The 56061-nt window shown below is 30.9% G+C and overlaps 3 protein-coding genes and 1 pseudogene across 3 annotated transcripts; 1 reads left to right on the forward strand and 3 right to left on the reverse strand.

The window, feature by feature from the left end:
- The first annotated feature begins 11659 nt into the window (after window positions 1–11659).
- LOC124943350 lies at window positions 11660–17268 on the forward strand (annotated as a pseudogene).
- A 2094-nt stretch (window positions 17269–19362) lies between these two features.
- On the reverse strand, window positions 19363–19773 carry LOC124943351 (secreted RxLR effector protein 161-like). Its single transcript, XM_047483867.1, has one exon. It carries the CDS (start codon window positions 19771–19773, stop codon window positions 19363–19365), a length of 411 nt encoding a protein of 136 aa, XP_047339823.1.
- Window positions 19774–28703: 8930 nt separating this feature from the next.
- On the reverse strand, window positions 28704–35324 carry LOC124943352 (TITAN-like protein). Its single transcript, XM_047483868.1, has 9 exons — window positions 35233–35324; window positions 34763–34889; window positions 33594–33687; window positions 33399–33488; window positions 33254–33303; window positions 32639–32684; window positions 32032–32453; window positions 31703–31780; window positions 28704–28786 (listed from the first exon to the last, which is right to left on the reverse strand). Exons 1-8 carry the CDS (start codon window positions 35322–35324, stop codon window positions 31760–31762), a joined length of 942 nt encoding a protein of 313 aa, XP_047339824.1. The 3' UTR covers window positions 28704–28786; window positions 31703–31759.
- A 2046-nt stretch (window positions 35325–37370) lies between these two features.
- LOC124943353 (UDP-rhamnose/UDP-galactose transporter 6-like) lies at window positions 37371–38780 on the reverse strand. Its single transcript, XM_047483869.1, has 6 exons — window positions 38663–38780; window positions 38409–38557; window positions 38171–38298; window positions 37939–38083; window positions 37644–37858; window positions 37371–37437 (listed from the first exon to the last, which is right to left on the reverse strand). Exons 1-6 carry the CDS (start codon window positions 38778–38780, stop codon window positions 37371–37373), a joined length of 822 nt encoding a protein of 273 aa, XP_047339825.1.
- Between the last annotated feature and the right edge of the window lie 17281 nt (window positions 38781–56061).

Consider the following 56061-nt stretch of genomic DNA (forward strand, 5'->3'; position numbering starts at 1 on the left):
AAAACTATAGAAAAACAAATGAAACGTAAATCTCCAAATCTAATTCCTACATTTGTGCCCAAACCCCATGAGCCGTGTGACATCAATTGTATAATTTCAATAAATTGATCAAAACTTTCTACATATCGACTTTAAGAAAACATCTTATACTAAATCTATTAGAATCGGTGACAACAATAAAAGGGGGTTGAATATTGTTGTGCTAATTTTCACTTTTAATGCGATTTTAATTCTGTTAGAGATTAAAATTTGTTTCTATTTTTCGACAAATCGTCATAAGCTCTTGAACGGTTTCAAGTACGGAATTTACTTGCTAGATTTGAAGCGGTAGATAACAGGCTAAAAAGCAGTGAGGAAATAACACACGGTTTTATGGATGTTCCGAGTTAAAACTCTTACATCACTCATTCTTCTGTTTCTAGAAGGATACTACTAGAAGACTTTGATTTGTATAGTGTATACACAAACCCAGTCAGAACACAGGTCTTAACATTTGCCTGTTCTGAACTTCTAACTATCACACTCTGTTGAATAGACAACTTTCTATTCAATTTGTAGAATTATTCTGGAAGAAAAATAATTCTAAGAATGGAATATTGAGAAAATCAGTAGCAAATCAACCAATTAGACTAATTGATTTGTAAATCAATCAATTAGACTAATTGATTTGATAATTGGTCGTTAATTATCAATTACATGATTTTACTATTTAATTATTTCCTTTTTTGCAAATGTAATCTTACTATTTAAGCATTAGACAGTCTTATGTAAGAATCATAACAAAAACACAAGAAATAAATTTTCTCTCTTTTCTTTATTTTTCTACATGGTATCAGAGCAGGTTTTTCCTTCTTGAAGGAACCTGTTCACAATTTTCCGTTGTCTCCTCCAATGGTGGAAATAGCCATTGGAGGAGAAGTCAAATGATTCTATAATCTCATATTTCTCTAAAATTATTATCATAAATCTTACTGCATTTTTTTCATAGTTCAGTCGAATCTGTATCGAACATCGTCTTCGTGTCTCGACAGATTTATTTTTTCTCCTTTTTGGCAAACGTTGTCTTCATGTCTCGACAGATTTCTTTCAACATTTTATCTGTCCAAAAATTATCATTTTTTACTTCAAGAGCTGAGTCAAGAGACAAGAGTTAAGAGTCAAGAGCCAAGAGCCAAGAGACAAGAGCCAAGAGCCAAGTGTCAAGAGCCAAAAACAAAAAGCCAAAAGCCAAATGCCAAGTATCAAGAGCCAAGAGACACTCCTCTAACTAAGTGAATCATGATTTTTGAATCAGTCAAATTGAAATAATGTCATCAACAATTCATCGGCAACACCCTCTTCAATCTCTGCCAAGGTTCTATTACACTCCTCTACGTTACATCTCGCAATCAGGTGGCTGACATACTCACCAAACCGACTCGAGAAAGTATGTGACAAGTTGTGCAGTCTCAACATCTACTACCCAACTTGAGGGGGAGTGTAGAATTATTCTGGAAGTAAAATAATTCCAAGAATGGAATATTGAGAAAATCAGTAGTAAATCAATCAATTAGACTAATTGATTTGTAAATCAATTCAATTAGACTAATTGATTTGCTAATTGGTCGTTGATTATCAATTACATGATTTTACTATTTAATTATTTCCTTTTCTGCAAATGTAATCTTACTATTTAAGCACTAGACAGTCTTATGTAAGAATCACAACAAAAATACAAGAAATAAAATTTCTCTTTTTTCTTTATTTTTCTACACAATTTATAATACTAAAAATACAATGAGGTAGTACGATAGTAAATTGATCGAGCGTCATAGTTCAAGAATTCCAGAAGCTAGAGATTCGTGAAGAGCAAGAGGGAGATTGTCGTTGTACTCAGTTTCTCTTTTATCTTGAAACATAGCAACGGTTGAATTTAATTCTTGGATACGTGTCAACTTTCTAATGGATGAATGTCAAGTGTACGGGATAGTACGCATCTGAATATATTCGATGGATCGTGGCGTATCGAATTATACTATAGAATATTAATTAGAACGTCGTTTACTAGAAGTTACAGCGCGAGCTAGTGGAATAATAGTGTACATATAGTTGTACATTTTTGTGGTATTAAGCTGACTGGGCAGTCTACTGATAGAGAGCGATGATGTTGGCCCAACACTATTGTTCGCTACTCTTAAGACTGCTGCTAGAACTACTCAGCTGTTAGTGTTTCTTCAGACTGCTGTTGAAGCAAGGCTTCTTCTAGCGCTTCAAGGTTGTTGCTAACGCTTCTTCAGACTACTGCTGAAGCAAGGCTGCTGTTATCGCTTCTTCAGACTGCTGTTGAAATAAGGCTACTACCGAAAGTAAAGTTGTTGGCGACAAGGCTGCTGCCAGCTCCTTTTTAACTCTGTTATTGAGCCTACTGCTAGCGCTTCTTCAACCCTGTTGTTAAACACGCTTTCTGCCTACATGCAGAAGTTTACTTTGCAGTTGACAACCCTACTATCAACGCCTCTTCATCTCTACTAACGCCAACTCTGCTCTCAGCGCCTCTTGAGTTATATCAGCGCATTTAAACATTTGCAGAACTTCGTTTTATTCAATTATCAACGCAACATCAAAACTACGTCGTATTTATTTTTATTATCCTAAGTTCATTTTAATTAATTAAAGATTTTTTTCTTAATTCAGCTTAATTAATTATTTCCCTTTTTCTTTCTTTAACTTAATCTATAAATTTTTCTTTTTTTGATGATGTTAAAAGTAAGTCATAAGAGCAGGGAATGAAAGGTGAATTATATATTTATATAAACATAAATACACAAAAGATACAGAGTTTAAGATTTCCCTTTTTTTCGTTTTTCTTCCCCCTTAGTAGCTTTAGCCTTCAGCTGGCTTCTCTTCCTTGCTACCATCCAAAGTTCCCCCTTAGAAGAAGAATCCCTACTCCTCGTCCAGGCTTGCCTCTACCTGCTCTTTCCCCTCGATTGCTTTCCCTCTTTTTAACTGCATCAGCATCTTCAATACGATTGTCTGTTGCTTTCTTGAGGTAGTTTGTTACTTTGACAATTTGGATGTCGATAGTATCAATTTTCGTGGAGAGGTCTAAGTGTTGATCGTAAGAGGTTTTGAGCAGAATGAATTTCAGCCTGTTCATTGACTCCTTGATGATCGTTGCCTCAATAGAACTCCTTGACACTTGTTTACGGATATCATCCTGCACCACAACTGTCGAGACTGTTGATTTTGAGGTAGCAATTGATTGCTCCTTGAGGATTTCCAGTTCACCAAAAATAGCTGCAATGCTCTATTGTAAAGGTGTTATGGTGTCCTGGATGATGCTACGGAGATCCAATGTTCCACGAGAGGACTCCTCTAGAGAATGAGGATTCCACTGATTTAGATGGGAACTGACTTGAAGGATCCGGGAAGGAGAAATTTGTGTACTTACTTCGACGGCAGACAGCTCTAGATCTTTAGAAGAAGAAGATGCTCGATGAGAAGACACCTTGACTAGCGCTTGTCGTAAGCCTTCAGCCTCTTGAATATCTGCACGGATTTCATTTATGATCCCAGATGGTTCTTCAGATTGACTTGTGGAATCTGAAGAAATCTGCACAGCCACCTGGGAAGGCTACTTTAGAGGAGGAACATCGTTGCAGCTTCAGATGACTCCTTTAAAGAGGGGAAGGGAAGTTGTTCAACAACTTGGGATACATGCTACTCAGAAGTAGAGGGAAGCTGTTATTGCATAACAGATTGGAGAGAAAGCTGCTATATAATTTGGATAGGCAGTTACTATACAAAAGGGAGAAACTGTTGTTCTGCTACCATGGAGAGCTGCTTCTCTACAGTAGGGGACCGCGACTTTTCAACGAAGAACAGTTGCTCTTCGACATCTGAACTGTTCAGTACAGCCAAGGACTTTCCTTTTTGTTGTTCAACATTACTGGAGGACTCTTGTACCCTGTATGAAAGACAAAGAAATCGAACTAAAGGAATCCAGGATCTGCTGCAGCCTGACATTGACCTTGGCGTACAGCCACGCTGTTCTCTCCAAATGGTTGTAGCTCTCATAACACTTGTTAAGATCGGTGACAATAAAAGAAGGGGTTGAATATTGTTATGCTAATTTTCACTTTTAATGCGATTTTAATTCTGTTAGAGATTAAAATCGGTTTCTATATTCGGCAAATTGTCGCAAGCTCTTGAATGGTTTCAAGTGCGGAATTTACTTAATAGATTTGAAGCGGCAGATAACGGATTGAAAAGCTGTAAGGAAATAACACACGGTTTTATGGATGTTCGGAGATAAAACTCCTACATCATCCCTTCTTCTGTTTCCAGAAAGATTTCACTAGAAGACTTTGATTTGTATAGCACCTACACAAACCCAGTCAGAACACATGTCTTAACAGCTGCCTTTTCTGAACTTCTAACTATCACACTCTGTTGAACAGACAACTTTCTGTTAAACTTACAATACTGAAAATACACTCAGGTAGTACAATAGATTTTCTCTCAAGGTATACAATGTGTGATTAACAGCTAGAGAGAAAGTAAATTGATCGTCCATTAGAGTTCAAGAATTCAAGAAGCTAGATATTTCCGAAGAGCAATAGGGAGATCACAGTTGTACTCAACTACTCTTTTATCTTGAAGCGTAGTATCGGTCGAATCTAATTCTTGGATACGTATCATCTTTTTTATGGATGAACGTCAGGTGTACGGAATAGTACGCATCGAAATATATTCATAGGATCATGGCGTACCGGATTGTACTACGGAATATTCGGTAGAACGTGGTGTACTCGAAGGTACAACGCGGGCTAATGGAATAATAGCGTACGTGGAAGTTGCAGATTTTTATCGTATTAAGCTGACTGGGCAGTCTGCTGATAGCGAGCGCTACTGTTGGCCCAACAATGTTATTTGCTACTCATCAGACTACTGCTAGCGCTACTCGGCTATTAGCGCTTCTTTAGACTACTACTGAAGCAAGGTTGCTTCTAGCGTTTTTTCAAACTGCTATTGAAGCAAATCTACTACTAATGCTTCTTCAGACTACTGTTGAAGCAAGGTTGCTGCTTACATTTCTTCAGACTGTTGCTGAAGCAAGGTTACTGCTAATGCTTCTTCAGACTACTGCTGAAGTAAGGCTACAGTCGAAGAAAAGCTTCTGGCGACAAGGCTTCCACCAGCTCCTTTTCAACTCTACTGTTGAATCTGTTGCCAGTGCTTCTTCAACCCTGCTATTGAAAAAAGTCTTTTGCTTTACAGTTGACAACCCTTCTGCCAACGCTTCTTCAGCATTGCTGACGTCAGCTCCGTTGCCAGTGCCTCTTGAGCTATACCTGCGCATTTAAACATTTGCAGAACTTAGTTTTATTCAATTATCAACGCATCATCAAAACTACGTCGTATTGATTTTTATTATCCTAAGTTCATTTTAATCAATTAAAGTTTTTTTTAATTCAGCTTAATTAATTATTTCCCTTTTTAATTAATTTTCCTTTTTATTTCTTTAACTTAATCTAACAGAATCGTTGTATTCTATCAATGACCACATTTACATTTAGATCATTATATGTATGTTTGTCAATAAAGACATAAATCTCCCAATCCAATTTTGCATTCGTTCCCAAAGCTCATGAGCCATGTGACATCAATTGTGTAGTTTCAATACATAGATCAAAACTTTCTACATATCGAGTTTAAAAAAACATCTCATTAATGCATCGTTGTATTCTATCAATGACCTTATTTGCGTTTAGATCATTATATGTTTGTTTGTCAAGAAAGTATTTTAGTGCACGCTAAATAAGTTCAGATGAACTTAAATACATAACATGAAAATTTTGAAAAAAACGAGAGGATAAATATAAGGATAAATGATTGGGAGAGGGAATGACGTGGCGCAATCTAACTGGATGAAAAAATAACAAATTTCTCTCTCTTCTCTTTCTCTTCATTCTTTATCTTTTTTCTAGTCATTGATGTGGTGACACGTCATTCCCTTTCCCAAATTTCCCCTCCCTATCACTCCTTAAATATAAGTTTTGCTCCATTATTTATTAATTCAAGAAAAAATATTGAATTAAATTAAAAACACTTTTAAAAATTAGGGAGTTATGTCACATTTATTCTGTAAAAAAAAAATTTTGGAGTGGGCTTCAGCCTACTCGAGCCCTAACATAGATCGGTCCCTAATGACATGCCAACGACTACCACCAAGAGGACCCTTGACCCTATGGAACCACCAAGTACGTGAATGTCCTCATGCACCCGTATAGTAATGGGACTAAGGTGGACTGAATCCCATCCCAAAAACAATTACGGTAAAAATGTGACATTATCCCAAATTTCTTGATTTTTTCAATTTAATTCACTATTTGTTTATCTAATTATTAAAAAAATGAAAAATATACCTTTAATCACTCGTTTGATTGAAAATTTTCTCGTTATATTTTTTTGCTCAAGCAAAATATTTTTTTATGCCCACTCCAACTCAAATTTCTAAATTTATCTTTGTCCGTTGTAAATAATAAAATTTCACTTACCCAATTTATAAATTATTTTGAATAAATAAAAACAAAATGATTAAAATTAAGACCAAAACATCATTAATTAATTAGATTAATTGTTGTGATAATTAAATCTTAGTTAATTAAGATAATTGCCAAGGTAAATAAATAAAATAATTTGGCATAAATGTTATACTCATTTTATCTCAAATTAATTTTAAGAAAATGAAGAGAAATTAAAATAAATAATTTAGGATAAATATTGTATCCATTTTATCCCAAATAAATTATTTATTAAACTCTAAAAGTATAAAAAATAAAATATATTGACAAAATAAATGTCATATTTATTAAAAACTATTTTATTTATTTTGTAGGTTAAAAATAAAGCCAAAGGGATAAAAGAAAAATTAATTTCAAACAAGCTCTTAGGTTGAAAATGGAGTGTGATCTAGTATAGCTGAAATCAGGAGGATTCGTTGTAGCAAACCCTACAGCCATTTGATGAGCATCGGAAGCTCATCCAACGCATAATAGCCATCAACGTAGCCCGCTGCAACGATAGCGAGACGCCTCCGCGCAACACGGGATCAGTAGACATATGCCTCCAACGGCGTTAGCTAGATGCGCATGGATCGCCCATCACCTATGGAGCGCTAATGGAACACCCAGCGTCCGCGCTTAGCTTAAAACGATGATGTTTTAGCCCTTCCTCAGTGTTCAAACGCGGAAGGAGGAAACAATGTCATTCTTGTCTAGTTAGTCTTCTTCCTCGCAACAATGAACTGGACAAGAACAGTTCCATCTTTGATTTTCAAAAATAGAACTTTGTCGTTTCTCAATATTTTGACTTCGTTTAAAAGGTGAAATGATCACCCTAATTAAGTGATCATTTCCCTTACATCTTGAGGCATCATCACGGCCTATACCAGTAATTGACCGAAGATTAAATTAAAGTCCATCAATGGCCTTTTGACCTGATCCACATGGTCGATGAACCAACCTTGAGAGGTTATAAATGGCCTCATGTAGGCAAACCAAAATCAAGAGATTCACTCTCCACCTCTCAATCAAGCCAAAGTACAAATCACACTCCATGTAAGCTTCCAATCTTAAAGCTCTTTTGAAATTTTGAAATTTTGTAAGGTTATGATTCATACATTCAGGAAGCTTCTCTAATAGTTAAGGAGTATTCTCCAACTCCGAGTAAGCTTCCAATCACACTATAATTCAAGTTACCAGTTTGAATTTAAAAAAATTATATTACAAATTTATCAGTTTCGTATAATGCTCGATTGTTTGATTTTTTATTGGAAAGTAATTATATGATCATTTATAAGCTCTCTATTAAAACAAAACCCAATCAATCGACTTAAATTAAAATAAAAACCCAAATTTGATTTTGAAAATTTTCAAAATTGGGTTTATGTTTTGTTAGTATCGACTACAATAGTAGAAGGGGGTATTGAATACTGTTGATTTTTTTTCACTTCAATGCGATTTTAATCATGTTAAAAACTGAAAATCTATTTCTATTCTTTAACAAATCGTAGTCAGTTCTTGAACGGTTTCAAGTGCGGAAATACTTGCAGGATTTGAAGCGGCAGAGATAAGACAAAATGAAGCAATACAAGAACAACACAGGATTTTATGGATGTTCGGAGATAAAACTCATACGTCACCCTTCTTCTGTTTCCAAAAGGATTCCAATAGAAGACTTTGATTTGTATAGCCTCTACACAAACTCACTCAGATCACAGGTCTTAACAATTGTTTGTCTAAACTCCTAGCTCTCACACTATCTTGTTGAACAGACAGTGCTATGTTCAACTTACAACAATGAAATTGTTTATGCAATAATACAGATATTATCTCTCAATGTATAACGTAACGTGTATGTTCACAAATTCACCGAGAGATTATTTCTGACGAAGAAGATTCACCGTTGTACTCTGATGCCTTTTTATATTTTTTGCATGGCAACGGTCGAATATATTTTGTTTACACGTGGCAGCGGAACACTCATCGAACGCCTAGTGTACGAGGTAGTGCGCAGGCGAATGGCATATTGTTCGTACAGGGTAGTGCGCAAGCGAATGACTTATTTGTTCATACGGGGTAGTGCGCAAGTGAATGGAATATAGTACGTTCTTGTCGTATTCATCTGACGTGGAACTTTATTGATAGAAAACTCAACTATTGGCGCAACTCTACTGTTCACAGAACACATCTGTTGGCACAACACAGTTGTTAACGCAACACAGTTGTTGGCGCAACACATCTGTTGGCGTAACACATCTGTTGGCGCAACACAGCTGTTGGCGAAACACATCTGTTGATGCAACACAACTATTGGCGCAACACTATTGTTGGGAACTCATCTATCGGCGCAACATAGTTGTTGGCACAACACTGCTATTGGCAAAACAAAGTTGTTGGCGCAACGCTGCTAATGACACACAATTGTTGGCGCAACACTTCTGTTGGGCAACACAGTTGTTGGCGCAACACAGCTGTTGGCGCAACATTGTTGTTGGGTTACTCAGCTATTAATGAAACTTTGTTGTTAGAGCATCTTCAACTCTAGTGATGTCAACTCTATTATCGGCACTTCTTCAGCTCTGCTGATGTCAGCTCTGTTGTCAATGCTTCTTCAGCTTATTGAGTGAGACTACTACCAGCGAGTCTTTCAATTTACCTACGCATTAAAACATTTGTTGAACTTAGTTTTATTCATTTATCAAAGTATCATCAAAACTATGTCGTACTGAATTTAATTATCCTAAGTTCATTTTAATCAATTAAAGCGTTTTTCATAATTCAATTTAATTAACGATTTCCCCTTTAATCTTAAATTAATAATTTTCCCCTTTTATTTCTTTAACTTAATCTAACATGTTCTTAAGTTGTTACTCAAGAAAAGCAGCCTAGAAAATTGCCCAACATGTTGATAAGGATATTGAGAATATATTTGAGCCAATTATAGGCCATCCCGATCATACTTGATCAAAAACTAATTTTTTTATAAAAAAAAAATTCAGTTCTTCAATTGCTTAAAACAAGTAGATAGTATTCATATTTTGATTTCATTCAACCATATAAAACACAAGAAAGTTATTAGTAAGCTCATTACTCTTCATTAAAGCCTAAAAACTGAAAATCTATTTTTTTTACCAAAATTGTTCAAGTTGAATGAAACATCATCACTATTGAATGACACATCGGGATGATGTTATAAATTATCATGGAAACTATACTAAGCTTCCCATTCCCTCGAATCAAAGGATTAGGGTCTCAAACAAAATCATCAAACCTGTAGTATGATGATCTTGAGGACCGAGAAACCTAGCCCATGTCTAACCTAGGACCGAGACTCCTTCGTACCCATGACCGGTAAAAGTTAGCCCAAGGCTAACCCAGGACTGAGTGTTCTTCACACCAAGGACCGAATAAAGTTAGCGCAAGGTTAACCCAGGTTTGAGTGTTCTTCACACCAAGGACCGAAGAAAGTTAGCACAAGGTTAACCTAGGACTGAGGACTCTCGCGTTTGACCGAGGATTCTTCCACTCCGACTGAGGACTCATGCACCAAGAATCGATGACTCATGCACCTCGATCGAGGGGTCACGCACCTCGACCAAGGGACCTCGACCCAGGATCAAGGGCTTTAGCTAGGACCGAAGGAAATCGCACCTAGGACCAGGAGGACCGGTCTTAGGGCCTGTTTAATTTGGATTTTAAATTTTCAAAATTATTTTTTATAATTTTAGAATCTCAAACATTTTTTTTAAAAATCTGGAACAAAAATAGAAAATAATTTCAAAATAATTTTAAAATATTTTGATAGGGACCTGTTTGAGATTTATTTTTAGATCCTAATACCCTAATACTGATATTTTCAGGTATTTTCCTCACTATTGTCAGCATTAGCTTCAGGTACCAGCATTTAAATATTGTTTTTACAATTTTAAATACACGAAAAACCTATGCATATCTAGGACCCGAAGAATTGATTAAATAAGACGTAATAAAAATCAATCTTTCTAAAGTCAAAATTTTATAAAGTAGAGACCGTTTTAAATGGATACGGAGGATATAGTGCGAAAGACATTTTCTGAGTATCACCAAACATTGAACCAAAAAGAGACTCTAGTTGAAAATACGTTTGTATATGTATAATTTTATTGATTTAAAAAAATTTGGCGAATCTTATGAAAAAAATAATAATTTAAATTAATTATTTTTAATTAATTTAAATACAGATTTCTTTAATCAAATTTTAATTTGATTATTTTAAATCTAAAAACTTATTTGAAAGTTAATCAAAATTAATTATTGTCATAATTAATTCGAAGATGTGAGTACATATTTTTATAAATCTTTTCAAATAATACTTTATTAAAAAATATTTTTGTTACAATTTCTCGAACCTCGAATTTTTTTCGGAACAACAATTTTTTGGTGGTTATACTCGTACTAACTAGTTAATCTTCCTGCTATTCCAATTTTTTAATTAATTGTAAAACCAAGATTGATGCATGTTAACATTAAACAAGTTAGCGCAACAATGGATCGTTGGAGTTCCTAACAAATCTCAAATTCAATCGCAATCAAGCAATTAGTAATCAACATTAGAACACTTCTAAAGATAGCTTATGCTATGCTGGATAATTTCATATTAACTCAATAAATATAATTTTTTTATAAGAACGAAATTCATAATATTGATCTAGTTAATACTTTGATTTATTCATGAATTAGATTTGACATTATTTTTATGTATAATAAAAAAATAGAAAATCAAATCAAATATAACATGAAATAAAAAAAGTGTTCAATTTTTATTAAAATAAGACAAAAAAAAAATAAGATTAGTGATAATTGAAGATAGTAGCTCGCTTAATTTTAAAAAAAACATTAAAATATATATAAAGAAACAAAATCACATGGGCTGAGAATTTGTGAAAAAAAATGTATATTTAACAACCTATTGGCCAATAAATTATGTTATATATTAAAATATATAAAACATTTAAGGTGCTGAGGGTTTATTTATTTATTAATATAGCTAGCAACCTAATAAATAAGGTGCATAACAAAGAAACTCATGATATCTTTTGTGCTGAGTATAAATCAAGAGCAAAATTTCTTCAATGGGTTTCCTTGTCTCTCCACACAACATCTATCATGCCACTGAGAAGTTGTGGATAGTCTGCACACCACGGTTTTCATCGCAAATAAATGTTTCAACGAGCCGACTTAGACTCGATTGCAGCAATGTGGTGAGACGGTGCGCTAACTATGGTCCAACCATTTGGGAATATGAATACATACAGTCCCTTAAAAGCATCTATGTGGTAACCTATTAATTAAGAGAACACGTATATTCTTTTCATGTCTTGTTTATTTATTTATTTAATTTCATGTGAGTTCATGATGTTCATCATGCAAATATATAGTAATGGATTGGAATATACATGTTATAGGGAGAGGGCTATGAGAATAAGAAGTCAAAATTGAAAGAAGGGGTGAAAACAATGATGCTAGCAAAGATGGATACCCCATTACAGAAATTGGAGCTCATTGATGCAATCAAGAGACTTGGAGTGTCTTATCACTTTGAGGAAGAAATAAAGACATGTTTGGATAACATATACAATAATACAGATTGGTTAAGTGAAGATATTGTGAATTTAAATGGTGCATCTATCAGATTCCGACTCTTTAGAGAACATGATTTTTATGTTTCTTCGGGTAAGTATCAACATACTCTTTTCCTCATGTTTTTTTATATCAACATACTCTTCAGAAAAATCAAAGGTGGATGTCTAATTTTTTTTATAGAAATGACAATAACGACGGGAAATATCGTCGTTATTGAGAGTGTTCCGTCGCTAAAAATTAGCGACAATAAACTAGATATATTTTTTTTCTTAATATTTTTATGGTTATAGCCCGGATAAAATTTATGAAATGTTTTAGTCCAGATAGATAATAAATTTTGGCTCCACCCTCGCTTTTTTTCAATATAAACTATATATATTTCATATTGTAACATAATTGTCATTTAGGATACAATGATGACCAATATAAAAAATGACAATTTAGATGATGGAAATTTTCCCAAATATAGAAAGAAACCTGAACCTACCAACAATAATTGTTAGGAACCAGCTCATCTCAGACTAAAATACGGTTTTTTTTTGTTAGTCCTATATTTGTTTGATTTTGAGTTTATGTAATATCTTATTGTTTTTATCTAATTATATAATTGTTATAATAGTCAAAATAATTTTTAATGTTTAATACAAGAATATTGTTTTATTCAAGATTTAAATATTATAAATGTTATTTTAATTTAATTGATTTTTATTTTATTTTTTAGTTTCATAGAATTTAATACACTACTTTGTAAATTTTTATTTCATTTATTAAAAGTTATTATTTTTAAAAATATATTTTGTCTAACATATTTAATCAAAAATTACTTAAAATGTTTAATTTAAAAAATAAGAATATATATATATATAAGTTAAAAATATATTTTTGAAAGTCTATATCTCATACAATTACAATATTAATAAATATAAACAAAAATATATTAAGAAGTTACTTCTCAATTTCTTAACAATCCTAATTCACCCCCAACAATAGACTTAGAGGTGTTTTCAAATATGCTCAATATATATATATATATATATATATATATATATATATATATATATATATATATATATATATATATATATATATATATATATATATATATATATATATATATATATATATATATATATATATATATATATATATATATATATATTTTTCTCTTATTAAGATTATAAAATATTGTTTTTTTTCATTATATATTCTTACTAAATACATTAGTTAACTACCATTTTTAATAGATATTGCTAGTTGTAATTTTAAAGTGTTAATGGTCATTTACTACAGCAAATTGATTGTTTAAGTTATTAACAACAAGATATAATCTTCTTTAATGACTATAAATTAACATAAATATAATTAGTTTATCAATTTTATTAAGGGTGTTAATTTAAAACCGTCATGCGATAACCGAACTGAATTACTCTGTTTGGGGCGGGTTTTTCCTAGTTTAACCGGAGAGGGTTGTGTCCCCCGCCTAGGGATGGACCCAGAAATTATCTTTAAGGTGGGCTTGAAAAAAAATAATAATAGATTTAAATATTTTTTAGATGAGATTGAATAATATAACAAAAAAATTATAAATTTAACAAGATATGAATATGAGTTTAGTCTTCCTTTTTTTTAGATTTATAAAAGAAAATAATGAATAAAAATGTAACAAAAAAATAAGGAGCCATGTCTCTTTTATACTATAACAAAATATTATTTTTTATTATAGAATAAATTCATTCCGAGAGAAAGTCATTCTTATATATAAGGGAATATTAAAAAATATATATTATTAAACCGAAATAAATTTAATAAATCAAAATTTTAATTAAATTTCTATATAATAAAATATAAAAAATTCAATTTGTAACATATAAATAATATTAAAAAACTTTCCAACAATAATTATTTTTTATTTAAAAACTTTCTTATATATATTTTTATTAAATGTCGGATTCATTCATGTTTGGATTTATAGAAAAATATAAAATAATATTTGGGACAAAAAAAATTAAAAATAAACTATATGTAACTAAAAAAATATAAGATATAATTTAAAAATAAAAGTCAAAATATGTATTATGTTTAAAAAATTGAAATATACTACTTTAATATTAAATATGATTTCAATATAAAGAAATTAAATAAATTTAAAAGATAAAAAGTATCCATAAATTATAAAAATACTAAAAATTATATTAAGACAAATTCTAAAATAAAATAAATATATCTAACTCAAACTTCATCTTTTTCTCTCTCTCAAAACAAGGTTTAAAAGAACCTCAAATTGAATCCTCAACCTCAAATTGAATCCTCAACTGTCTTATAATATATATATATATAAAAATATATATATATATATTAAAAAAATATGAATGAGTTTGGGGTGGGCTTAAGCCCACCTCAGCTCTTTGTTATGTCCGTCCCTACCTCAACCTGCCCTATTCTCATCCCAAACACTATAAACACAATTAAATATATAAAATCACTAATATTTTATTTATTAATTCATTATATTTTATAAGATCTTTAATATTTTTTCTTTATAAAAACATAAATTTTTAATATATTACCATATATATTATATTAAAAACCCCATTTACATAATTTTGTTATATAAAAAAATATTTTTTGTAGGAGAATATAGTATAAATGTGTCCTCGCGGGAATTCCTTCAAATCGAATAGTATAATATTAATATACATTGTGATCTTTCTCAAGATATGATCATTAAAGAGGGTAATGAATATCTTAAGTCTTATTGTATTTCGGGATCATTTATAAGGCACGAATTTATTCTAATCTTTACTAGGTACCAAACTTCTTATTATAGTTAAAACTAACTATGTCATCTTATACAGATGTTTTTGACAAATTTATAGACAAAAATGGGAATTTTCAGAAGTCATTGTCTGATGATACTATGGGGTTGTTGTCCTTGTATGAGGCCTCGTTTCTCGCAGTTGAGGAAGAGAGTATATTGGATGAAGCGAGAGACTTTTCTACAAAACACTTAGAAGAAAACTTGAAGAAAATAAAGAATTCATATTTGGCGATGCTCGTGAATCACGCTCTCGAGGTACCTCTCCATTGGGCGATGCAAAGATTCGAGGCAAGATGGTTCATAGATGCATATGGAAAGAAAGAAGATATGAATCTCACACTCCTCAATTTTGCTAAGTTGGATTTCAACATGGTGCAAGCTATACATCAAGAAGACCTTAAACATGTTTCAAGGTGGTTAAGAGTCCTTATAATCTTATTTAACCAATTGAGTTATTGACCTTCTCATCCACACATCATAGACAATGAAATCCTAGCATATGATCATTCATTATTCATATTATTTTATGTCAAAATCCATAAGCACTTATTTCCAATGTTAAAAATCATCAATTAAATACATGTATATTGTAGATGGTGGGAGAACTTGGGATGGGGCAAAAAAATGCCCTTCCTTAGGGACCGATTGGTGGAATGTTACTTATGGTCCTTGGCAGAGATGTACGATCCAAGACCTGAATCCCAATACTATAGAAGGATGTCCACAAGGGTGAACCAACTTGCCACATCCATTGATGATATTTATGATGTCTATGGCACTTTGGATGAACTTGAGCTGTTAACTGATGCATTTTTCAGGTTAAATTTTTGTCCTCAATTTTATTCTTAGATATATTAGTTATTTTTGAATAAGTGAGATTTGTTTTCATTCATCTATAGTAAACGCGAAAATCGCATAAACGTGTCATAAGTTAATGAAAATATGATAAAAGTGAATTATTAATTAAGAGGGAAAGAAAAACACTCAACACTCAAGATCAAAGGAGTTGAGACAACTTGAAACTTTACACACTTGTAGGTACGTGCTAACTTAGCTATTTGTTGTTTTGATAGACAAATATCATTTCAATTTAAGAAGTCATATTCAATACTATTACTATAGTAACATAATCATTATATGACCTAATGAAATATTATCTATTTGAAAACTTGGTTCTCTATGTTATTTATGTGTTACTATAATTGGAAGGTGGGACGTGAATCTTCTCGAAATCCTGCCAAACTATATGAAGATATGTTTCCTTGGCAATGTCAATTCTGTCAATGAATTAGGCTATGAGGCTCTTAAGTGTTTTGGAGTCAATGCCCTTCCTTATCTCATCAAAGCGGTACATTTCTTTCTTCCCAACTTCTACAATTAAGGTTGTGATTCATGTTTTTGGATTCATAATTGCAATTGTACATCAATGAAATTGTTTCATTCTTTAAAAAGAAAAGTGCGATTGGACATATAAGACTTTTTTATACTCAGTTGATTACTTAAATGACATAGCTCATTATATTTGTGTACATATCTTTCTTCTTATTTTGTATTAAATGCAGTGGAAGGATTTGTGTGGGTGTTATATGAAAGAAGCCAGGTGGTTTTATGGAGGGTATGTGCCTTCTCTTGATGAGTACTTAAACTATGCATGGATGTCTGGTGCAACTCCTATGATGGTTGTTCATGGATATTTTCTTTATATTTCTGCTTCTAATCCCATCACTAAGGAGGGCTTGGAAGCAGTTAAAAACTATCATGATATCATCAAATGGCCTTGTATGGTCTCTCGCCTGGTAAATGATTTGGGAACTTCAAAGGCAAGTCACTCTACATTAATATAAATAATAGTTTATGAATGCATTGCAATATATAATAAAGTTGTAGCTGGTATCAAACACTGATATCTAAGTGTTCAAATTAATATATATTTCTTTGATTATTTTATGATTTTAATTTTTTGGTTTCTAGAATGAATTGAAACGAGGAGATATTCTCAAATCGGTGTAAATTTATATGCATGAAACTGGTGCATCAGAAGAATTAGCTCAGCAATATATTAAAGAGCTCGTTATAGAGACATGGAAGAAAATAAACACAACTCGTGTAAGGCCTGATTGCCCTTTTGGGAAGAAGTATGTGGATATAACAACAAACATTGCGAGGGCAGCTCATTACATGTATCAATATGGAGATGCACATGGACATAATATTAAAGGAAAAAACAAGGATCGTATCACCATGCTCCTCATCGAGCCAATTCCGATTTCCTTTGATTGATGTGAATTATCCAAATTTATATATAGAGATTGTAATTTAATAAAATATGTGTCGATTGATGTTGATGTATTCAACTATGTAAGCTGTTATAAAATAGAGTTCTATATTACTATTTATAAGTGCATATGCAATAATAATAATAAATAAAAATATGTAAATAACATAAAATATACGTGAAATTTAAGATAGGAGAAAACGAAGATATTGGAGAAAGCACTCACAATTCTATTAAAAATATATTAAAATGTGAGATTAATGAATTATGATATTAAGAAAACCTAATTAAGATTATACATTTAAAATGTTATATGATTAAGCATAGCCTAAAATTTAAGTTATTTTATCCTACTGGAGCCTGGGCATATGGACCCCGATCAAAATTGATATGTATCACAACGACTAACATTTCCACATTAACATTGTTCGAGTATCACAAAATAAAATGGAATTTCAAAAATATGAAGAACAAGCATAATCGTCTCCAACTCTTCTAAAAATCCTTATGGCTTACTACACAACAACTATCAACTAAGTTCGATAAATGGTCAAATTTTGGAATGAGAAGTGTTTCCCATTATCATATCAACATTGATATCAAGAGTACAATATTGGTCGCGAAAATATTACAATGAACAATTGCATCACGTAAAAAAATATATTGCACATCAACGTGATTAATTTTTTTATGAAACTAATTTTTCATAAAACTTTAACTATCAAAAAGTTATCATAATATGCCAATTCTTTTTGAGTTTCTTTAATATTATTTTAAACCAAATAGTTTCTTTACAAGTTTTTGTAATTGTCATGCATTCTGCTTTTGTAATAGACAATGTGATTGTTTGTAGATTAACCGTAACCTCTGAATCCGAGTATCGCTACTCGTGAGGAAATACACTACAAATACCTCCAAAATAATCACTAGGCTATCACATCTCAAACTCAAAATGTACTATTAAGATATTTATAGTTTATTATGTTGGAAATTAATTAAAATAATTCCATAATAAACTTAAATCATAAACTATAATACTATAAATCTTCATTCTTGTTCCTGAGATATGAAAGATAAAAACGGAATATATATACCTAATTCTTAGACATGATTAGATGAGATGGTCTTCCAAAAGGACAGAAATCATTTAGCCTTATTTCTCGGATGATGGGGATTCAGAGAGAGAGAGAGAGTGATAAAAATAAGTTCATTCTTATTTTTTATCAAACAACCTCCCTTTTATAATTTCTTCTGCCTTTTGGGGACCATAACCGTCATAACTGCCTCATTACTCTAATTTCTAATTTGGCCCCTCATCAAATTTAAAATACCGCAAGGTATCCACAATTTAACATTCATAACAATAACGTCATTAAGTCAAATCCCAAACATCCTTAGATCACAAAATATTGACTTATTATAATCAATGACCATATATATCCCTTTAAATATATATCTTTATTGTGCACAGTATTGTCATCGATTTCGAGAACATTAACAATCTCGTCCATTAATCATATTAACAAGGATCAAGGCGGTCTTCGTTGTATCAATCACAACTAAACCTTCAATGGTCACAAATATCAATATGACTAAATGACATAGATTAATCATGAATTTGTGGCATGAAAAATTAAATGAAAGGTTATCTATTCATGTCAATTTTCAACTGGTCCTACCTTAACTTTAGTGAGATCAAACTTTAACTTTATTGTATAAAATGCAATAAACCGTACAATACTTTATCTGATCAGAAACTGAATTACATAAATATCCATAAAACAAACTAAGAGACAACTAAATTTACAAACTCTCACTTAACCTAGAGATCATACATCTCTAAAACACCCATGTTAGTAGTGTGTTCATGAAAGACATTAGGCGGCAGACCCTTTATTAAGGGATCAGCTATCATGGAGTTTGTACTCAAGTGTTCTATAGAAATTTGACCACTTTGTACCCTTTCCTTCACAACTAGGAACTTTATATCGATATGTTTTGACTTAGTCGAGCTCCTATTGTTATTCGAATATAACACAGCTGAATTATTGTCACAAAATAACCTAAGGGGTCTTTCAATCCATTTCAAAATACGCAGCTTAGTGACAAAATTCTTTAGCCATATTGCTTGATGCCTCATAACATGCTACAAACTCTGCTGCCATGGTGGAGGAAGCTGTAAGTCCTTGTTTGGAACTCTTCCAAGAGATCGCTCCACCAGCCAACAAGAATACATAGCCCGAAGTGGATCTTAAACTATCTTGGCATCCTGCAAAATCAGAGTCAGAATACCCAATGATCTCAAGATTATCCGACCTCCGATATGTGAGCATGTAACTTCTAGTTCTCTTTAGATATCTCATAACCCTTTTAGCTGCCTCCCAGTGATCCAAACCTGGGTTGCTCAAATATCTTCTTAATACGCCAACTATGTACACAATATCTGGACGCGTACAAACTTGAGCATACATTAGACTTCCAACTGTCGAAGCATATGGAATCTTTTCCATTTCTTGAATTTCCAAATTTCCTTTAGGGCATTATTGAAGACTAAATTTGTCTCCCTTAGCGACCAGGGTATTTCCTAATTTATAATCTTTCATGCCATATCTTCTATTGAGAAATGATGTCTTTACATCCATCTAATGTAGCTTCATATCAAAATGTGCAACGAGTGTCATGATTGTTCTAAAAGAGTCTTTAGTTGAAACCGAAGAAAAAGTCTCTTTATAATCAATTCCGTAATTTTGAGTAAAACCTTTAGCCACAAGACGTGCTTTATACTTTTCCACATTACCTTTAGAATCTCATTTGGTTTTAAAAATCCATTTACAACCAACAGGCTTCACCCCTTCTAGTAATGGGACAAGTTCCCAAACTTTTTTGTCTTGCATAGATTTATACTCTTCATTCATTGCTTCAATCCACTTTGCTGAATTGGAACTATCTATGGCTTGATGAAAGTTTATTGGATCATCTTCTATAATGAAAAGATTATACTCATGTTCTTGAAGAAATACATATTCATCTGACATAGTACTTCTCCTTACTCTTGTGGGTCGCTGTAATGGCACTTGTTCCTCAATAATACTTTCTTCTTGAGGTTGTTGAGTTTGTACCTCTGAGAGATCAACATCGTCTTGATTTTCTAGAATTATTCCAATATTATCAATGATCATATGAGAATCTTGATCATTGTCCATACAAATCGGAATATGAGTCAACTCCTTGTTAACCAAATTAGAAGTTGACTCTTCCTCAAAGACAAAATCCTTTATTTGATTCTTCACCCCAAACTCAACATCCTCAAAGAATACAGTTGTTCCTATCTCGAAAATTGACTTTAAGTTGGGATCATAAAATGTATAGCCCCTTGATCGTTCAGAATAGCCAATAAAGTAACTACTAACTGTTTTGGGGTCCAATTTATCCATATGAGGCTTATAAGGCTTTGCCTCTACTGGACATCCCCAAACATGAAAATATTTTAGACTGGATTTTCGCCCTGACCAAAGCTCATAAGGGGTTTTAGTCATTTCTTTTGTTGGCACTCGATTCAAAATGTATGTTATAGTCTTTAGTGCTTCACCCCAGAGTGACTTTGGTAAGGATGAATGGCTAACCATACTCCTCACCATATCCTGTAAAGTACGGTTTCGTCTTTCTTCTACACCATTCATGCTTGGAGAGCCTGGCATGGTGTACTGAGGAATGATACCATACTCCTCTAGGTATTTAGCGAAAGGCCCTAGATGTTGTTCACCTGAACCGTCATACCGACCGTAGTATTCACCACCACGATCGGATTTAACTTTCTTTATCTTTCTGCTGAGTTGATTTCAACTTCAACCTTAAATGACTTGAACACATCCAATGTTTGAGAATTTTCTTGAATAAGAAAAATGTATGCATATCTAGAGAAATTGTCTATGAATAATACGAAATATCGTTGACCATTCCAAGACGGAGTCGGAAACAACCCACAAACATCTGTATGTATCAACTCAATTGTTCGTGTAGCTCTATATGCATTCAATTTTCTATCTTTGGTTTGTTTTCCTTTAATACATTCAATACAGGCATTAAAGTCCGAAAAACCAATGGAATTTAGAATCTCATCTGACACAAGACATTCAACTCTATTTCTAGAGATGTGACCGAAGCGTTTGTTCCATAATGTACCGAATTATTATTATTTAGCTTTCGTTTAGTACCTCTTGATTCCACATTCAGGGTTTCATTATATAAAGCAAATTGTATCAAGTAAATAAATATTGTCATAATGCATTAATGAACCGGTTCTAACATCCGAAGTACCAATAGATAACTTAAATTGACCATTTCCAAACAAACTAGAATAACCATGTTTGTCCAAATAACGAATATAAACCAAATTTCGTTTAAACGAATGTACAATAAAAGTATCCTTTAAGTCCAAATAGAAACTAGAACTAAGCAACAATCTAAAGTGTCTAATTGCTTAAACTTCTACCGATTTTCCATCGCCCACAAAGATACGTCTTTTAGCATTACTTGGCTTTCGGTAGCTCAGGCAACCCTGTATTGTAATATTGATGTTAGTAGTAGCACTGGACTCTAACCACCAAGTATTTCCAGGTACTGATGCTAAATTAACTTCAGAACAAACTAGATTAAGAAATGTACCTTTCTTTTCGCGCCATGCACGATATTTAGTACAATCCTTCTTTAGATGTCCAGCCTTATTACAAAAGAAACAGTCATTGTTAACCTTTTTCTTTGCATTTGGACCCTGAGCAGCATCAACATTCTTCCTTTTATTGCCCTTATCCCTAGAGGTGCTTGTCAGATGAGCACATTCTGTTTTTTCTTTCTTTAATCTCTCTTCCTCTTGAACACAATGAGAAATTAGTTCATTCAAATTCTACGTTTCTTTCTAATAGTTAAAACTAACCTTAAAGTGGTTGAATTGAACCAGAAGAGAAATCAGAATGAGATGCACAAGTAAATCCTCATGCAAATCAAGCTTTAGTGCCTTAAGTTTTGATGCAAGATTAGACATCTCTATGATGTACTCCCTTATATTATCATTGCCCTTATACTTCATTGAAATCAAGCTCTTAAGAATAATGCTTGTTTCAGCCTTATCGCTTTTAATCTTTAGCATTGTTGGTGTCTTCAGACACAGCACCCCTGAACACCTCCGGAATTGCACGTTTTATGATCATAAGATTCAAGCGGTTAGAGCATTCCCATTTCTTAAATTTAGCCTTCTCTTTAGGAGAGCAAATAACCGTAGGATTAGTGGGTTGCTCTATTTGTATCGCAAGGTCCATGTCCATGCAACCGAGAACTATCTGAATATTCTCTTTCCAATCCTTAAAGTTAGAGCAATTAAGGACTGGGGCTGAACTTAAGTTAGACATTAATATTTGCAACATTAGCTGAAAACATAATTTAAACTGTAACTAACATTCTTAATTCTTTAATTTTCAATCAAATTTAAAATAATTAGCAAATCCCATCCAAAATATCTAGTACACCATTAAATTCAAGTCTTTGGACAATGAAATTTAACTACTTATGATATTTTGTTGCAATAATCAAACACTAACAATAATGCATGACAAATAACAAACCTTTCTTTGGAATGATTTGATATTCTCATGTAAAAATCTTTATAATTGTTACGTGCTTATTATCACAGGTAATTGTGAACTTCGGTCAATTAGTAACCTTCCTTTGGGCCGATTATTTAGTCACATTAAAATTCACCACTATAAACATTCAAAATTCGAACTTAAACAAACTAAATTAGAGAGGTCACTTTGGTGAAGTCATATCTTAAATTATTTAATTTAAATAAAGAACAATCTGTTGAATTATTTAATTAGATTAAAACCTAAATAAAATTAAAAGAGTTCGATTCTTATATTAATTTAAGTAAATAAATAATAATATTATTTAGAAACTTAACTTTATTAAAATAAAATTAAAATTTTATTTTTCTTAAAATTTTATTTTCTTATAAAATAATTAAATAATATTATTTCTTAAAAAATCTTAAATTGAATAATATTATTTTATCCGAATATTATTTCTTAAAAAAATCCTTAAATAAAAAAAAATATTTTCCAATAAAATAATTATAAAATATTATTTCATAATAATCCTCAATAATAATATTATTTTCCCAAAAATAAAATATTTTACCAATTTTCTTTTAATAAAAGATAAATAAAATTATTTCCTTTGAATTCAAATAATATTATTTAAAAAAAAATATTTTACCGAATAATAAAATTATTTCCTTTAAAAATAGGAATTGAAATAATATTATTTCCCAAAAAAGTATTCATTATACATTTCAACTTTACGGGTTCAACTTATGATTGCAAAACTTCCATTTAGGGTTTATCAATTAGGGTTTCTATATACAACAAATGAAACCCATGATTTATTTTCCCCTAAATTCATGGCAAGAACAGGTTTCTCTATACAACAAACTTCAAAATTATGAAACCGATAATTTATTTTTCCCTAAATTCATGACAAGAACAAGTCTCCATAAATTCATGTATAAGAATAAGTCTTTCTAATTCAAGAAGTTGGGCTCTAATAACAATTGTTGGAAATTAATTAAAATAATTGCATAATAAACTTAAATCATAAACTATAATATCCTACATCTTCATTCTTGTTCATGAGATATGAAAGACAAAAGCGGAATATATATACCTGGATCCTTAGACATGATTAGAGATGAGATGGTCTTCCAAAAGGGCAGAAATCCTTTAGCCTTATTTCTCCGATGATGGAGATTTAGAGAGAGAAAGTGTGATAAAAATAAGTTCATTCTTCCTTTTTTATCAACCAATCTCCTTTTTATAATTTCTTCTGCCTTTTGGGGACCATAACCGTCATAACTGTCTCAACGCTAATTTCTAATTTGGCCCCTCATCAAATTAGAAATACTACAAGGTATCCAAAATTTAACATTCATAACAATAACGTCTTTAAGACAAATCACAAACATCCTTAGATCACATAATATTGACTTATTATAATCAATGACCATATATATCCATTTAAATATATAAATGTCCCTTTAAATTCTAACATATTAGTCTTACTCTTATCTCCCCAACTTAATTATAATCAATGTCCATATATATTCATTTAAATATATAAATTTCCCTTTAAATTCTAACATATTAGTCTTACTCTTATCTCCCCAACTTAATTATTCATGTGACGTCCTCGTCGCGATTTCATTCATAGTCTTATTCTACTATCGGGTTGGGACTCTAGAAGTGACACAAGTGTCACTTTGTTCTTACGGGATTCAAAAGGTGTTTCCCCATGACACTTGTTTCTACTATCGGGTTGGCTCAAATACCACATGTAATGCCCCAAACTCGAGTACCGTTATCCGTGAGGAAAATAGATTACAAATACCCCCAAAAAACCACTCAACCACCACATTCCAAACTCAAAAGATACCCATAAAGATATATATAGTTAATTAGCCTCACTCTTATAAAGAGTGCATATTTATTATGATTTTCTAATGTGTGATTAGGTAACAATAGTCTTCCAACTAATCGCACAATCGCTAATATACAACAAAACTTATGAGAGATCTTATTTTGTCAAGATTGCCGCATAATTAGAGTAGACATAATTGATTACTCCATATTTAGTCTTTCATAACTATAAGGGAACATTCGTTAAACCTCTTTAATAGAGTAAGATCCACTAACCTGGTCTCCAATGATTATTTTATAGGTATGACTATGTTAGACGAATGAGAGTTGGCCATTTTAATTGCGGATTATGATAAACACCCTCTTAACTTTGAGATATTTAGGTTAGACGGAATACTTAAGTTTATTGGAGCTAAGGTCAATGAGAGGCTAATGAATCACTTGTACAAAATGTGGAATCTTGTTACAAGAACCTTTCACATTGGGGAAAGACAAATATGTCCCACTTTGGAGGAATTCCAAGCAATTTTTATGATTAGGAGAGAAAAAATCTTACACCTTAAGCCATTATCGGAATCCATTTCGTTGAGGAAGGTTCTCTAGATCATGCAAGCACATTTATGAACGAACCAGAACCCCCTCTCCAAACCTACACGAACTACAAATTCATAACTTTTCTAATCCACCTATTCCTAATGTCGAATCCGTCATCGAGGAAGTCACATATTATAATGATTCTGATTTAGATGGTGAACGTTTGTCAACTAAAGAAGAGGCCCGATTACAAGAACTGAAATAGGGGAAGAGGAAAAGTGGACAACCTGAAGGAAAAGAAAATTCGATTTATGGAGAAAGATATGATGGTTCAACAAACAGACCTATTACACCGCAAAAAGAAAATATTATTCAGCTTTAGGCTACACATGTGAAGATGAAAGTCTATTTTTCACAAAATAATGAAAGCAAAGAATGTCAAGACATATGGCGATTAGAGAGTAGAATTAGAAGCGTCGAAAAGGCCACAATCCCAAATGATTTTACATTGCTTGAGCTTAAGAAGTATATTTGGTTACATTGCTTGATCAGTCATTATTCATCAATGGTTATCTCTCATCCATGATCCCTTTGAAGTTAAATTGTAATTTCACTCCAAATCTTTCCAAGATATCTCGATGATGTTGCCCTCATATGGTACTTGATAAACAATGTGACACAATTTGAAACAGTAGATGACTTAGTTGAGGAATTCATATGCAGATTTAGCATGCACCAGAGCTTAGACAACACAAAACAGGACTTGAAACATGTCAAGCAAGGCGAACATGAGAAGTTCGCCAAGTATGCCGCTAGATGTATCGACATTGCGTCAAGCATCGATTATCTCCATACTAGTACTCAATGATTTAATTTATTATTAAAAATATTATTTTAACTTATGTGTAAGTAAAATTTAAAAAAAAAAATATGCTAAAATGTTTATATATATATATATATATATATATATATATATATATATATATATATATATATATATATATATATATATATATATATTAATGTTAGTTTATTTGTGCAAATAAATAAGATAAATAAAATAAATATATATTAATTTTGATTTATTTTATAATTTTACAGAGATTAAGAAAAATAGATGTGAAAAAAAAAAATGAGAAAAGCCACGTGACCGGGCAAACTAATAGTAATAGTAGTGTTATTTACAACCATAAATTCCAAAAAAAAATTCTCAAATATGTCAAAATTCATCATTATAAATAGCAAACCAAGACAATCAATATAAGAGAAAAAAAACTAAATGATGAAATCATATTCACAATTTTTAATTTTCAAACTTTTGTCTAAATTTTTCATTTTGTATGTGCGGTTGTTTGAGAGTTAGTTATCTGTACAAAAAGTTTATAACATTTTAAGAAGATTTAAGACTCAGCTCTAATTTTGTCTTAGTTTCATTTATAAATTTCAATTTGATATATTTTAATTGCAGTTTAATTTTTTTAATTTAATTTATTGATTAAGATTCACTACTAACATAATTTTAAAAAATTTTGGTTGAATTAAATTTATTTTATTAACTTTATATTGAAAATATCTAAATGTAAATTGTGAAATTGAAAAAAACGGGTTTGTTGTGCTTGAGTTCCTCCTTGCTCAAGAACGACAACACCAAAGATATGGAAACCGCATAATTTGCAGCAATGGAAAGTTGAAGATGAAGTTCGCTAACCAACCCACGACAATGTTTATTTCTGTTTTATTTAACATGATGTTATTGTAGTCCGGTTCCTTAAACTAAATGACCTAAACCTGAGGTCTATGTGTAAAACCTTTTATGGGAGCATAAATAACATCATAGAAGGCTGTATGGATTGGGCTAATTTTTATGGGTAGGGTTAATTTTTAAAATTCAAACAAAATATTTATATTGAGAAAGAAAAAATAACTTCATTAGTTTGGATTAATTTTGAGTTTATTTGTGAATTTAAATGGGTAACTAGTTGAGTATTATTTTCTTGCTGGAAATTAGTTTGGGCTTTACAAATGCTAAGTACATTTAACTTCATTTGGCATAATCTCATTAGAAAATTCATTTTGAGCCAATTAATGATAGATTCATTTTTGCAATGAATTTCTTTAAGGCAAAGGCAATTGATGCCATTAAAGTCATATTATTCTTACTTACTATATAAGATAAAAATTGGCAATGAAATGGCATTGAATTCATTCTTAGTTTGGTCAAAAATATGCAACTAAATAAAAGAATAACCCTTTTAACCCTAAAAAATTAGGAAGCTAATTCTCCTTGTTCTTTGAAAAAAAATCTTTCATATCATTTTTCTTTTAATGGTAGTTTCAAAAGTACTTTACATAGTGATTAAAGTGTTAAATCACTACAAAATGTATTAGACCAATAAATTCTAATAAAAAGGGTGACAATGAAGTATGAAACTGATTTAAGAGTCAAACTTATGTCTAATCAACCTTTTGATAAATGATTTCATTTTATTATATTATATTTGCTTATATGTTTGTAACATCCTAATATGGATATAAGTTTTTCGGTAATTCCTCAGACAAATATCATATTAAATTAAAAAATAAAGATCATGTTAAATGTAAACCCAAATCCTCTTTCCCTATACAAGCTCATTCATAAAAGTAATGAAATTTGGGATGAAAATTGTGTTTGTTTTCTAATGTTGATTTATTCAACTAAATGCAAACTAAAAAAATAATCATCTATGGCCTTATTTAGTATGAAGAACTTGTGATAACAAAATATGTCGGCTTGTCATCTATCTTAAAGACATGCATGGTTTAAGAAAATTCTCTATAGGATGAACAAGACAAGCACAAGAGAATGTCTTAAAATAGCCAAAAGATTATTAATTGTAGAATGACATTTCCCAATTGATAGTCCATTTGAGACTGAACCTAGATGTAAAGCGAGACAGATAACTAAAAAAGAAACGATGCTCAATTGTCACTCTTATCTCTTCATAATAGCCGATTAGTCTGAATTGGTGTATTAGTGAGTAATCTAGTTACCAGTTGGAAACCGGGCTGTCGACTCCAACTCCCATAGCGTTCAAGCCATTGTCCACGTAAAGAACACTGCCAGTTATTGCTGAAGCCAAAGGTGATGCAAGGAAAGCTGCTGCATTCCCAACTTCATCTGTTCAAATTAATCGAAAGCATATTAAGGTTGCATTTAATCCCATGTTAACAGCTGAAAATTTATAATTCTTTCTCGAGCAAATATTGTTTTGAAACTCTTTCAAAATTAGTCAATTTGTAGATTCCAATGGAGGGGGAAATGTGGAAAAATAGAGCTTACACTCAGTTAGAGTTGGTTCCTCATGGCTGGAGGATGAATCTGTCTATCCTATGTTGCTTTTTTTGTCCATTTGGTTGAACTGGGATATAATTTGTCAGGTCATCAATCTGTCTATCCTATGTGCAAAGGGTGCATTCTTTACTGAGTAGTCAATCATCATTTCAATGAAACCAATAGCTTTGGCAGCACGACTTCTTAGTGGGCCTGATTAAGCAAAATGCAAAATTCAGTTTGTAATAGTATCAAAGTGAAAACTTTTAAAACTTGCTGGCTTGAAGCCATATTACCTGCAGATATTGTGTTGACCCGGATTTTGTTCTTTCTTCCTGCCTCCAAAGCGAGTACCTTCTAAATACATAGAAGTCTAGTAATCGGGAAAAAATTGATGGAAAAAACTGACATATTTAGAACCTAGTATTCTGTCACGATCTCATTGGAAAATTGTCAAGGTTACAAGATTGAAAATGTAATTTTATCAACATAAAAAAAATGTGTATGTAAATATTTTTTATTCATGATCAACATAAAAAAATTGATAAAACAGAGGACTTACTTTTGTGTCACTCTAAAGTGCAGCTTTTGCAGAACTTATCCCTCCTCCATATCTGAAAGAAGATGAGTTTAAAAATCCATAATAACATATTTCAAGAATTTATCAGGAGAGTTAGATTCGTGTCGAGGTGCGAAAATGACATATATATACCCTGGAATTATTCTTTCAGAAGCAATGTATATTAAGGAAATTGTAGAACCACCTGCAATAGAGAACCGAGTCAATTCTTCAGCATTACACATTTGAGTTACCAAATTAGTGATGATGACAGTGTATACAAAAAAGAGATTGGGACGAAATAATGCCTGAATTTATTATCGGGAGAAAATTCCTAAGTAGTGATACAAAGGAATAACTAGACGCCGAGATAGCTGTTAGATACCCATTTCTAGATGTCTCCAGTAGAGGTTTACTGACCTGTATATGATTCATTGGCAATAAGAGATTGAATTTTAAAGAAATAATAGAATGTAAAGGGAGAAAATAGGACCTCTGGTCCATTGGCAAGTGAATGAACAAGTATGTCAATGCTTCCAAAGTCTTGCTTAACACATTCAACAACTTCCTGCATAAAAGCAATATAACTGTTTAATGGAAAAGGGATCAGCTTCAAAGTTTCCTTATTCACTCATGTATTATGTATAATTAGATATGCATTTTGATGTTTTTCTTTTTGTCTGAAATGGTTCAAGAAAAGGATTACAATAATGCTTATGTTTTCTCTTCATCATGGCTAATAAACTGTGTTGTGTTGAGTTTCTTGTTTAGAAACACACTAAGATTGGAAGACTTTCAATGAATTAAACTTTTCAGTTAGCTAACAAAATGGATATTGAATGTAGTTTTGTTCTCTTGTCATTTGCTTAGTGTTTGGAGATAACTTGTTGTAGTATTCTTGATTTGGGTTTCCAATGTTGATCTTCACTTGAACTTGTTTGATCTTGGGTGTTTTGCCCAATACAATTCAAAATGATCTTGTTGATGTTTTGGTGTATTAGTTGATGATTTAGTGATGGCATTTCTTATATTACCCTTGTAGAATGAAATTATATACTAAAACAAGAACACTTGATCTATTCTATTCAATTCAATTGTATTGTCTTCTTACACCTAATAGTATATTATTACACATTGAGGTTCCTGATTTAGTAGTGTAACTATAATTTGTGGTTGGTCGAGCTCTAATTATGATCATTTTCCTGGCAGTTCTTAGATTGGTAATTTTCTTTTTGCAGGCTTTCAGGACTTGCAAGTATATAGGAAGAACACAAACACAAATCCTTAATCTAGTGGATGGAATTCAGTGTTAATGAGGAATTTCTGATGTTGTTACATCTTATTATACACTAGAGAGATATAATGTTTATTTTTGTTTCATGATTCTTCTTTCATAGACATGTACTTTAGCTTCTTAAATAAAAGTCTAAATTTCTACTATTTTGCTTTAGAATCTTGCTCTTGTACTTACTTGTTAGAAGTTATTAGTGAAATAAATAAATAACCATATTTAAGTAAAAATTGTATGTTGAAAATTATTTTAAGTTATCATTTTGGTAAAATTTAATGCTAATCTAATGTGAAATTTCAGCATGAGCTAAAAGGAGTCAAATGGACAGCATTTTATTGTGTCATTCAAAAGAAATACAATCAAATCTGGTAAAACATTTTAATGGATTAAAACACATTATTTATAAAAAAAAAGAAAAAAAAGAGGTATTTGATGAAAATTATATATATTATCAAACTAAAAATAAATTTATTTATATTTTGTAAATAAGATGTTATTGTTAATTATTCTTTTGTATAGGTAAAAAGAACATAAATTTTTTTGTTGAAATGAAATATTCTCTAAAGTAGTATTTTATTATAATTCTATTAATTATTAAAATAAAAGATAAAATTAAATAAGTTTGTGTTTGTTAAAAAAAGGTTTCTAAAAGCTTTTTGGATTTTGATTTTTTTAAATGAAATTTTCTTTACTTTTTTTCATATTTATTTTGCATAGTAACCAAATAGGCCAAATGCTAATTTATATAAAACTTTTTTTTTGAAATGGAAATATAATTGGGCTTAATATCTGTAATAAAAAGAGTATAAAAAGGAATATAATTAATGAAACGCCAATCAATCAAAGAGAGAATTGTTACGAGATGAAAATAATTAATGTGAACAAATATAATTAAAATAAGAAAAATTGAATTAGGGTAGGGCACCCGTTGCCATCCCCTCCAATGACTCCTTTTAGTGCATCAAGAATGATAGAGACTACACTTTTCGACCACATCGTTTGACGAATTGCATAACCCTCACTATTCACTACTAATCTATTTATACTATTTTATTTATAACCCCGGTTGTTCACTGCTAACTACCAACTGATATTCAACCCTAAGGCATGGTCATTAGTCCTAGCCCTAGTACTAACCCTTTTCCCTATCTATCATATGTGTAAATCGATTTACAAAAACATATTTATCTTCTCAAAACATTCAAATAGATATAATATTAGAGATGAATGTAAGAAGATGTAATATTTGTAGAATGAATTACATTGCTAATGAACTTACATGTAGATGAAACCGCACCTCTTTTTCAGAACAAAACATCATTATATCGATCAAGAATCACTCGCCTCTGTCCTTTTTCTGCAATATAAAAAACATGTTAAGGAAACTGTCCATAAAATACTCTACAATAAACAAGCTAAGGATTAGATACTTTTACAAGAATCCTATTCTTTCATCATATATTATACAGGACATATCAAGCCTTTGGCCTTTTTAAGGCCTTGTTTCATGAAATATTAAGTAATAAAGATTTTTTTTAGTCATTTTACCCCAAATAACCCCACCTTTGGTTACAACAATCATTCAAACAATTCATAATCTGAGCTTACCATTCTTTTGCTAACATATGGCTGAATCCTAATCGACGCCTCAGATTCAGAATCATCAACTTTATTATTAGCTGATTTTTTCTTCTCTTCAGACTCAAATTCCTTTCTAGATTTCTTCCGGGTGCCTGATTGCCAAACACTTCCAAAATTAGGAAGCCAGTTTGGATCCACATCTCTGGAAACAATCTCTCCCCTTTTCTCCATTTCCATCTCGATTTTTCGTTGCTCTGCCCAAGCAGCTCCCACTCGATTTGGGTTCAATTTACTTTTTCCTCCTTGCTTCGAAAGAGAACCACTTGACCGGCTTTCAGATTTTAGTCCAGCATTTAGATGATCAAACCAAGGAGGTGGTGCTCCTGAGTGCACATTTCCTTGACCATCTTGTTGTAGAGGGATGGAGATTTTAGTTAGGCTATTCAAGCCTGAGGAGAAAAATGTAAATTAGTAAGACTTACATTAGACAATAGGCCTATTTGAAACACTTTCTATTTTTGGATTGAGAAATTACATATTTTCAAATGTAATGTCATCTGGATCCACAAACGAGACAGAACAGTGTTTCCAATAGGGGCCAAATACAGTAAAAGAAAATGAACTAAGTGCTCACCTTGATTTACAATCTCTCTATTTACCGCTTCTCCATCTAGATGGACCTATGTCTCAATCAAGAAAATCAAAAAAGTTTCCAATAGAAAGAGAGCAGAAAAATATTTATGCAAGGAACTAATCAGAGTTGTAAGAATTACAATAATGCTCAAACTAATGTCTCTATTCATGTGCATACTTTGACTTTCTAAACTAAGAATGTGTTTTGATAACACAACTTATAACTCTATCATTTGAATTAAGTTATCTCATAATTGTTATTTAAAATCACTTAATTATTTAAACTCATCTCAAATTAAACAAAAAAATATGTCTTAATTAGATACTTTATCAATTACATAACTTGATAATCTCGTATGAGTGTTCACAAGATAACTTTAGTCCTTAAAAATTAACCAAATTACGTCGTTGTAAGAGTAAAATAGTGTATAAGTATTTTTCTTAACATTAATTACACATTTTATCAAATCAACTTGCATAACAAGTACTTCAACTATTGAGAATTCACTTTTAGAGACTAAACTCGTTCGACAGTTAAATTTTTCAGTTTTATCAAATGAACCCTTAGACCTTTTAAAATAACTATGAAATGCTCAAGGTCAATGAACATGCTTACCCCTCCTCCAATACTGATGGAATCTTTTCTAACATAAGTATTACTTGTACCTGAGTCAGATATGTATTAAAAAGAAAAACATTAGAATTACATTCTTCAAATTACTTCAAACTATTATAATAGGAGATGTACATTGCATACACACCTGTTAAATAGTTTGCATTGCATGGAACTGTCTCAAACTGTGAGCGCATATACAGAGTCTGGTTGTCTCTGACTGAAGAGAAGTCTGAGCCTGTAAATTGATGTCTCTCATCCGTATTCTTTTGTAAAGGCAAAACACCATTCATATAACTAGAATTAATTGACTGATTAATATTTTGATTGAAAGTATCTATACATTTAGAGTTGAAATCATTGTGGATATCATTCAGAGGTCCATGAGTCGTTTCATTTGCACCATCACTTTTAAGTAATCTGCACTTCTTCTCCCACTAAAATAACAAAGAGGGAAACTCAATGAGTTATTTGTTGATAAAAAAAAATCTCATAGACAAATGGAGATAATTGTAACCACTCTAGTTGTTCATTACAAGAGAGCTTAGCAAAATAAAATGGACCCATTTGGATAAACTTATGGTTTTTGTATCTCGATACGTTTGAAAACTAAATTTAGTTGGGGGATTAAAAAAATTATTTTTGATTTGCATCTGTGCAAACAGACAAAAACAATAAGTTTTTCCAAAATGAGGACATTGATATCACCTCTTTGGGTAATTGTTTTTGGTTCCACAATTGTCATAGAAAACTTATATTTCTAAGATATGTAGATGTCATATGACAATTGTTTTGGGCAAATATATTTGTACTGTTCGTAAAAAGAACATGCCACATGCAAAGATTCCATGAGAATAGAAGGTTTGAGAACATGTATAGAGAGGTGACCATAGAATCACAGGAATATGATCAATTAGCAAGTGAAAAACAAACTGAATGTAATGGACCTAGGCTACTATGGGTCTGACTACGCCCATTAGATGAAGAATATAATTAATTAGTCAAATATTGTTAGTTTACTACAATAAATAAAGTAGCTAGGTTATTTCTTATCGGATTATATATGTTGAAAGACAAGACTATTCCTCTCTCAACTCAGGCTATTTCTTTCTCATCTCCTTACTCCTTCTTGTATAAACCCTAGAGATTTGTTACACTGATCGTTTAATTGAATTAAATTAGTCTTGGTTGAACAATATTTATCCAAGTTTTGAGGAACTCTCCCTATGTGGTTTGAAGCGTTTGTTTTATTATTTGAGCTATTGACAAGGTGTTATTTTATAGTAAATTATCGGGTCAAATATCTCAACATTTCTCCACAATCCACATGATTTTTACATATAGTTTCAGTAACTTACAAGTGAAGTAGTTCAAGTAAGAAACCTTTTAGGTTGCACATCAACTCACATCATAACAAGATAACATGCACTGAAAGAGTTGTAGATCATGGATATAAAATATTGAAGAAAATATAAGGATTTCAAGAACAATAAACAATATCATAGGGAATACCTTTACTATGTCTGCTTCCAAAATCCTCAATGAATCCACCTTATCCATCTTACCACCATGTTTCCACAAAAAACTCTTGGTGTTCTTCAGATGACTCGCACTCGCCAGATGATGAATTGCAGTGCCACTACCAATCATTAATGATCAACTTACAAAATATATTGAATAAAGGGGACAGCAATATTCCCTTTAATTTTCTCACGTTGCACTAGTAACACTTCAATTTCTACCATAATTGAAAGGCATATACTCATGAAAAGAAGAATTCGGATAAAAAATCATACCATGATTGTTTTTCAAATCTTAAGCTTGCTAAATTTGCAACCATTTTAAGAATTCAGAAACAAGTTCAGCCAGAATGATAACATCTAGGCCAATGCTTTTAGGTATTCAACATCAAATCTATCATTATATTCAGAATTCAAAATTTCACTTCCATGTATCAACGGAAAGCAGAGAGGAGTACTTACAAGGCAAAGAAGCTGGATAGTTCTTCAATATCGCAATTGCAGAACACGCACCAAACACGATTCTCAGAACCATGGAGGACAGGACTCTTCATGTATGAGCGGATGATGGATAGTTTCTTATGGAATCGAGAGATGATAGAGGATAGTGAATTGACGTGACTGGGAAAGTATTTGTGACGACTGTCTTGATTATGATTGAGGTTGCACACCTCACAGAACTCAAATATTACACCATCCTTCTTCATTTTGGAGCTGTTAGAGGAGGTTTGATCACTTCTCTTATTCATAGAAACCTTCTCCTTCTGAAGACCGGCGAATCTGCGATCGGTCACAATAACTTCATACAAAGTTCTCAAATTTTCAGCCAATAGAACTAATTTCATAACAATTTCATACAAATTTCACAAATTTTCAGCCAATTGAACTAATTTCACAATAACTTCATCTTCATTAATTTCACAATAATTTCATTCATACAAAGTTCACAAATTTTCAGGCAATTGAACTAATTTTACAATAACTTCATACAAAGTTCACAAATTTTCTGCCAATTGAACTAATTCATAAAATTTCAGCCAAATTCCACAATAACTTCATACAAAAATGAAAGAAACAAAATGCATAGCTTCAATCGAAACGAAAATGGTAATATTAAGACAGATGCATACAGTTCTTCTTCATATTTTTAACATTCTTAAATCATCTGTTTGATGCATTTAATAACAACAGGCAGAAATGAAACCAGTTCAAACACAGGACCTGCACAGCGAGATTCTGAAGCAAATTGAAATTCGTTTTTTTTAATCTAATTCAACATTACAGAACTTGAAATCTAGCACACTAAGACTCGAAAGAAGAGAAGTTTGATTTTTTGCATTAAATAGTTTAGAAATCTAGCACACTAGTGACTTTTCCATTACATAATTTCGTCCGGAAATTTGTTTTCATAATCTTCTTCTTCATAGAATACCCATATTAAAACAATTGGGTTTTCTTAGCAATTAGTCAGCAAATTAAGACAATATTTTCGTATAACCTAATTCCTAAATCCTTATTTCTAAACTAATTACTAAGTCGTCAAAGTTTACCACCCTAACATTGGTAACATTATTTATTCCTAACATATTACTAGACTACGAGACTAATATACTAAAAGATTAAGAAATCAATCTGGAAAACAATGAACGACGCTCAGAAACTCACTCGTCTGGAGTCTGGACGACGGCTGATTCGGATGAACCACCGGACAACTGGACAGTGATCAGGTTGTCAGACTCCTGAGTGTTGAGTTGTGCTATCGAGGTTCGAGCGTGCGACCGGCGTGGATCTGCCCTGGCGCGGTCCGAAGACTGGAGAGTGAGTGAAGAAGATAGGTCTAGTCGGATGAAAAGGAGGTCTAGAAATGGGCTCTTTGAATTGGTTTGGGCCTATTTTTGTTTTTGAGATATTATTGATCCATTGCTCGCAAAATAAAAATAAAATAAAATTAAAGTTAAACAAATAAATATTATTATATTTTTTAATATATGCATAATTTAAAAAATATATATCTAGAACATTATTTATTATAAAAAAAAACTTTATTAAGATATTAATAAATATATATAATTTAAATAAAATAAATTATTCAAACTCAACTCAACTTACTCGAATTTTCATAGAGGACAAATAATATTAAATTTGTTTATATATAGATAACTAAAAAAATTCAAAAACATTATTTCATTTAAATTTATATCTAATAAACTATTAAAAAATATATTTTTTAATAAATTTATTTGTAACAAATAATTATCATTATTAATTTTCAAACTTTCTCATAGTCTCATCTAAATGGAAAAAAATTTCCTAGTCTAAAATATTATAGAGGGACCATCTTCTTTCATTTATGTTCATAAAATATTATTTAAAAAATTAATTTAATAAATAATTTTATATCATATTTAAAATTGAACATGTGAATAATTCACATTGACTAAATCCTAAGCACTAAAAATGTACAACGAGAATTTCTAATTATTATGATAGTAATTTGAAATTGGACCAACTTAAAGTCAATGACAAGTCTAAACATACACTTGTTAGACATAATATTAATGATGTAAAAATGTGTGATGAGCAGCTTCTTGAAGCAACAGCTAGAGCAATTCAACCAGTGCTAGGGTGGGGGAGTCTGGACTAGCCGTTGCAGATGGGCTTTCAAATCTGTTAAGGTAAAAGTGAAAAACAAGCATCCATCCAATAGGTTGTACTTGAGGTGATAAAGAAGCGCCTTTTTCTTTTTTTATATATGGTCTGTTCTTATTAGACCTTTTCATCACGTTCTGAGGAATCCGAAAGTCCCTCGCGCTGCTTCTGCTGTCTAACTGACATTTTGCGTTCCTTCCCACCTGGTTTAGAGGAAGCATTACCGTACCATACCATCCCAATCACCGCTATTGTCATTCCTATAACCACTTGTAGATTTAGGCCCTCTTTCCCAAAGAACAAGAATCCTAGTATTAATACTAGGATTGTCTTCATATGCCCAAGGACTTGAAAATGATACGGCAGTGAATCTTCCTATGCATATGAACTGGCTAAGGTTAGTCCCTACTACAATCGTGCAAGAAAGGACGATAAATACCTGAAACAACAAACAAAAAGATGAAATGAAAAGTGAAATCCTAAACTCTAAACTATTTTTTTTTTCTTTTTTTTACTTACAATAGATGATAGGCTGTACTCAAATGCATCAACTCTTTTGGTCGTGAGCCAATAATCAAGTAAGGGGGCAATAAGCAGCAAACTTGCAGCCTGAGATGGTGCGGTGTGCCCCCAACAAATTGAAAGAACTAAGAGAGTATTTCCTCTGAAGGAAATGCACATAATATTGTTGCAGAGCAGTACTCCATACTATAATAAACGCAGCTACGAAACCTCTTCCATTTACACTAACATCAGTAACTGTGCAAACAACCCCCTCAGAACAACTGCAATGCATAGTTTCGTGTTTCTTGAGTATCGAATCTTGTCAAAAACCACTTCAAGTAAGCACGACACATGTATCATGCTCAGCTTTGCAATCTTTGTATACAAAAATCAATATTTCATTCCAAACAAAAAAAGAAAAAGAAAAAACAACTAAAATCTATCATCACCAGATAGAATCCTACAGAATTCCACATGAGACTAACATTCATACCAGCAATTGAGAAGTTAGCGACTATAACAAATTTCAGTAGGTCGCTGACTGGTAAATGTGAAGCTTGTATGTCACCCAGCCACCTCAGAATAGAAGTCATCAATGTTGTCGTAGCAAAATGCAGTCCAGTCAATGTTGTAGCTGCATGCATTATCCATTGATTTGTCAAATAACAGAGTCATCAATATATATATATAATGATTTGATTATGAACAAAAATAAAGGAAACTGACCAAAAACTGAAACCATATGTAGCCATTAATGCTTTATTGACTAGAATGATTCCAACAGATGTGAGGACATTGAACATCCATGCAGCTGCATCAACTGCATCCTTCTTCTCAGACTTGCTAGAAGGTGCCATTTTCTATAACCTCTTCCCTTCAATTATTATATATCAATCAATTGCACCAAAACCTTCACCATTCCTCCTCCTCCATAATAACTTGTCAATTTCAACACCTGCTGGTGGTTCAAGGTGTGTATGTGTGTGCGTGTGGAAAACAAATATAAAAACCAAACTTTCAGCAGTTGTATCTTGAATTCCATACAGATAAAACACAGAAACCATCTCCTCTGTCATAATTCGGAATATTTATTTGTGTTACTTTATCCTCTATAATTGTTTTTGAACACAGACATCAGAATTAAGAAATAGACCAGTTGAGGATACTTCTGCATTATTCCTTTTGCCAGCATCAACTTCAAATCTGTTCTTAGCCTTGATCGGACCATGAACTTTATTTCCAGAAATTGAACCTCCTTCAGCCTCATTAACTGTAGCATTTGAGACTAATTCATCCATAACCCGTCCCTCAAATGAATTCTGCATAATATTTCCATTCTCAATAGCAGAATGCATTAATGCATAATTTTTTCCACCAGCAGCACCTCCATTAGAAATTAAATCAGCAGCATTTCCATTAGAATTTTCACCATTAGCAGCATTAACATTGTCTTTCCTTTTTATTTCTGCACTTGAATTTCTCAGAATCTGCACAGAAGATGTTTTCCTCTGCCTTGGATAAATTACTCTTCAATGCATGCTCTTCTCTCAGAATTAAACCAGAAGCATACTCTAATCCAACAGCAAAAAAATCATCAGTAATGTTAACAGCATGGCCTTCAAACTCAATTCCTGCAATCTTCATCAGGTTAGGCTGAACCACAACAGTCTTAAAAACATTAACCTCAGGCTCTGTATCAGATTCTTGATCCACATCAACATATCCCAAATCGTTAAGGCTAGTCAGGTCCAGATTACTCAGAATTTTGCTCTTCAACCTTAGTGTTAAAAATAGAGTCCTCTTCATTCAGCCCAATAGCATCTGCAGAACCAGTATCACCAGCAGAACTATTTTCCAGCATATCAGAACCCTTAACAACAACAGCATTAGATTCAAATGCCTAGAATCAAACGTCATTTCATCATCAACTTAAATAGGAATATAAACAACCATCATTTATACCAAAATTGTATTTCATTGCTTTTAAAGGGAAATATATTACAAACTAAACAGCTAAACTAGGAATAGGAACCATTTAGGTCATTACATTATTTGTACTCATCTCAACAAGCCATTAAAAAACTGTAATTGGACCTTAGATTGATGTAAATGATGATGAAGCAAATGAAGTTGAAGAAGATGGCAGGATGCTTTCCTTAGAAGCAGCAGCAGCTCTCTCGAGTATCTACCTAACTTTCTTTCTACCTCTATATTCAGGTATTAATAATTATATTATCATACTCAGTAAGACGTGCTTACCCCTACCAACAAACACTCTAAACGACCAAGAATTTCTACAACCTGCTCCCCTTTTCTCTTACACTAATTTACTAATTGTTTCCAATGATTACTCATGATATGCACAACAATCTATCTCATAGTTAATATAAGGATATCAAGGTAATCTCTTATAAGCTATATTTTTTAGAATGTTCAACATCACATTTGGTCCCATTCAAAACAATAACATACTAAATCAATCATGAACACCCAAAGCTTGTATGCAGACACATGTGCAAGTGAAAGCAGCAGCTCCCTAACCATATTAAAAAACAGCACTCAAGTAAGCATAGGACGCTTAATACACATGATAACATGAATTCAATTATTCTTCAACATAATTGATGTGAGACACACCAATCACTACTATTAGCATCTCACATCTTAATTAGGCAGTAATCCTCACAATAAGATCTTGTGATAGCCATTGTAACACCTAAGAGAGAGTGTATTCTGTAACCTTGAGAGACATGCAAGCAAGACCAATAAATATAAAGCTAGAATCAACTACCGGAATCCACCTGAAAAAGTTGAATGGATTCAAACACTTATAACATCAAAACATCCTTCCACCAAACAACAAGTGTAACATAACTTGAAGTGACCAAGACTTATCGAACCTGACGAAAATACTGAAACATCAGTTTAGAAGGCTAAAGTATTATTTTGGTTTGAGATGTAGAAAATACCAACTGGTATAGAATGGTTCTGTCATTGAAACGTAAATCTAACAATACAAAATTTCACAAGAACCTCAAGCACAATATAACAGTATGAATTCTAGTGATACCTAAACTCATACCGCTAATTTTAGAACCGAAGAAGAAAAAATATCTTGCCAAATTTTTGTTCATGAGAGAGATCTTCCAAAAGTAATGGGGCAAAAAGAGAACCTGTCGTGACAACTGTTGATGATACAAAGCACCAGCAGACTCCTTTTGTAACTGGTGAAATGATACCAACACTTAGCAACCAATTTTGCATTTCTTCTTTGGAATCCAACTCATCATCGACTAGACCACTAGCTTGGTTACTCGACCCTGACAGAAGTTTAAGCCTCATCTTCTCACCTAGCATCATCATCTCTTTAGCTTTGCTCTGTAAAATGAGGACCAATACTTTAGAGCTCTGAAATAGGATTTAAAGTATGTAAACCAACCCAACAATGTTCGGGTAACTCATTTAACTACAATGAAAAATATGTGTATTCAAACATGTTAGAAAGATTCACCCTATTATAAAGTGGATGCAAGTTTGTGCCCTCATTTGAGGGAGAGGATGCTAAAGGCAATAGAAAAACTGGCAAAGAAAATGCAGCAATTTTAGAAGGTGGAAATGTTATCTGGGCTATAAATAGCTTCATTGGTATTAAACAATCTATAAATACCTCCTCATGTAAATGAAGTTCAATTACAAATATGCAGAAGATGACTAACTAGTACCACCAGATTAACCATTAACCTGCTCAAAACTAAGTTATTTTTTATGTATAGTGTGCATAAGGAAATACAAACATATACTAAATCAGTAACTAAGCAACTAGTTTAAAAGATATAACAGTAGTGAGCAAAAAGGGAACACAAAATATCTGATGAAGTTCGTCTGGATAAAACAGGTCATTCCAGCTTTAAAGTGAGAATGATTTTTAATACTCAATACTAAAATTACTGGAGTTCAACTTAAGCTAATCTTAATAAAATGTTGACCTCTTTAAAAATAAAAACTTTACTACTAATCTCCTTTATTTTCTTTCCCACAATGAAGGAATTGGAAAAACAGTCTCAACTCCTAAAAACAAGAGGTCATATCCAAGCTCATGATATTGAAATCTGAATCGACCTGACCCCTGAAAGGAGGAGCCAAGTGCATTTGCAGCTTAGAGTGTTTGCAATTCGCTGCCTATAGTTAATTTACATACCATGAGAGCATTCATATCCTGGAAAGCTTCTTGCATGCTTTTATCCGTGTTCTCCCAGATCTCCCTGCTCCTTCCTAAGTATGCCTGCAACACCGACCACCTGCATTTTGAATCTCACACCAGTTGAACATCCATCAATCGATTGCCAAGTTTACCGAATTTGAATCACTTGGCCCTTCCTAACGCGAATTCTCCCATGCTCTTCCCCTCCACGCCTCCCAAAACTTAACCAAGAAATCATCGGGATCGGATTTTCCCCTCAAGAAGACAAGCGTGATCACCGCGGAACTCCTCGATCCTTGCACGTCCAGCTTCCCTTTCTGGGTTTCATGTTTTAGTTTATGTAATATATTTTATTTTAGTATATAATATTTTATTTTAATTTTTAATATTTAGTTGAATTACTTAGTTTAATATGATTAATTTTAATTAGATATATTAGATTAATAAAATTAAGTAAAAATAAAATATGTGTATTTATAGGCCCAACTAATTGGTATCATACTCACCACATGTATAAACACATTTAAAAAAAATAAAGATAAATAATGAGTCAACTCTCAAACTATTCAGATAATCACAATCTTAATTTGGAAAATTAACATTGGAAATTATCTAATGATGTTTTGAACTTCAAAGCTAGTTTGGATATGAGAAAAAATCAAAATCAAAATTTTTATTGGAAAAAAAATATTTAAAATCTATATATATAATAATACTTAAAGTATCCGAATTGTCGGGAAAAGAGATTTGGTTAATTTGAATATATATATGAGAGTAATGAATATTTGGTTCGGATTGTAAGTTGACCCACCCAAACGGTTAAAAATAAAATTAAAAATGTTATAAGAACGTTTCAAATTTTCAACATAACAAAAACAAATACAACCCTTTAATCAACTAGGCTAATAATATTTTATATTTTAAATTCAACACCAAATTAGATTAACGCGAGACATTTTAATAATATAAATTCAACTTTTTAACTAATATATATATATATATATAATCATGATTAATATTTAAAATGTCCAGATTACCGGGTTGAGAGTTGTGGTTAAATTGAATATATATATATGAGAGTAAATGGGTACTTAGGTCAGATTGTGAGTAAGGATGGCAATTTTAAACCGCCCCGCGAAAACCGAACCGAATTGCCCCGTTTGGGATGGTTTTTCCCCGAAACCGAACGAGAATGGGGCAGGGATGGTATTTGTGTCCCCCGCCCCGATTTCACCCCCGATTATGCCCCGAACACTATAAATATAGTTAAATCATCAATATATTTATTTATTCACTATATTTTATAAGAATAGTAAGTTTACTTCTTTATAATAATTTAAAATTTCAATATATTACAGTATATATTATATTAAAAAATTCATTTATATAATTTTATTGGATAATTTTATTATTTAAAAAATATATATTTTATTAACGGTGCCCCGCGGGGATTCCCCGAAACCGAAAAAAAACCGAACGGGGCGGGGATGGTATTAAAAAAATCCCCGAAATAAAAATGGTACGGGAATGGTAAATGCATTCCCCGCCCCGAACCGCCCCATCGCCATCCCTAATTGTGAGTTTACTCATCCATAAATTTAAAATTGTTAAAAATAAAATTAAAAATGTTATATGTATGTTTCGAACTTACAACCTAACAAAATAAGTACAATCTTTTAACCAACTAGACTAATAAGACTTTATATTTTAAATTCAACACCAAATTTGATTACCGCATTACGTTTTTAAAATATGAAATCAACTTTTTAACTAATTAATTTTTAAAGTGTCTGGATTGTCAGGTCGAGAGTTGTGGTTAATTTGGAGCTCTCAGAATGAAGATTAATGCAGACAACTCCAGGAAGAGCTGGAGATCCAAAGGTAATCAATTCTCTTTATCACTTGTTCACACGATTCCCTATATCTTGTTGTCATTATGCAGTAAATAGAAACTTTAGTAAACGAGAAAACTGTTGTTCAATTATAGATACATTTTTTTTAAACATTATATTTTAAATTAATCTTTGATACAACACTAAGGTCGCATTTATTATAGAAAATTACAAATTAACGGTGTTTATTTTTGCTCTTATTAATCAAAAGAGATGACCAAGATACAATCAGGGGAAATTCCATTGGCAACTCAAAATGCATTTGGTTTAAACGCATTGAGACATTTATTAACACATTTACGTGTTCAAACAAAAACACCTACAATAACAATAATATCAAAAAGAAATGTTAGTATCTTTAAATAATAAACATTATATTTAAAAAATATAAAAATTAACTTACCATAAAAATGGAATACAAGCTTCCGTAGTCGTAGTCGAATCAATTTTCGTCTTCAAATGACAAACATAATTCATTGATTGAGCCGAAAAAACGGGTCCCCAAAAAAGTTTTTTATTTCATCAATGTTTCAAAAAAGGCCGAGAAACATGGATAAAACACCGGAGAGATTTATCAATGGACATATAAGACATCATATTACGTGCAAAATATAAGCGCACACATATATGTCAATATCCTCCAAATACATGGAGATATTCTGTAGGTTTTCTCTAAACCCTTCAATAATATTTCAGTGTCTACGGCCTGAAATATAGCGGTTGTCGCCCAATAACTCATAACATAATTATTCAGTATTTTCTCTTCCAAAATCCTTCCCAGTAACAGTTTCGTCATCAATGCGAAGACCCATAATTCTCAAAACGTCATCTAAGGTAGGCACTATACGCCTACATCCGACAATAAAACAATGTTTTTCCATAGAATAACAATGTATTAATGCCAAAAACAAGTTTAAATATGTCTTCATCATATTATGCATATGATGAATGTTTTCAAACCCAATTTCATTATTCTTAGTAAAACTCGGTTGTAGAGATTTAATTTTGCTAATTCAACTTGATGGTTGCGGGTAAAAATCTAAAATAAGAAATACAATATTAAAATCTAAAGTTAACTTAGACGACAAATTAAAAAAAAAACAATTATGTTATCTGCTTAAACCTATTCTTCATTTATTATGAAAGATTATCTAAAGATTAAAGTGTTTCTAATTGGAAAATTATCTAAAAATAAATTCAAATGAGTAATAAAACACAAAACTTCCAAACATTAAAACATACTCAACTAAATATGTAAGGATAAAGGAAAAAAAAAAATAAACAACAATTTAATTTTAAAGTTAAAATTTTGAATATTATCATTTTGGTATCTTAAAACTCATTTAGGATGTTGTCAGTTTTAGGTACCAAAATGATAACATCCAAAATTTTAACATAAAATTAAATTGTTTTATAAGTTTTTTTCATTTATCCTTATATATTTAATTGAGTATATTTTAATGTCGGGTAGTGTTGTGTTTTATGACTCATTTAAATTTATGTTCATATAATCTTACAACCAGAAACATTTGAATCTTTAGATAATCTTCCATAAATGGAGAATAGGTCCAAGCAGGTAACATAATTGTTTTTTTTTAATTTGTCGCCTAAGTTAAATTTATATTTTAATTTTGTATTTCTTATTTTAAATTTCTACCCGCAACCATCAAGTTGAATTAGAAAAATGGAATCTCGATAACCGAGTTTTGCTAAGGATTAATGAAACCGGGTTTGAAAATATTCATCATATACATAATATGATGATGACAGATTTAAACTTGTTTTTGACATTAACAAACTGTTATTCTATAGAAGAACATTGTTTTATTGTCGAAAATATTCGTATAGTGTTTATCTTAGAGGACGTTTTGAGAATTATGGGTTTTCGCATTTATGGCGAAGCTGTCACTGAAAAGAATTTTGGAAGAGAAGAAACTGAAGAAAATGTTATGAGTTATTGGGCGACGACCACTATATTTCAGGCCGTAGTGGCACTAAAATATCATTGAAGGGGTTGAGAGAAAATCTACAAAATATCTCCATGGAATTCGAAGGATATTGGCATATATGTGAGCACCTATGTGTTGCACGTAATAGGATGTCTTATATGTCCATCGATGAATCCCTCCAGTGTTTCATCAATGTTTCTCGGTCTTTTAAGAAATATTGATGAAATAAAAAACTTTGCTTGGAGAGCCGATTTCTTGGCTCAATCAATGAATCATGTTCGTCTTTTGAAGACGAAAATTGATTCGACTACAACTACGGGAGCTTGTATTCCATTTTTTATGGTAAGTTAATTTTTATATTTTTAAATATAATGTTTATTATTTAAATATACTAACATTTCTTTTTAATATTATTGTTATTTTAGGTGTTTTTGTTTGAACACGTAAATGAACTAACAAATGCCTCAATGCGTTTAAACCAAATGCATTTTGAGTTGCCAATGGAATTTCCCCTGCTTGTATCTTGGTCATTTTTTTGATTAATAAGAGCAAGAACAATCACCGCTACTTTGTAATTTTCTATAATAGATGCGACCTTAGTGTTGTATCAAAAATTAATTTAAAATATAACGTTTTAAAAAAAATGTATCCCTAATTGAACAACAGTTTTCTCGTTTACCAAAGTTTCAAATCGTGTGATAAGGGGATAAAGAGGATTGGTTACCATTGGATCTCCAGCTCTTAATTCTGAGAACTTAAAGAAGCTAACAATGTCTCTATCAGACATAAGCATAAAGAAGAAAATATACTTCGAAAATATACTTCTTTGAGCTCATTTGCAGCTTGAATCTAAACAAAAAAAAAGGTAATAATAAGCCAGCAATAATCTATCAACAATCTATCAATCTACTAATAAATGAGGAGAGAATCCAAAAAATTAGTAATAAGTTGTTGGTCTTATTGTATTATATTTTTGTGAAGTTGTTCAGAAAAGCAAGAACCGTATAAATCTTCTTGCTCTAGAAGATAAAAGGATGAAAAGTCCACTGCATCCCAAATATCAAAGAGAAGAAACACGAATGAACAAGCACCAAAAATTAAAGCAAATGGTAATGTATAATAGGAGAATCATACCAGGAAAAAGGATATGAAGACAGAATTGAATACAGCCTCGCTTATATAAGCTTTATCCTGTCCAAGTTCCTGAAATAGAACGGAAAACAGTTGCAACAATTTAGCAAGCATTCTTATATAAAACTAAAAAAAACATTAAGCAATATAGCAGGCCAGGAAGAAGATAAAAGCCAACATCCTGAAGAATTGGCCCTGGTCGATGTAAATAATGGACTCCTCTAACAGCAACCGCATGAATGTACTGAATAGACAAAAATAAATTCATTTTTACAACTTACATATCTGAAAAAACATACATGGAAGAAGATAGAAATATAAGCAAATGAGCTATTGGATCATTGCCAATAATTCAAAATTCACTGATATTCTATTATACTAAACTAGTCTCTATAGGCAGGTTCAGTGTCAAGATGATATTCTATTATACTAAATTAGTCTCTATAGGCAGGTTCAGTGTCAAGATTGATTTACATAATTCAATCTGGGACACCACAGAAACCATTTCAAAAGTTTTTCCAATTTGGTTGAATATGAGCGTGTTCTTCAATTGTTTGGCATGGCCGGGATTTTCATGCTTCAATTGAGGACATTTTCCCGTTGGAAGTTCTGAACGAACAGCTTCTCTAACACCAGGTCGACAAGGATCATGCATTGATCAATCAATTACGCAATAGCCTTCTTCATATTATAATTTAGTTTAGTTTCGAGCAAAAAGACAATAAGCTAGTGATGAGACTTAGATCAAGATGCTAATATGATTAAACATGAAATATGACATCTGGTTACAAAAATTATAGTAGACTAGATGCACACCAGTAGTGAATAATACCTTCAAGCCAACAATGGCTAAAAATAGAAGGTTATCATCATGTATTTGCCAAGTAGACACTTCCTCCTCAACATGTGGGATGTTTTCGAAATTTTCATGTCTGTATGCAATCGCAACACAACGCAAACTTCTGTCTGGCATCAGTAACATCTTAGTTAAGTCCACAAATTTTATTTGTATCAACTTGAAGTTGAAAAAGGAATAGAATTAAGATCACACAATCACAAATGAAAAGGCTATCATCATCATGTGTAAAAATGATGCTAAGCTTCAAGTCCCTATATATCTATAGTTTCATAAGACAGCATCAAAACCCTAAGAGATACTTAGAATGATTCAAAGGAATGCGTATAATAATGAAAGTTTAACACTACTTTGTAGTTTAACAAATTATTATCTCTGAATACATACATTATATTGTATTACCAGCTTCAATGCAACACCTCCGCATTTCTTCTCCGAGTTGAATGTAAATGCTTGGAGGATGGAAGTAGCTTTTCTAATTCCTTCAAAGTCCATCCCAATCTACAATTGTGAAACTACATTGAGGTTCTCTATAAACTGAAATAACAAAACATATATAAATTATCAATCATACGTTGACACCCCACTGGAGAATGGCTTTTTCTGTAGAGGATCAAGAAATTTCTACATTCAGGACCCTGAAAAACAGCATGAACAGAAGAAAATTTGTCTTAAAGTTCTAATAACCCTAATGAACCTGACCAGTAACAGAAAATTGACACACATAACACCAAGAAATTTCTTTCATAACCTGATCTATCATCACATCAACATTCAAAACAAAAATGAAAGAAACAAAATACAAAAATGAAAGAAACAAAATACATAGCTTCAATCGAAACGAAAATGGTAATGTTAATACAGAAGCATACAGTTATTCTTCATATTTTTAACATTCTTAAATCATCTGTTTTGATGCATTTAATAACAACAGGAAGAAATGAAACCAGTTCAAACACAGGACCTGCACAGCGAGATTCTGAAGCAAATTGAAATTCGTTTTTTTTAATCTAATTCAACAATACAGAACTTGAAATCTAGCACACTAAGACTCGAAAGAAGAGAAGTTTGATTTTTTGCATTAAATAGTTTAGAAATCTAGCACACTAGTGACTTTTCCATTACATAATTTCGTTCGGAAATTTGTTTTCAAAATTGGTACAACCTCATCTCATTCTAATTTTGTTCATAATCTTCTTCATAGAATACGTATATTAAAACAATTGGGTATTCTTAGCAATTAGTCAGCACATTAAGACAATATTTTCGTATAACCTAATTCCTAAATCCTTATTTCTAAACTAATTACTAAGTCGTCAAAGTTTACTACCCTAACATTGGTAACATTATTTATTCCTAACATATTACTAGACTACGAGACTAATATACTAAAAGATTCAGAAATCATTCTGGAAAACAATGAACGACGCTCAGAAACTCACTCGTCTGGAGTCTGGACGACGGCTGATTCGGCTGAAACAAGTGATCAGGTTGTCAGACTCCTGAGTGTTGAGTTGTGCTATCGAGGTTCGAGTGTGCGACCGGCGTGGATCTGCTCTGGCGCGGTCCGAAGACTGGAGAGTGAAGAAGATAGGTCTAGTCTACAGAGAAGCCAAAAGGCACGAACTAATCTGAAGGATGAAAAGGAGTATTGAGGTCTAGAAATGGGCTCTTTGAATTGGTTTGGGCCTGTTTTTGTTTTTGAAATATTATTGGTCCATTGCTTGCAAAATAAAAACAAAATAAAATTAAAGTTAAATAAATAAATATTATTAAATTTGTTAATATATACATAATTTTTAAAAAATATATCTAAAACATTATTTATTATAAAAAAAAACTTTACTGAGATATTAATAAATAAATATAATTTAAATAAAATAAATTATTCAAACTCAACTCAACTTACTCGAATTTTCAAAACTTTTCATAACGAACAAATATTATTAATTTTTTTAATATATACCTAACTAAAAAAATTCAAAAACATTATTTCATTTAAATCAATATCTAATAAACTATTAAAAAATATATTTTTTAAATAAAATATAATAAAAAATTGTCCAAAGAAAACATTTCCAAATAAGACCAATATATATTATAAATATGTATTATGTATACCGATCTACATATAGATATATATCATTTAATATTTTTTAAACTAAAAACATAAATTATAATATATCATGTATATATAAAGTTTATTTTAAATTATATATTTTTACTTAATATATTCAACCATTCATTCTCTTTTTATTCTCTTCTAAATATTGATAATATATTTATAATATATATATATATATATATTATCAATATTTCTTAAATATCATCATTAGATTGTGATCTTTTGTAGTAACAATTTATCTTGGCATCTAACCTCTTTATGAAATTGCTTAAATTCTAGAGTTTGAAGAAAATAAACACAATACATAAAGAAAATCAAATAAATTGAGAAAAAAACTGCTTACTATCAAGATAGCTTGCAAGAGATGTTGACAAGTAAATATCTTCAGACATTTTAGCATTTTAGCAATCTGACAAAAGAATACAAAGATTATCAAATAAGAATTTTATACAATCACACTTGTTCTTCCAAAGGCACAAACTTTCTCTATTCCCAGTTATACAATTCATTATTGGAACGAGATCTTGACATTCTAAGCATTAGGGGATTTAAAAAAAAAAAAAAAAATCTGCGAATGAAATTGAAGAAACAGATCTACATATTTATTGCATTATATAAACATGTTAATGATAATACAAATCATATAAATAAATAGACATGCAGTAATAGAAATTCTGAAATTTCAAATAAAACCCTAAATCTGACGTGAAGCATGTTTTTTAATTCAAATCAATATTACAAGTAAGCAAGATTGTGTTGGATATACATACGTCCCAGAGCAACAATGGCGTTGGTGATAGATTCGTATTCGATCGACGATGGATTTGAAGGTAGATTCGTGCTCGATCAAGAGAAGATTGATCTTTAGATTCCTACGGGATCTGGAGCGAAGGAGAGAGATGGTGCTGTATTTTCTTCTATAATATGTAGAGAGAGAGAAAGAGAAGAGGATTGAGCTTCGAAGATGAAATTAGGATGGAGAGTTGTATTAAAATATGAGAAATGATTAGGTGAGGGAATTTGGTGAGGGAATTTGGTGAGGGAATGACGTGGCATAATCTTATTCGCTGAAAAAATCAAATAATTTCTCTCTTTTCTCTCTTTCCTCCCAATTTTACATTTTCCAACCAATGAAGGTGATGCCATGTCATTCCCTCACCAAATTCCCTCCCTCTATCACTGCTCTTAAAATATATAGTGACAAATATGTAAATACCGTTTCAACTACGGGTAACGGGTCCGGGTTTCGGAAACACCCACACATTTTGTTTACTTTTTTTTTAATTTGTTATCATTTATTTAAAAATTCTCAAAGTCAAATTTTTTAAAATTTGTTGATCTTTTATATAAAAAGTTTGATTGATGTTTATATTTGAAAAGTTGATAAAAATAATTATAATGCTGTAGAACAAAATTGTGATTAAATTATACTAAATGATTTTTTTTTTTTTTCATTTCGGTCGGCTCTGGACATATTTTTTTTAAATGATAGGGTTGAGTCAGTCTTACAATAAGCTATAAAAAAAAATTGTTCATTTTAAATGTAAGTATTATTGTTTATCTCTTTTGATAATTCAATTAATTGAATATTTTTCCAACTCAGTTGATTATTATTTTAGTATGTACAACTATGTTGTTGTGAATATCAAGTGACTCTACTTATTTTCATGATCGTTATATATAAAATTAAAAAATGTATAAAATATAAACACCCCGAACTCAGGAATTGTTACCTATGGTATAGAGTTGATCCAGTGGTAACGTAGAGTACTTTTAATCATGTGAAAACAAAGTGTCATGTAGGGTCATCTATAGGGTCATTCATTTTTTAAAATTTTGGAAAAAAAATAAAAAATAATTTCAAAATATTTTTAGAATATTTTCATAAAAAATATTTTAATAAGGGCATATTTGAGATTTATTTTTAGATCCTAATACCCTAATACTGATACTTTTAGGTATTTTTCCTCACTATCGTCGACATCAACTTCAGGTACCAGCAATATAATATTATTTTTACAGTTTTAAATACACGAAAAACCTATTCATATCTAGGACCCGAAGAATTGATTAAATAAGACGTAATAAAAATCAATCTTTGTAAAACCAATATTTTAAAAATTAGAGACCGTTTTAAAAGGGTACGGAGGATATAGCGCAAAAGACATTTCTCGAGTATCACCAAACCTTGAACTAAAAAGAGACTTTAGTTGAAAATACGTTTGTATACGTATAATTTTATTGATTTAAAAAAAAATGATGACTCTTATCAAACAAATAATAATTTTAATTAATTATTTTTATTTAATTTAAATACATATTTCTTTAATTAAATTTAATTTTGATTATTTTAAATTTAAAAACTTATTTGAAATTTAATCAAAATTAATTATTGTCATAATTAATTTCAAGATGTGAGTACATATTTTTATAAATATTTTAAAATAATATTTTATTAAAAAATATTTCTGTTACGTAAATCGATATGAAAATTTCTCGAACCTCGAACTTTTTTCAGAACAATTTTTCGGTGGTTACACTCGTACTAACCAGTTAATCTTCCTAATACTCCAAATTTTTAATCATTCGTAAAACGAAGATGGATGCATGTTAGCATTACACAAGTTAGCGCGACAATGAATTGTTAAGGTTCTGAACAAATCTCAAATTCAATCGCAATCAAGCAATTAGTAATCAACATTAGAACACTTTTAAAGATAGCTTATGCTATGCTAGATAATTTCATATCAACTCAATAAATATAATTTTTTCATAAGAACGAAATTTATAATATTGATCTAGTTAATACTTCGATTAATTCACGAATTAGATTTGAAATTATTTTTATGTATAATAAGAAAATAAATGTTCGACTTTTACTAAAATACCAACAAAAATAAGATTCGTGATAATTGAAGATAGTAGCTCGCTTAATTTTAAAAAAAAACATTAAAATATATATAAAGAAACAAAATCACATGGGCTGAAAATTTGTGTACAAAAAAGTATATTTAACAAGGTCCCTATTGGCCAATATAATTGTGTTATATATTAAAATATATAAAACTTTTAAGGTGCTGAGGGTTTATTTAACTCATGATATCTTTTGTGCTGAGTAAAAATCAAGAGCAAAATTTCTTCAATGGGTTTCCTTGTCTCTCCACACAACATCTATCATGCCACTGAGAAGTTGTGGATAGTCTGCACACCACGGTTTTCATCGCAAATAAAAGTTTCAACGAGCCGACTTAGACTCGATTGCAGCAATATTGTGGTGAGACGGTGTGCTAACTATGGTCCAACCATTTGGGAATATGAATACATACAGTCCCTTAAAAGCATCTATGTGGTAACCTATTAATTAAGAGAACACATATATTCTTTAATTTCATGTCTTGTTTATTTATTTTATTTTATGTGAGCTCATCATGCATATTTATATATAGTAATGGATTGGAATATACATGTTATAGGGAGAGGGCTATGAGAATAAGAAGGCAAAGATGAAAGAAGAGGTGAAAACAATGATGCTAGCAAAGATGGAGACCCCATTACAGAAATTGTAGCTCATTGATGCAATCAAGAGACTTGGAGTGTCTTATCACTATGAGGAAGAAATAAAGACTTGTTTGGATAACATATACAATAATACAGATTGGTTAAACGAAGATGTTGTGAATTTAAATGGTGCATCTATCAGATTCAGGCTCTTTAGAGAACATGATTTTTATGTTTCTTCGGGTAAGTATCAACATACTCTTTTCCTCATGTTTTTTTATATCAACATACTCTTCAGAAAAGATCAAAGGTGGATGTCTATTTTTTTTTATATAAATGACAATAACGACGGGAAATATCGTCGTTATTGAGAGTGTTCCGTCGCTAAACAATTAGCGACAATAAACTAGATATATTTTTTTCTTAATATTTTTATGGTTATAGCCCGGATAAAATTTATGAAATGTTTTAGTCCAGATAGATAATAAATTTTGGCTCCACCCTCGCTTTTTTCAATATAAACTATATATATTTAATATTGTAACATAATTGTCATTTAGGATACAATGATGACCAATATAAAAAATGACAATTAGATGATGGAAATTTTCCCAAATATAGAAAGAAACCTGAACCTACCAACAATAATTGTTAGGAACCAGCTCATCTCAGAATAAAATACGGTTTTTTTTGTTAGTCCTATATTTGTTTGATTTTGAGTTTATGTAATATCTTATTGTTTTTATCTAATTGTATAATTGTTATAATAGTCAAAATAATTTTTAATGTTTAATACAAGAATATTGTTTTATTCAAGATTTAAATATTATAAATGTTATTTTAATTTAATTGATTTTTATTTTATTTTTTAGTTTCATAAAATTTAATATACTACTTTGTAAGTTTTTATTTCATTTATTAAAAGTTATTATTTTTTAAATTATTTTTTGTCTAACATATTTAATCAAAATTATATATCTATATAATATTATTTTTATAATATTTGTAGATCTCAATCTTAACGTTAATGACAACATTTTAGAAAAACAAATATACATTTCAATATGACAAATGAGATGTACGAGGTGTTATTTAATTGAGTTAATTTGTTTTGGAAAAAAAAATAGTATAAATTGTCCTTTTGTTAGGTGTTTATTTAATAAAAATTACTTAAAATGTTTAATTTAAAAAATAAGAATATATATATATATATAAAAGTTAAAAATATATTTTTGAAAGTCTATATCTCATACAATTACAATATTAATAAATATAAACAAAAATATATTATTCTAAAGTTCTTAACAAACCTAATTCAGCCCCAACTCTAGACTTAGAGGTGTTTTCAAATATGCTCAATATATATATATATATATATATATATATATATATATATATATATATATATATATATATATATATATAAAATTTCTCTTATTAACATTATAAAATATTGTGTTTTTTCATTCTATATTCTTACTAAATACATTAGTTAACTACCATTTTTAATAGATATTGTTAGTTGTAATTTTAAAGTGTTAACGGTCATTTACTACAGCAAATTGGTTGTTTAAGTTATTAACAACAATATATAATCTTCTTTAATGACTATAAACATAAATATTAATTTATCCATTTTGATTAAGGGTGTCAATTTGAAACCATATTGCGATAACTGAACTGAATTACTGGGACCGATTTTTCCTAGTTTAACCCGCATTGTTCTTACCCCGAACACTATAAACACAATTAAATATATAAAATTACCAATATTTTATTTATTAATTTATTATATTTTATAAAAGTTTTAATATTTTTTCTTTATAAAAACATAAATTTTCAATATATTACAATATATAATATTATATTAAAAACTCGTTTATATAATTTTATTATATAAAAAATATATTTATTTTTTGTAAAAGAATATAGTATAAATATGTTCCCACGGGAATTCCCCGGAATCGAATGGTAGTAAAACAAATCCACCAAGTAAAATAGGTAATGTGTAAGGAATGGTGAATAGATTCTCGTCCCTAATTTTTATAATACCTAAGATTGAGATGCTTGATGCAAAATTAAAATGTGGGGCCAATAAACTAAAATATTTATATTACCAATTATAAACTAAAAATATATATATAATCAATAATAATATTAATATAATAAATTGTAAGTAAACAAATATATATCATCTAAAATGTGATTAAGTTTTTGGAGAGTTAAAAAACAAATATTTATATTACCAATTTAGAAATATTATTACAGTATATATTAAAATTTTAAAAATCTCAAACAATTATTAAATATCGATAATTTTTATCTTTTGATAAAAATATTATATTTTACCATTTTTTTCGTTATAAAAATTTTGAACATTTTTCTGTCATAATCCGTTAACATAAAAAAAATTAAGACATGTCAGGTACTTATTAAATCAGCAACCTTTTGCTTACGTTAATATATGTTTATGATAAAGTGTATGA

The sequence above is a fragment of the Impatiens glandulifera genome, chromosome 6 (assembly GCF_907164915.1).
Source record: "Impatiens glandulifera chromosome 6, dImpGla2.1, whole genome shotgun sequence".
In the NCBI taxonomy this organism is placed as follows: domain Eukaryota; kingdom Viridiplantae; phylum Streptophyta; class Magnoliopsida; order Ericales; family Balsaminaceae; genus Impatiens; species Impatiens glandulifera.

Coding starts and splice junctions, on each gene's coding strand:
- LOC124943351 (XM_047483867.1), bottom strand. CDS start 19,773: ATGGAAAAGATTCCATATGCTTCGACAGTTGGAAGTCTAATGTATGCT.
- LOC124943352 (XM_047483868.1), bottom strand. CDS start 35,324: ATGAAGAGTCCTGTCCTCCATGGTTCTGAGAATCGTGTTTGGTGCGTG. Junction 34,890..35,232: donor CTATCCAGCTTCTTTGCCTT/GTAAGTACTCCT, acceptor AATGATTGGTAG/TGGCACTGCAATTCATCATC. Junction 33,304..33,398: donor CAATGCAAACTATTTAACAG/GTGTGTATGCAA, acceptor TATCTGACTCAG/GTACAAGTAATACTTATGTT.
- LOC124943353 (XM_047483869.1), bottom strand. CDS start 38,780: ATGGCACCTTCTAGCAAGTCTGAGAAGAAGGATGCAGTTGATGCAGCT. Junction 38,299..38,408: donor TCTCAATTGCTGGTATGAAT/GTTAGTCTCATG, acceptor TTGTATACAAAG/ATTGCAAAGCTGAGCATGAT. Junction 37,438..37,643: donor GATTGGGATGGTATGGTACG/GTAATGCTTCCT, acceptor TTACCTTAACAG/ATTTGAAAGCCCATCTGCAA.